Genomic DNA, 50,912 nt, shown 5'->3' with positions numbered 1-50,912 from the left:
AGGTTGCCGCCTGCAGACAAAAGTAAATCCACTTGAAAAACACTTGAACACTTGGATAAAAAGAGCAAAATCCGTGTCAGGAAAAGAAAGATTCCTAACTGACTCCAGATTTGCTGTTTTGGAATAATACTTCATTTGAGCTGCGTTCGAAGCTTTTGAAAAGCCTTTCGGCTGACGTGACACTGAGAATATGTTTGAATGCACCATTAGTGAGCTGCAGCTGTTGATGACAGAATGCGATTATATCACTGTCTTACACAAAGCAAAGCAAAAAAAAAAAAAAAAAAAAAAAAACACAGCTTGGTAATGCAAAAGTCTCAGCATGCGCAGCTCCAGGATCACACGTACACATGTCGGAAGTTCACATGACTTCATTCCCAAAATAGCACCATGAGGTCTTCGCCAGGCAAACGGCTCTCAAGGTGTTGCTGCTGCTACAAGAGCAGGATAACAATTTCTGCCTCCATGGCTGTATTTTTGTATTTGTATTACTAAACCGTTTCTATTCCTCCCCGCGTCGTCTCTGGAGACTGCTGTGTTCATTTTGACCTGCATGAGTTCACCCCTGATTCCCACGGCACGCTAATCTTAGCACTGAGGCTGCTGCTCAAGGAACTTCCACCATTAGTGCACTGATAGGCTGAGAATTCACATTTAGATTCACAGTTTGTGCTGCTTCTCTTTCTCGAGGAATGGCAGAAAACAATGCAGTTAGCATGCCAGGCGAGGAGCTAAAGCTGTTGATTGTTTTCGTAATAAAACCACAAAGAAAACACAGCACACACAAGAACTATTTACTACATCTGTGGTGCGTATGTCCAGCAGAAGCTTTTCAGAAAGGTTGTGTTTTCCAGTTTCCACAGAGATGGAGTCAAAGCATTTTTGAGAAGTTCCAGTTTTGAAGCAGTTTTCAAAAACTTGCATTTTCAGTGAGTCTGAGAGCCATGTAAACAAACGCCCAAAACTACAACAGAAGGTTTCAGCAAAAGACATAAATGTTTGATTCCTAGGTCAAGTTTATCTAGCACTAATGTGCATGTGAAACATTTAAAAAGCTACTTATTTTCAGATGATAAAAGAAGTCAGTGTTGCCCAACTAGCAAAAATAATTAAAAACCAAAACTTTGCTTTGCAGGTAAATTGTTGATTTGTGATGATTTTAGTGCTTGAACTGACAAAAGTTTAAGTTCACAAAGAAAGACAGCAAAACAATTGAAAGTCCTTGAAGGTTGCTTCAAATGTCAAGTTAGCTGATCGTCTGCTGAAGTAAATATGATCAACAAACTGAGATGTTCAACATCCTCTATCTGTCCGATCAGATTATAATGTGGAAACTCAAGCTTTGTTTCAACTAATATTTAACCGAGTGGAAAATGGCTAAAGCAGAAACTATTGTCACCAGTCTGGAAATGTTTCATGTGGACTCTTTGACTCGTCGCCACAGGAAAACCTCCGTTAAAACCAGAAAATAATGAGATCCACCGGCACACACAGCGTCGAGGCCCCGCATGTGGCAGAGCTAACAGGGTTTTAATGTGAGAAAATACACAGGAGGCTCGTCTGTGTGGAGGAATCAGGGTACGAGCATCAGTCACGTGCAGCTCTTTCTGATTATGTTTGTAGTTAGTGGAGTGTATCATCATCACATCGGATTATTTTTCTCAAACACTTCACCTCTTTCTCTTTTTTAACTTAAAGTATCTGTTTTAATCAGCAGTTTGCAGTGTTCCTTTCGTGGTTCCTTATTGCAGCTTAACATGGTTTGCTTACAACTGGCCAAAGAGTTTTGGATTATCCAAGGTTTTATTTTGTGTAATTTTTTTTTTGCTGTTGTGTTTTCATGTATTGCTATAAAATTCTGATAAAGTCAAAGAAACGGAAAGGAACGACTTGTGCAGAAGACTTTTTTCTTCTCTTTTGTGCACCGTTATATTGAATCAGCACGACATCTGGAGACTGCTGGGAACATCCATGATGTAATTATGGTTTCGTGACTCTGGAGAAACATTCTTTCTCCATTTTCTGCTCAGGTTTACTTATTAGTGACCATTGTTTCATTATTCCTCCCGATGTGAGTCCTTGTCTTTCTGTCACTTCTTTTTCTTTACGATGTCTACAGCTCGCAGCATGACTGTCTCTGTGTGTTTAATGAGCTGAAAGTCCTTGGAAGTTACTTAAAAAAAACTAATATACTTCATGAATGTGCTTTTACATAAGGGGCTCGAATCCTGATGTGTTTTTATCAGAAAAGTGAATTTTTAATTTAATTAGTTTAAAGTGACCATGTGTAGATAGTCAACATTTAAAAGGTTTAAGAACAATGTAGCTACTTGAAAGAAATGGTATTGCAGCAGACAGACAGAAGGTTGAGAAATGTCTTGTTTGTTTCATTGCAAGACAATTCCACTTTATTGTATTATTGTATGCATGTTCTTATTCTTATTATAAGCTGATTGTAGGCTATAAAGGGGCAGATCTAAGTCTATTCTTCCTTCTGCTCCCTTTCATTCCTTTCATTCGGGCTTATTGGTTATACCAGACGAAAAAAGTCCCTGCTTAAAATGTTTCCCTCCAAACTGATGTCTATCTATAAACATAAAGTCTGCTCTGTTACCACAACAAGCATCACAATCTGAGTCACACAGAAATCTCCATCCTATTGAAGGTGTGGGTGTAATAACTTCCTACAATGAGCCCTGATCATCTAATCCTGGCTTGGCACAGGGAGGCAATTAAGTCTCCAGATCTTCATTTTAAAAATAATGTCAGGTGACTATTAAAAAGAAAGAGAGAGAGAGAAAAAATGAGAGCGGAGCGACAAGTGAAGCAGGTTTTAAGCCTCTCCTCCGGCTCATAGTGAGCAGCTGATGACCTTTGACTTGGTGGACAGCAGAGAGACTCATCTCTGTGGAAACAGTGACAGATGATCACTGGAGGTGTTGTGAAAACGAGAAACATGTACGGCGCATCCTCTTGAAAGTGGTGTGTAAGGTCTCTGTGGTGTGTGTGCTCACCGGTGTACGTGAGAGGATCCACTGAGGGGTCCATTCTTCAAAGACGCATCCAGCAAAATGCACCAGCATGCCTGAGTGACCCTCTCAGGCTGTCAGATGTCAGCCCCGAAGTCACCCAGCCTGGTATATTAATGCATTTTCAGTCATGTATTGTCAGAAATAGAACTGGAAAACCTTATAATTATGCAAATATTGCTTTATTTGCATGATCTATGGAGGCCCCCCTGATTTGTGAGGATTTGAAGAGTAGTTTCCAGGAAGCAGAGCCGTGCTGACCTTCAGTCCAGCCCAGTAATGACAAACCATTCCACACTCGTAATACAAGGTAGATATAATTATCAAACGGGTAGGAGGGAAATCCTAGATCCTGATTATGGGAGCTGAGTTTATGAAGGCACCTCATTTATTCACACTCTGGGGATTAATACAAAGAAATGACGGCGAGCAGCAGCAGTCCAGTGAAGAATGCAGGCTCAGTCGATCCACTTAATTCCTTCCAATTTCCTTTCAAGAACTCACATCTTCAGCAGACCCGACCAGAGAGAGTCACGCTTTAGAGGAATGGAAAATTTGAACATCCATAATTTGATTACAAAAAAAATTGGATGACTCCGTCTGCTGAGAGGGACGGCGAGATGCGATCAAAAGCTGTGACCGAGCAGATGCTGTCGGCGACGTCGCTTTGCATTTTTCTCATCTATTTTCAAGACGAAGACGTGAAGTTCTGCCGCGCGGGAGCACTAAACTTGAAATGACTTGTTTGTATGATTAAAAAATAACAAAATCTTTTAAAGTGTGACGCAGCTCCACAAACAGAGCAAAGGGAAACAGAATTATAAAACTGACTGTTTCTATTCAGAGAATCTGACGATTCAATGTAAATATCCTTTGTTTTAAGTTTAATTCCGTTTCTATGGATACCAACATTGTTGCTATGAGACAGAGTAGGAACATGAGGGGAGTATACGTGGTTATTCTCAGCCATGCAACACATACAGTTTACATATACAGCGATCAGCCATAACATTATGACCAGTGACAGGAGAGAGGAATGACACTGAATATCTCTTCATATCAGCACCTGTGAGCAGGTGGGATAGGCGGGACGTGATAAAGTCAACATTTTATCCCCAAAGCCGTGGAAACAAGGATCCTGCATTATTTGCATTCACTTCATCTGTAATTTTATCTTTTTTACTGGACGTTACGGACAGATGGAGCAGTACCAGCAGTATACATGGGGTCGATCAGAAACTTCGGGATTTATATGAATGAGCACCTCCCACTGCTGTCTTTCAGGTAAAGGTACAACCGTGTGTCACGCAGTCAAATACCCTGGTGGACATTGTCAATTATTGAAAATGCTGGTCATTGTAAGTTTCCCTTGTTCGTAATAGCAGAAATAATCATCAGCAAACACAAAAGGCTTCGCCAACAAAGGCATTTTTTTTTTCCTCCTCAAAAGGTATCTGCTGCTGTCTCTTCATCTTCAAAAGTATCTATGCTCGTTTTCTGTTGTTACTTTGTTTCCATACAAGCTGTTGCCTGGGACTGATACAAAGACGCAAACTCATATTTAAAGGATATATAGAAATATGAGCATGTTAATGATGTTGTGTCATGCTTACAGAAAACACACAGCACCAGGATGCATGATGGGAAGAAGGAAAGCCAAGAAAAGACGTTTGAAGTGATGAAGCCACCTGCTGCATACATTGCTGAAGATCATACACCCATTCACGGAAAGAAAGTTTGATTAACAAAGCTGTTTTGGCATCGACTCTGTTTACAAACTGACCACATGTCAATCCAGACAAGCATCTGTGGGAAGTGGCAGACAATGATGGAGTCTCCACCTCCTGGGATCCACTGCTGGCATGCAGTGACACATTTTCAGAGCGCTATGGAGATCCGCCTCCGGTGGCTGTTTCGGCAGCCAGTGAGGAAATCTGTGCAATGTCAGCCAGGTGGTTGGTGTCAATGGCTGATCTGATTATATTTTCAATTTAGGAATTTTTTTTCACAACAACGAAATTTAGTGTGTTCATTCATGGATTTGAATACACCTTTCCTTTCCCTATCAATTCAACAACGTTAATACTTGAACTGAGACATAATGAATGTTCATTTTATTTCACCCATCAGGTCTGATTTCCAATTAGACTGAAGTCAGTGGCGAAGATTAACTGTTCCCTCTTGGCTGAACCCTGAATATGACCCGTTTGTCAAAGGGCAGGAATTGACTGAGCACCCAATTAGTCAGAGTTCATTAATTCACACAGGCTGCTTCTCAGGGTCTCCCCTGCTTTCCTGCACTATTTGAAGCCTTTCTTTGTGCGATCGGACTTCACAGTCACACAGTGATTAAAAAAAGACAAAAGAAATGTGAATTTCTAAGAAAAAAAAAATCACAAGCGCACCAGACCTTTTTTCTTTTTTATCTCACTCACTTTCTTCTTCCCTGTGTTCCCTCGAAGTCTACTTGCAGTGTGAGGATTCGACGTCTGCTGTCAGTGTCAGCTTATAACTCAGCAGGTCCGCTGATAACTGTGGCTTTGATTATAGCTGTGCAAAATAACAGCTCCCTTCTCAGTGCAGCCTGTGCAGAAGCTCCTCGATCTGCTCTGCTGCGTGCCATTTAATGTGCGCCTGTGTTCCTTTGATGAGTCCTGTTATTAGGGAAGTATTTGTGGAACAACATCTGATGGGTTGAATCACAGATAAACTTCATCAATAAACAATGTATAGCACATTTATCAACTAGAAAATGGAAAAAAAGCTTAAATTGGCTAGTTTAAAAAAAATACAACTTATAGAGACAAACAGGATGAAAAGCTCGGGGCAAATTATCATTGCTGAAAAACTTTCTCCACTGCCCAATAGAACGTGTTCTCATCAATGGATTTATAGTTTAGTATGTGAGCTGCACTGCTGAGTCTTAAGAAACTTTCAATAAACTCACAAGAGGCGGCTGAAATAGTGCTAAATTTAGCTCCATTTGGTTGATTTAATTGTCTGACTTGCCTGTTTGGTTATATTCATATTATTAGACAAATATTATGGATCATCAAGATTATGGCGAATTAGGAGTCGATGAATATGAAATGCTGTGAAAAATGACGTGTCCCTCACAGATGTAAATGTCAACCTCAGTGTGTGAGAAGGGAAAAAGTCAGGGGGTCACAGGGTCAGCAGCCTCATATAACCATTTTACGATAAAGGCATGATTTCAAAAGTCTGTAGAAGAAGTCTCAACCAAGCCAGCAGCAGACATTTTCTACTAATTCTGTTGATTTGGATTTGTTAGTGTGTGTGGGCTCTGCAGTTGTGTGTGAGGCTGGAAATGGCCCCCGTTAAGCTGAATGGAACAAGGCAGTAGACAAACGATTTGATTTGTGTGACGAGATTGCATCGACGCTGCTCTGGTTCTCCTTGGCGGCTGAGCGTATCTGAAATGTGAGCGGCCATCAGGACAGAGGACTGCGTAATCTCAGTTAGTGGCAGCACTTCTGTTTTAAAGACTGAACACACGGCTAAGCTAATCGCTCACTGAGGGTAGTTAACAGCGTGCTGCTTTTTGTCTCTTGTTGCAGCAAGGTGTTCCCGAGGCACAACAGCTTCTGTGACTGCTGATCAATGGAAATGTCAAGATGATGCGGTTATATCACGTTTTTCATTACTATTGTAACGACCCGGGGCTCGTTGATTGGGGGTTAAGTCGCCACAATGCATGCTGGGACCATGGAGGAGAGGGGGTTGGTGCCACCATGACTCTGGGCCTGCCAGCTGTTTGTGTGTGTTCTTGTACATACTCTAGAGCAAGGACTAGAATGAGTTTTTAACCAACAGAGTGAGGACATTTTTGCGAAGTGAGGTTTGCTGGTCCTCACTTTTCTGAACTTTTTGAGGGTTAAGACTTTTGGTTTAGGGTTGCAATTAGGTTTTGGGTACAGGTTAGGGTTAGGCATTTATTTTTGACAGTTAGGGTTAGGGGCAAGGAAATGCATTATGTCAACGAGTGTCCTCACATCGATATAAGTACAAACGTGTGTGTGTGTGTGTGTGTGTGTGTGTGTGTGTGTGTGTGTGTATGTGTGTGTGTTCAAGCTTATGTGCTTTTCAAAATACAAGCCCTCGCTAATGAGAGAATTCTTTTCAGACTTTTTTCAGACAGCGTGGCACATGGAAAAAAGAAAACTGATGCATGATGGGACTGCAGAAAAGACTACAGAGATATTTTAAACTTAAACCAACACAGTTTAGATTTTAGTACAGAACTCAAACAGGTCAAAAAAGAAATGTCAGACTTAGCAGAGGTAAAAAGTAAAAGAGTCATCCTCAGAAGCAGAGAAAGAGAAATCGAGGAGGGAGAGAAGTGCTCAAGATATTTCTTTAAAAAGATAATAAACAAAGGTGGAGTCATGACAAAATTAAAAGATGGGAGCACAACTGGCTCAACAGATGATATGAGGGACACAACTGAAAAAAATCATGGAAACATCTAACAGAACCTGTGAACAAAGACGCACTGAAAGAAGTTTTAAGTTTCACTGATAAAACAGTGAATGACAGTGTGCTTTTAACTGAGGATTTTACCCTTTTAGAGTTAAATAATTGTATGACAAGTTTTGAGAAAGGCAAGTCACCCAGACACGACAGACTTCCTTTTGAGTTTTATTTGACTTTTTGGGACATTTTAGCACCTGACCAGCTCACTGTTTTTAAAGACTTTGACAAACGAGTCAAGGGGGAGGAGTCAAGATGGCGCCGCTGTGTCTGGCATGCCGCTTCCTCCTCTGTGTCCTGCTGTCTTACGGATTTGTAGTCGTGTCATCGGCTGTTACATATGACCGAGCTACGCTTCTAGAACTGCGTTTTCCGTTTAATCATCCTGTTAATGGGAAATTCTACAAACCTCCGCCACCACTGGTGTCATCAGTTCCTGCCTTCCTCAGTCGCCCTGCCTGCCGGCTTCCAGGCAGTAAGCGCCGCAGAAGACGTGGTCGGAGAGGAGGGCTACATGTCAAGCTTCGGTCCTATCTGAACTTGCCTTGGTTTAGGAGTAGTGAGGTGATTGGACCTGCCTACGCCATCCCCAGTAGAGCTCGGGAATGCTACCGCTGGCTTCGTCCTGTTGGCCCGGACACGGCCATCTCTTCTCCAAGTTGGTGTTGGTGGGAGAAAACCTCCGCCCAATTACTCGTGTGACAGCGTTGCCTGCCGCCTCGTCCTTGCTCCTCATAAGATTTTGCAACGCCAGATCAATCAACAAAAAAACGTTTGTCTTCAATGATATCATCTCCGCCCGCAATCTGGATTTCCTCTTCCTCGTCGAAACGTGGCTGCCACCAGGTGATGTCAGTCTGTTCTCGGAGCTCCTCCCCTCCGGCTACCGGTTCCTAAACTCCCCGAGACAAACGGGAAGGCCGAAGGGCTGGGGGGATAGCCATTGCATACAAGCAGTCCTTAAACTGCCGCCAACTGTCCACCAGGGGGTACTCCAGCTTTGAGCTCCACGTAGTTGTATTGACACTGCATCTATCGGCCACCTAAACTGAAAAAGGATTTCCTGAGTGAGTTTTCCGAGTTTCTAGCGGAGTTTATGCCAAAGTTTGATAACATTCTAATCTGTGGGGACTTTAACATCCATGTTTGCTGCTCCTCAGACGAGTTGGCCAATAACTTTAAATCTCTCTTAGACTCTCCGGATCTCACACAGTCTATCTCTGGTCCCACTCACAGGTTAGGTCATACATTGGACTTAATCATTTCTCGGGGATCACAGTGTCCATCTGTGAGTTGTCAGCTCTTCCCATCACTGATCACTCTCTTATACAGTTTGACATCTGCGCTGTTCCACCTGAGCCAACGCCTACTGCCCCCCAATGTCGCCGCATCCTTACCTCATCTGTAAGTAAAGGACTTTTTGGCTGCCTTTTCTACTTCTGGCCTTTGCTCTGCTCCTGAACTGACATCCCCTTTATGTCCAGACCGCTTCCTTTCCGTCTTCCACTCCACCTGCTCCCAGATCCTGGACTCTGTAGCACCTTTTAAGACTGTGACTACTAGAACTACCTCTGTCCCATGGCTTAATGACACAATTCGAGCCCTAAGGCGCCGGTGTAGACAAGCGGAACGCAGATGGAAGAAGGACAGCTTACAGGTGTCACTGGACATTTTTAGGGACAGCCTCACCGCCTTTCAGAGGGCAGTAGGGGATGCTAAAGGGCAGTAGCTCTCCAATCTCATCAGGAACAATAGCCACCGCCCTGGAGTACTGTTCAAAACCATTAATTCTGTAATTAACCCTGTGTCTGTCGCTTTGAACGATGTTTCTGAACAAACCTTCAATGCTTTTAAGCAATATTTTTTGGACAAAGTTGTGTCTATTAGGCAAGCTATTACACCTGTTCCTACAGCTTTTACATCCACTAAAGCTGCACAATGTGTGCTTGAGAATTTTGACCCTGTTACTCTTGTGGACCTCAAAATAGGGGGTTGAAGTCTACAATCTGTGCGCTAGACACTGTCCCTGCTCGTATTATGGAGGAGGCCGTTGACATCTTAGGCCCATGCCTTGTTTCCTTCATAAACAGCTGTTTTAGTTTGGCACTGTGCCAGCTGCTCTGAAGCACGCCATTGTTAAACCATTGCTTAAAAAAACCAGTCTACCCCTTTTATCTAATTTCCGTCCTATCTCTCACCTGCCTTTTTTGTCCAAACTGATGGAGAAGCTCTTTTTTTTTCGCAGGTTCTTTCTCACCTTAAAGCTCGTGTCCGGAGTTTCCGTTCGTTTCCAACGTATGTATAATTTTTCAACAGAGCTTAAATGTGTCAGTCTGGTTCGATACTACAATATAATATTAGCATAAAGCATAATAAAAACTTATTTATGAGCCCCGCCTTCGCCTCATAGGCCCCCGTCTTATCCGAAAAAGCGCCGGTCAGCTTCAGCCAATAGATTTCGAGCTTCCGCATTCTCGTGTTGTCAATCAAAGTGTGCACGCAGCCAGAGAACACGGCCGCTGGCCCAGGCATAGGTGAGGTTAGCTACGCAGCAGCCGCCGCACTTACCTCGGATATATCCACTGTCTGCTGAACATCCACCGTAAACAGCTGAACATGGAGGATGCTGTAGGACTCAGAGGCTCTCATTTTCACCCGATGGATAATAGCGTGCACAATTAAAGGGGCGTGGCTTGGTCGTTCATGAAAGCAGAGGGAGGGAAGAACCTCGAGACATTGGATTAAAAAAAAAAAACCTCTCTTGTTCAAAACTCCGGACACGAGCTTTAATTCTAATGGCATTGTGGACAAATTTCAATCAGGCTTCCGGTCGAGACATAGCACCGAGTCTGCACTGTTGAGGGTCCATAATGGCATTTTGGCAGCTCTAGACAACAGAAGTTCTGTTGTCTTGGTGTTACTAGATCTAACCGCGGCCTTCGATACCGTGGATCATACCATCCTCATTTCCTGACTTCAACACACTGTAGGCCTGCAGGGTGCGGTTCTCAACTGGTTTTCCTCTTATCTCTCAAACAGATCTTTTGCAGTACATATAAATGAGTTTGTGTCTTTCGTTGCTCCTCTCTCGTCAGGACTGCCTCAAGGCTCTATTCTTGGTCCCATTCTGTTTTCATTATATATGCTGCCACTTGGTCAACTTATCTCCAGTCACAACATCCAATTTCATTTTTATGCAGACGATCTCCAGATTTATCTTCCAGTTATCCATAATGATCGCTCTGCGCTAGACCCTCTCAATAACTGACTCCTCACCATCAAACAGAGGTTGTCCCAGAATTTCCTTCATTTGATTGAGGAAAAGACTGAATATATCCTCTTCAGTCCTGACCCAACCCGCAATTCCCCACATTTTGGTTCATCCACTCCACAATTTGCTTCTGCTGTTAGGAATCTGGGTATGATTTTTGACAATGGACTTAACTTTGAAAAGCAGATCAGTTCAGTTGTGAGGGCAGGCTTTTTCCAACTAAGGCTTCTGAGCAGAGTTAAGCCAATCCTGTCCCGGGCAGATTTAGAGAAGGCTGGTCATGCTTTCATCAGCTCAAGGCTTGACTATTGTAATGCCCTTTACGCTGGACTTAATCACTCACTCCTCCATAAACTTCAGTTGGTTCAGAACGCAACAGCTCGTCTCATCTCCAACTCCTCAAAATACTCACACATTACACCGGTCCTTCAAGCTCTCCACTGGCTTCCGGTGCGGTTTCGAGTCCAATACAAGATTCTGATGTTTGTGTTTATGGCTATAAATGGGCTTGCTACATCTCAGAGCTGATGGAAATTTATCAACCTGCCACGACACTACGCTCATCGAGCCACACCTCCTTGGTTGTCCCAGGGCAAGATATAGAAAGTTCGGTGACCGCTCTTTTGCTGTTCTTGGCCCGAAGCTCTGGAACTCTCTTCCTACGCATTTATAGTCTGTCACTGACCTTAATGCTTTTAAATGTCATCTGAAAACGCACTTTTTCCGTTTAGCGTTTGACGTTTAGCCCCTTTTAGAACTGTTTCTTTAAAGTGTTTTTATTTATTTTATTTTACTCTGTTAAGCGGCCTTGTGCTCCTTTTGGCGGTTGGAAGGTGCTTTATGAATAAAATTTGATTGATTGATAGATAAACTTGAGAGACTTCCTGACAGTTTTAGAGTAGGGATAGTGACTCTCCTGCACAAAGACAAAGCCAAGACTGACTTGAAAAACTGGAGACCTATTACGCTTTTAAACTTTGATTGTAAACTTTCTAGTAAACTTGTATCTTTACGTATGTCTATGTATTTAAAGGACCTGATTCACCCAGATCAAGCCTGTGGCTTCCCAGGGAGGAGGATCACCAACAACACCATCTGTTTTGCCAGAGAGAGAAACATCCGGCTGGTAGTCCTCAATTTAGATTTTAAGAAAGCCTTTGATTGGGTCTCGCACCATTACCTCTTCCAAGCCACAGGAATCCAAAGACGACAGCAATGGCTCGGTTCTGGATGGTGTCCTACCTCAGAAGTCTCAGTTCCAGTTTCTTTTAACCTGCCACCGGCCTACGATTTTATTGAAAACTTTTTGAAACATTTTAAACCTGGAACAGGAGGAGTTGCAGATTTTAACTAATCACAGATCCATTATTTGTGTTGTGCAGTAGCGGGAACCAATGAGTCCAGTGCGCAGGCTTGCACTTGGCGAGCCCTCCATGGTTTGGCGCAACGTGAACCATCCTGTCCTTCCAAACAGACTCTGGGACCTGTCATGGCTGGTGGCTCATGAGATTCTCCCAGTCAGGTCCGCCATGCACTCCCGGGGAAGAGCTAAGTGTGATATATGTGACGAAGCTTTCAGGCACCGGTAGGCCTATCAATATGTTGCAGCGCAGGAAAATTCATTGTCACAAAGACATTTCATTGCGATAAATGTGGAAGAAGTTTCAGTGAAGAACGTTGTTTGATTGCCCACCAGGGTGTATATGCTTCTCCAAAACCATATCTCTGTGAGAAGTGTGGTAAAAGATATGCCTACATCACTTGTGAAACACCTGAGAACTTCAATTTGCAGTCATGAAAGAACCCTGGGAGATACAAGGTGTCATCCCAGAGGTTAAAGGAAATGATACTGTATCACTCATCTATGGGATTTTACTTTTTATGGTTGCGAGGTTTAGTTGGTTAGGAATAAGAAAGTTTGATTGCTGTATGGCATTGTGTTTTGTTCTGTTCATTTTTATAGACAGGGCCGGCCCGGGCTGCAGAGGCGCCCTAGGCGAGCCCGAGACGAGCACCCCTTGGGAGCGTCTTTTTCGAGCGGTCCCGACATTTGTTGAGCGGGGGGGGGGGGGGGGGGGGGGGGGGGCAATGCCGAAAAATACCGATCAGTGCCGGCAGCGCCGAGGACGAGGAGCGCGGTGCATCGGACCGCTGCACAGCGGGGCACACGGCACACAGAGCGTCGTGGCGCCCCTTGTACGACCGCGGCGCCCCCCTCGGGACGTGGCGCCCTAGGCGGCCGCCTAGTTCGCCTATACCTAGAGCCAGCCCTGTTTATAGAAATAACTTACTTTATAATTACCATTCTGTCTGCCTCCCCAAGTTATTCAGTGGAGTATCCCCTTTAAATCTTAAGCACATAAAGGTACGTCGGTGGTTATACACAGCACCATATTTTGGATTTAATTAATCTACAGTCCTTGGTTTTATTTAATCAATTTTAAAGGTCTAATACACGATTTTCTCGAAAAGACGAAGCCCCAAGTCTGTTACTCACTTTTTGAACAACGCGCATGCGCCAGACCATCCGCCTGGCTCTTCTGCTTCTCCCAGGAAACGCAGAAGTGTACGAGCGCGATCTCCTCTTCTCCGGCGTGCACGGCTCTGTTTACAGTTTCTGCGATCCGCCTCGCTCATAAATAAAGCTTTTTTTCCGAAACAGTTACAGTTTCATTATGTCAGACTCGCCATCGGTAAGTACTAGCTCAGAAGCTCACCGGCTACATAAACACTCTGAATGCACATGCGCAAAAGGGAGAAGCTGATTGGGCGCAAGCACGTAGAACCACCTTACGAAAGCAGCTCGTCAGAATGATTGACAAACAGACCCACCAATTATTTAGGTGATCCACCCGGAAATCAAAATCGTGTATTATACCTTTAATAGCTGCCGCTATACAAGACAAAAACAGGACACTGGAACCTCCACAAATGCATCGCCCTGCAAGTTCTGCTGCTGGTGGGAGTCCGGCCTGTGTGTCCCAACAGCTAGAACCAAGACCCATTATGAGGTGGCCTTTAGCCACTACGGCCCCCGCCTGTGGAACAGCCTGCCGGAGAACCTCAGGACCGCAGAGACTTTTGATATTTTTAAAGGAAGGTTAAAAACATACCTTTTTCAATGAGGCTTTTAACTGAGCTTTTATATTCCTCTTATTTTAATCATTTATGTAATTTTATTTCTTATGAATATGAAAATAAAGTTGATTGATAAATGGGAAATTTTACCTAAATGAAATAAAATGTTTGTTTATAAATCAGCTGACAAGATACGTCACAGCAACATCGTGTGACCAACACTCTGAGGAAGATGGCTGACAGCCTTCGAAACCGTCAGGTAAACAAACAAATACCACACTGGTCTGTTGAAAAGAACTTTCGTTTTGGATTATAACTTTTGAGGACCAAATTAACCTTTTTGGACCAAAATGTTTACGAATTAAAAAAAAGAAACACTGAACACCCTCTGCATGACACCAATTAGAAACCGGAGAAACTTCGACTTGATACTGAAGTTGTGGTTGCAGTCTCGGCAAATGGCTACTGATAACACTGAGCTGCGGATCAGGATGGGACGACTTAACAGCAGATTAAAAAAAAACAATGGAGAAATTGAATTAGTATTGTGTTCTCCACATGTCACCCTCCCTCACTCCCACAACAATTATGCTGAAGTATATGTTCACGCACAGCACTTAACCTCCAGGTGAACTTGTGAAGCCATGACGATCAGTGTTGTCGACATATTCAATTACTGTCTGCACAAGGAACACAGTCAAAGATCAGGTTCATTAAGGAAATTGAGCCCTACACTTTTATATCAAGGGGAGATATGGAGACGTTTTTGGAGAATCAAATCCTCTGCTTAGGCTTGATGGGAACTGAAAATACTGTAGAATCATTAAAGAAATCCGCCTGTTTTATATCCATAGAAACTGAGCCAACAATAAACCAGTGTATTTGTTGCTGAGACAAATGAATAAACCGACATTAAAAAAGGCAACAATGGGCTGATGAGAGGAAATGAATAGGATCAAACCTACTTTCAAAAGATGAAACCAAGTCAAGTTTTTTTGGGATTCAAGTCTAAATTTCTAAAGCTTTCCTTGTAAATGTTCTGTGGAACTGAACTGGTCTGTCTTTATCTTGAATTCACTAAAGTTTCTAGAAACTACTAAAAATCAATCATTTTCAATCAGAAATGTTCACTCAGATAATACAGGTATTGTGACTCAGTGGCTTGAAGTGTCAACCCAGCTTCCGCAGTCTCTTCATACTCCTAATTTGAATGGATCTATGCCCAACAACATAATTGATGCTGGTTACAGGCTGTTTATTAATATTTATAATACCTTTAACAAATATTTTTACACCCCCTTCGTCACCTGTTGAAATCTTTTGCACATATGTTTCCTCTGCAGGGATATGGGTGTGCGTCATGTCGTCAGGGATCAGTCTGTGTATTTTGAGCTGCTGAAACAGCAATTTCCTGTAAAGCATCAATAAAGTTTAATAAAGTTTTATTCTATTATTTTTATCTTGAATAAACCACATGATTCCACCATCAACAATGCAATGCATACAATGGCAGTCTGCATCATTGTGATGCAGTGTTCACCAACCAGTCGAGTCTGAAGCTCGCAGCACATTGACCTGAAGTAAGCAACTCAAACTCACAAGAAATGCTGGGAAATACAGAACCAAGGAAAAGGAACATAGCCAGATGTCATGTCTAATGTTTTACACATTATAAGATCTTTAATGTTTTTTTTTTCTCAGGAAGTTTAGTGATGTACTGGCTAGCAGTCTTGAGTTTGCATGTTCTTCCTGTGTTAATTGGTGACTGTAACACTGTCAGTAGTTTGGGCTGACTCTAATGAACTGTCTTTTAAAGAAATGAAAAGGGATGAAATCATGCTGGGAAAAGGCATCATCTTTCACTACACCTTTGATGAAAGCCAGAACTATTGAATATAGATGAATACATGCATTATACTGCAATTTCATTAAATTATCCCACCACTGTATTTAACTATAATACAAAACCAGTTGTACTCACAGCAGACATCAGGTATTTTCTGTGCTTTCTGTAAAGTGGTGCCGTTTATATAAATCTGCAGATGTTCTATGAATATGCTCCCAATTACTCCCCTGTCAGGAGTAGACGGCAGAGAGATGAAGGGATTATGTAAACAGGGGACCTTTGACCCTTGAGGGAGCTATAGAAAAGAGCCCGTGTTGTTGTCGGTGGTGGGCGGCAGCTGTATTTACCAGCGGAGCCTGTTTCCTCTGATTTAATGAGCATCAGGTCCACTTCAGGGCTGATGTCGCCGCTCACCTCCGAGCCGGAGAGGGATTTTTCACCACCTGGCGATAACAGCTAATAAACCATTAGAGCGGGTTTGGACAGTTTGTTTTGCGCTTCACGCTCCGTGTTCCGCTCTCTCGGACTGGGAATTAAATTGTGTTCTGCACACGGACGCTTGTTGCGTGACACTTAAAGCCTGCTTGCCGTGCAGCTGATCGTCAGCTGAATGCCATGTTTCATCTCTGACACTTTAATTCATCCAACCTGCTCGGTGCCATAATGACTGGTACTCTTGCTTCACCTTGATAAGATTCTAAGTTTAAGTCTAGGCACCTTTCTATGGGGAGTTTGCATGTTATCCGTGTGCGTGCATGACATTTGTCCATGTACATTAGTTTCCACCCACAGTCCACAAACATGCTTTTCGTGACTCTAAATGATCCTGTAAATTGCGACTGTGTGTGTGTGTTTTGTTATTTCCAGGATGTAACCTGCCTCCACCCACAGCCAGCTGCTATCTGCCTCATTATGTCTGTGACTGTGCAAAATACGAGGACCGTATATGTTAATTCATTATTGTACAACGCACAATGTGACCTGTGCTCTCAAAATGTTGTTTATGAATTCATTTGTGTTAATTGAAACAGTTTTTCGAAGAGATGCTGCCGTCTCAATAGACTTTATCACAAAATATTTTCAGTGTCATATCTTAAACTTTGACTTTGTGTTTTGGAGCATCTCCTCTTCTTAATGCCAACTCAGATTTATTTGCTGTCAGACCCCAATACGTTTGAATACTTCTTCCACCAACACGCGGCGATCTCTACATTTTTGTGCCTTTGGGGTCTCATTGCACCATCAAATCACTGCATCAGAGCATATCAGTTCTAATCAGTTCCCACAGTTTGACACACTGAAGCTACAAATAGGTAATAAAAGCCAAACAGTTTGAGGGAACAATGAGGAATCAGCAGCAGGCTGCACCACACCTGCTCCCCGTCAGGCTCACCTGCTAGTGGTCTGCTTCTCCACAGGTACTGAGCCTGGCTGTGAGGTCAATGTGACAACATGAACTGACCTCACATCTGAGCCGAAGCTGCAGACCGCCTGGAGGCTTGGAGAAGCTGGAAATAGAAAATAAAGTTGCTGTAGCATGCTAATATTGAGATTTATTTACTTTCATCATTCTTTTTCCAATTTTCAGAGACGGTTTAGTCTCAGACTTCAGTTCCATGACTGGTACAAATGTTTAAACTTGGCCTGCTTGTAGATTTTAATTTATTGTTATCAAGGACGAATTTGGCCCAAGCTCTGTAGCTCCGACTAGTGGAAGGTGGCCGCATGACAGCTAAGAAGCCTCAAACATTAACCTGTACCTCCATAGTTTCCGGGCTTGAGAATGAGTTGTTTCTCTCAAAAAAAAAAATCTGTCATGAGGAGGGAGAAAAACAACAACACAGACACAGTGGTGTAAGCTCACAATTTTTTTCGACAAATCTTCCGCCTGCTTGTTTTGTACTGTGTCTAGTTTTTTTTAATTTGCCAGATTTTCTTTTTGTTGGTAAAATATGGTGGCACTGTAGATTTTTGAGTGGTACCGTAGCAGTATTCTGTTGTCATATGATGCCACCTAGTGGTGACAGATGGTTTGTGCCGCTATATTTTGATACCTAAATCCCACATGACCTGTCAAGTAAACACAAGAAGTGCAACTTGTCATCTGGAAAGTATGGCTATCATTCTTGGCTTTCAAGGGGAGAACACAAAAGACAATCACTCACACATTGATAGTGCTAAAAATATAGTTTTTGCGTTGTGTTTGTGGCTGTAGCTACAAGATTCATTGTTGAGCACTTTAAAATCTTAAGATTTTAAGAGATTTCAGGTTCTCCATTTAACGTTCCCAGTTCAATTCAACATAACTTGTGTGTTGATTTAAGCTCATTTGAGAAATGTATTACATCCGGTGAAAACACTTTCACACAGTCAAACACGCTGTGTTGAAGAAAAGTGAGAGAATGCCTGAAGAGAGCTAAATGCAGCACGCAGCTGTTTGATGAAAGAAGCTTTTGTGAGATTCAGATGTTCAATTTGCAATTCTAAAGTGACTGAATTTACCAGTTTAGTAGTAAAAAAAAAAAAAAAAAAAACAGCATTGAAGTGTTCCCATTGTGTCTCAGAGGCAGCTCTGTATTTGAGTGCTGTTGAGCAGCTCCTCTTGATCCCGATTTCATCCACATGTTGTTGTCTCCCTCTGCAGGCCTGCTGCAGATCACCACTTTCACCACAGCCCAGAAACGCACATCAGTGTGTGCAGTACACGTACATGTTTTGTGTTGTGTCTCATTTTTAGACTGTATAAATGAATCACTAAACTGTGTCTGTGCAGGCTGTCTTTCTGTCAGATTCAGAAATGTCATATTTCTGTGTTTTGTTCTTAAAGTTTAATCTGAAGGTTGAAATATCACTTTATCATGAACCATATGGCTTTATACAGTTGACAACAGAGGAACAATAACCTTATTAGAATTTTTTTGAGGAATTTATAAGTATTTATTTTATAATTCTGCTAATTATAATACAAAAATTGAAATGAACCTACAGTGCTTGAACCTATCTTTTAAAGGTGCCCTTCAGGGGAGACACTGAGCCAAAAAGCTTGGTTACCGTCAGATGTCACTCTGCTTATTTGAGAAGAAACCAGTCGATTTCAAACTTTTTTCTAAAATCAGTGACAAGGTCACCAAAGAAAAGCTTTAAAAGCGGTAAAATTCCTAATTTACTTAAGAAAATGCACGTGGTGCAGTGGAAGGAAGGCAGCACGTGTGGTTATAGGATCATATTCTGAGGCTCACTCACACCTGAAACAGGAAACTGACTCATGTCTGTGAGAAAATGATGCAGAGTTTTGGGAAGTGTCTGCAAACGGACAATATAATCTTTATTCCACACAAACAGCCCCTTATGCTGCTGCTTGCAGCTGAATCTGTCACTTCACTTTTAAAAATAAAACCATGTTAACTTATTTTAACACTGAAAAGGTCAGGCAGCAAGATAATGAAGCATATCGACACATTTAAACTGTTTAGTTCAGTGGAGACATCCAGCCTAATTGCTGCTGACGTGTGCCGCACTAGTGAATGTCAAACACTTCAAATATTTTAGTGTCATTGCCAATGCCATAAATAAAAGGAAGCAAAAAAAAACATAAAAACTAAAATTCTTCAAGTGAATTTTGCTGGCCTGATATGGTATAATAATTATTATTACTATTATCAATATTGATAACATTGACAACACAATATCTGAAAGATTGAACTTACTCCACAATCTAAAAATTCTAAATGACAGTTTAAATATGATTTTTTTTTCTAAATAAGCTCGATTCAATTAAATCATCAATAAATTGCAAAATTCATGTGACTGTCTAAAAAATATAAACTAAGACCAGCTGGTTTCCACTGGGCAGTATGGAAGTATGAAGCACAAGAATCAAAGAAAATGACCGCATCTACAAACTGTTGAGTTAGAGACAGACATAAATAGGATAAAGAGAAATAATACTGACCATTAAGAACCAGTCTCAACAAGCAAAGATGTTAAAATCATCTGTCAAGTGCCTCAGGGGTCAATATTGGGACCCCTGTTGTTTATTATGTACATCAATGATTTGGGGCAAAATGTATCTGACGCCAATATTCATCTTTATGCTGATGACAGTATTATTTACTGCTGTGGATCAACAGCTGCCAAAGCCACTGGGCCTCTGCAGAAAGCTTTTCATGTCATTCAGCACACAATTCTACCACTAAAACTTATCTTAAAAGCTGACAAGACCAAATTAGTGTTATTTTCAAAAGCTAAAATGAAGGAGGCCTCTTAATTCCACCAGTGTCCACTCATAAAGGAAGTGTTATAGAGGTGGTTCACACATACAAATATGTTGGTGTCTGGCTTGATGACTCTTTAAACCTCACATAGACAACATGGCAAAGAAACTCAAACTGAAATTGGACTTTTTCTTCAGGAATAAGTTCTGCTTTTCTTTTTAAAAAAAAAGGAAAATAAAAAAAAAGGCTTGTCGTGACAAATTTTTTTTTTTTAATCAGTTTTAGAGTATGGAGATTTGTTTTATATGGATACTTCTGCTCAATGTCTTCGCAAGATAGAAATCTTAGAGAAGCATGATAAAGACTGTCTAACGAACTGTGAAGCCGAGACCCATCACTGCGGGTTATACTCTCATGTGAGGTGGCCTTCCTTGTCCACTAGGAGACTTGGACATTGGTATACTTTCATCTACAAGGCTATGCTTGGTCTGTTGCCCTCCTACATCTGCGACTTAATCACACAGAGAAATGTCGACTCTCATTGTCAGCGCTCAAATGGTTATGTATTGCTTTCTGTTCCGTTTGCCGAGCTCGGGAAAAGAGCCTTTGCGTTCTCAGCTCCACATACTTGGAACAAGCTGCAAAAGGACTGCAAACTATCCGAACTCGTTCCCTTGAGCTCTTTCAAAACAAGACAGAGAGCTCAAGAGAGCATCTTTTATGTGCAACTGTTTTTCCTAATTTTACTTGTGATTTATCGTGTATGTGTTTATAATGTATTTGGAATTGTAACTTTGTAACTCCCTTGACTCCCTTGAAAAAGAGGTTTTTAATCTCAGTGGGACCTTCCGGTTAAATAAAGGCTAAATAAAATAAAATATTTTTATTTATCACAAATGTCACTATCACACACTGTCCTGCGCCTGTTCCTTTCTTGTCTTAAATTTACTTGTTCATTGTGGTCTCATTATCGCCAACTTCACTGACACACTGTCTTGCATAGAAGTTAAAAAAAGTTTGCTTATAAAACGTGGACGTTGTGAGCCAGGCCCTTGCGTTCCAGGGTAAGTTGTGTTCAGTTTGAAGCCCTTTTATGTAAAAAATGAGCTCACTCATTTTCTAAGCCTTTTCATTTTTTCGGAGGGGAGCTGAATGAAATGCCAAGCTCATCATGTATTTCATTCCTGTCTGATTTCACACAGTAAACTCATTACAGCATGGAGCGTTAAAGGGCGCCTGGTGAGTCATGGAGGCAGATCTGTGTAGTGGGCTGCAGAAGCCCACGTGCTTTTCTCTTCTTCTTTCTCTTCTTCTTTCACCCCTGATGATGTCATCACCAGATACTTCCTGAACACAGGGTTCATTCACAGAGTCCTCAAGGAGGAGGCGCCAAACAAGCCGTCTCCATGGTAACTGCAGCCTCCGGGCAGTTCACCCCCCCCCCCCCCCCCACTTCCCCCTTCTTGTTGTTATTTGTTATTTGAGGGAGGATTCGGAACTGTGTGCCGTCTGTCCGCCGCAGTCACGTGTGCCGGGTAAACAGCATTTTGCTTTTCAAGGTTCAAGCTCTGAATATCTTTTTATTTCAGGCCAGTCAGGTCTCCCATGAATGCATCTGCTCCTGGCTCGGAGCGTGCAGGGAGCAGTGGATGAGTCACGGGCTTCTGTGGGTTTGCTAACTTTCAGTTTTCCTTTTTTGTAAAAGCTAAAGAAAGGCCCTGTATAGAGTGAAGAGACACCTTTTGCTGTCTCGACCATACACAGAATGAAACTTTCAACACCACCGAAAAAGCTAAAGGGAATTTGACTGTAACTTCCCGACGCTGGTTACTGTAGTTTGTTAATCACTATTTGATTACATAAATAGAAACCTAATTCCAAAAAGTTGGGAAAGAAGTTTAAACAGAATGAGACCTGAGACATTTTATCATTTCATGGAAAAGGTGAGGCCTTTTTGAATGTGATCTCTGCAAATAACAGTTGCAGTAGGGGCAAACAAACACTGTCGAAGTCATTCTGAAACATGAAAAAAAAACTGGAGCATTTGAATATTAAATGCTGATAAAGCACTTTCAGAAAAATATTCGACTTAACGTTGCACAGATTTTGCAGATTCCTTCATGTACAGTATATAAATCAGTGGTCAGTTTTGCTCCTCATGAAACTCAATAGAAGGAACTGAAAATCATCTTTTTTTCTAAATAGAAAAAAAAAAAACAAGAACTCTAGGGAAACATGAAGAGATGCTGGGAAGTTCAAACACAGGAAACCAGAAAACACAGAGTGACTGGAGCGCCATCAACAACTTGAAAACCGGAACACGGAGAAGACATCCTTTAGATACCGACGCTGCCAGGTGAAGACAATCACACTCAGCAACAGGTGAAAGACACGAGGAGGGGAAGTCAGCGAGCCTGAAACCAGACACACGAACAGAAACTGAAGAGATGAAATGTAAACCATGACAATCAGAAGCCAGACAATCAGGGGAAATCTGTCAGTGAAGGGCAAAACTCTTTTCTCACTTCAAAACTCCCGAATCAAAGCAACTGGCCTCTTCCTTTCTCACAGACAGAATAAATTGCGCTTTTCTAGTGGTCTATATGTTGATGACGGTCAACATTCGCCTCATAGTGAAAATGCCAGCAACTGTGGTTGTATAGTGTTGTGTTGTGGTTGTGTAGAGTCTGCATGTTCTCCCTGTGCATGTGTGGGTTTTCCTCCAACAGCAACAAAAGAAAAAAGAAAAAAATAGAATGAGAGACCAGTCATTGACCCTAAACTGTCTGTGCTACAAGTGAATGGATCAAATAAGATTCAGTGCAAGCCCTGACATCACATCTTAGTATTGAGAAAAAAAAAATTTCAACTGAAATCTAAAAATCAAATTGATAGATGTAATTTAACATGAAAATTTTATCTAAATTTGTTGATCAATCAAAGATTTAACAATCTAGTTCTGATTGTTTATTCCTTAATGCCACGGCAGTTTGAAAAAATATTGAGTTTATTTTTTTCAGTTTATAAATTGTTACAGGTCTCATTCTAAATTGATCTTGCAAATGAAGCAAATGAACGACTTTAGATGTTTACAACTTTGAATTTTAATATATAATTTGATATGTATTGTGCCTCATTGAGTCTTAAAATACGAGTATCCTAAAATATGGAACCAATTCAAAATTACTTAAGTATTTCCTTCTCTTAGCATCAGGACCATAAACTTTGCGCCCACGAATGATTGCGAACATTTAATTCCAGGATTTGACATCTAAAGATACAGTTTAAAAACAGCATCAACCCCGTGCCATCAGGAGACGTGTACAACTATTGACTGATATCTCCTAATGACATTCCCACTTGGAAGCGTGCATAATTTCAGTGCAGACATAATATGTTATAGTTACTGTTCAAATGATTGCAAGATACTGATGAAATGATAAAAGAGGTACACTCTTGATAATAATGTTCATGGTTATTATTTATTGCTTCTTTGAGGATACAAAAATAGCATGGACGGAGATTTTTTTTAAAAGAGGCACAAAGACTCAAAATGTAACATATACATGACAACTATCAACACAGAAAAATAAAAATAAAATAAGACAGTATTAATGACCTAAGATTCCTTAACAGTTTGCAAAAAATGGTAATATAACAAAAACACGAACAAGAATATAAACTGACAAAGGGTAAGTGTACGATAGTTTCCTTAAAAAAAGAAGCACTGAAACAGATTAAGGATAAAATAATGACTTTAAAATTGTGTATTTTACAAGAAAAACGGCGTACGACGAAAAAACAAACTGCTCGTACTTTAAAAACTTTGACATTTTGTGATATTCATACAAAGAATGGGCGGGTTCAGTTAATACAGTTTACATTCAAGAAGGGCAAATGTACTTCTGCTGTACTGGCTCAAAAAAATAAAAAAATCAAATACAAAATATAAGATGTTTTACAAATTTTTATTTCCTGGCACTTCATTTTTTTTTTTTTTTTATTGCAGATCAATTCACTCATCATTTTATGAAAATATAGTGCTTTTCTCACCAAAGCGAGCCTTAATAGTATATCACTGTGTACTACTATTGTGCTTACATTATGATGGCAGCTACAGAAAACAGAAAATATGCTCTTAATTTCTGCAAGCGTGAAGATTTCTGCAAAGGCAGCCTTTGGTAAGTTGATTGTCATCACGTGCAGATCTTCAAAAATGCAGCCGCACACAACAGTGCACACAGTTAAAGCTTCGGTAATCTAGATTCAAGACTTTAGAAGTTATATCAATCCATGTAAATTAAAAAAAAAAGACAGATTTGATTTACAAAGGTAAAAAAGACCATCTTTAAATCAAAATTCTCACACTTCAGCTCCCAGGAGTCAGACTTCAAATACATTTTTAAAATCCCAGGGTGCAAAAAAAAAAGTTTGTGTAATTTGTGATATGTAAATAAAATCAAGATTAGAAAATCCTAGACTCATAGAGCATAAACAACATGTCAGGCTGCTTTATTTTTCAATGAAAACAAAAAAAAAAAATTGGCTCATTTGAAAACACATTTATTATGTTACATATCATCCCAACTTTTTTGGAAAGGCATCGTCACTGCAACGTTGAGATGAAAAAGTTCAACTTGTGCAGAAATCACTTGGGAAATGTACAATAGTGCTTTCAATGTAACATCACAGACCTCTGTGAAGGCTTTCTGGCACCTGACTATATGTTTGAGAATATATATTTATATGAAATGATACATTATTCACATGAATTCAACGTCATATAAAAAGTAATAATGTTGACCTCCCGAGTTGTTGAACACAGTGCATACTAGGAGGCGGCACAACAGTTTATTTGGATATGCTTAAGGCAGCGCGTGCTTCACTTCGGTCAAAACAAAGGCCGTTTGCTGTGAGATGATTGACAAAAACATTCTGAGTATAACGTGAGTTTCACAGAAAGTCCGTATCTCACTGGGCTGCAACACGTTTCCAAAATATCTCACTCAATAGAGTTCTGAGAATTGTGGGAAGAAAAAAAAAAACGCAGCTGCTGCTGATGTTGTTCAGTTTAGTACATTCACACTACATGCCAAATTCCAGGTGAATTTTGAGCAAAAATGTTGTCAACTTTTGTGAAACGTGAAATCAAGTGAGTGCTGTGCATCTGTCTTGTTGTGAGTCTATTGTGAATGTCGTGCAGGAATTGTGAGCACATCAAGTGGACGCCGTGCGAAGGTTGTGTGAGTGTCCGGCTCATGTTCTGAGAGTATCTCGTGTTTGTTTTGTGAATGCTGTGTGAATAATAGGCAAATGTCATGTGAGCGTCCACTGAGTTTCATGCAAACGTCGAGCGACTGTTGAGCATGATTGAAAATGGTGAAAAACTGTCGCTAATTTTCCTATTTTCTCACATCTTTGTCTCTTCCGTGTTGCAGCCCAGTGAGATAAGTGTTTCAACCTGTTTCTGTTTACACCCCTGCTATGAAAGGCCGTCCACTGTCATCAGAGAAACAGGTGTGAATTCACTGCCTGGCTAATTGAGTTGTTCCTTTTTACAATTTCCTGTTTGATTCTTTCTTTTATAATATAATAACAGAGATAAGGCACATCTGCCCGTTTCTGAGGCTTCACTCGTGGTTAAGCGGGCATTGGCGGCAGACGGGTCGAATGAGTCCTTCTGTTTGCCGAAAGTTTATTGCAGGAAAGCATCCAAAGCAAACACGGGATCCAGGAGCCGATCGTTCAATGAGGAAGAGGAGTTCTGATTATCGATGGAAATGAGTCACCTCACCGGCAGGTTGAAGACTGTGAGTGTGTGTGTGTGTGTGTGTGTGTGTGCTGTCGTTTCCTCCTCTATGTCTGCCCTCTGGCCTGAACGCCCGTCAGATCCTTCCTGATGATTTCGTTCACTGTGAAGCAAATAAAAACACAGATTTCAGACATTGAGAGGATCAAATGATTTCACATCTCTCAGACAACATACAGACGGACTGAACTCCTGAAATACAGTTTGAAACGCTGCTCAGCTGACATTACTGCACAAACTGCATTGATGTTCGGTGACCTCTAGAGGTAGAAATCAGTAGCTGGTGTTGCTCAGCTGATGAGGAGTGTGTGTGTGCACACACAGATCAACAGGAGGAGGAAGGGAGCGTGAAATGGAAACTTTCATCAAGTCATACTTCTAAAAATAGGAGCACAAAGTGTGGGGGGAACGCAAACCGTGCCCTGAAAATAAAATCAAAGGCTGGATTTAATTTTCTGCCCACGTCAACCTGGAGGTGCAAAACACGATCAACCTTCAACACGAAGCCGACGCAGTCATGAGCTTTCACAAAACAAACCAAAACAACGGATTACTGTGTTTTCTGTCTGGATCCAATCAATATTCACATATTCTGAGGAGCCATGCTCACGATGGTTAAATAACCAAATCAAGCTCAACTTCTGTATTTTCTGACAGATGGTGTTTTGAAATCTTGATGGTTTTGTGAATAAAGGAACAGAGCTCCAAAATTCCCAAATGCTCAGTGGTTTTTAGTCTATTATTTCTTTTTTTTTTTTCACGTCGTTCATGGTTTATTATCTGCTGAGCTGCCACAAATGAGATGACTGGAAGAAATCAGATAACTGAAATAATCCAATTTGGCATGTTTAGATGCAGAAATGCGATAATGGAAAAAAAAAGCCTTGTCCGGATGTTTCAGTCCATCATAGGATTTCGTTTGGAGTACGTAAGACTCAACCTCCTCCAGCTATTTTCAAAACATCTGGTCTCGTCTTGTTGAACATCCTGGTTTTCATTCCACTTAATATAATATCTGCCTCCTCTTTACTCTCCAAGTGGCTCTTTGTCCACTTTTTGCTGCTTCAAACCACATTCTGTCTTCTGACTTCTCCAAAAGTCGAGTCATGATCTGATTTTTAATCTGAATGTAAACAAGATCAGTCTCTCTATCTTCACCTCCACCTCTGATGGTAGCAAATGAGCTCTTCATTCGTAAGAATTATGCTCTTTTGCTGCCACTCTGTACTGGCAGGTTTTGTTTCACTCAGCCACGACTCGCAGGATCACTTTCGTTGAACCAGATCCTTCTCGCTTCCTGTAATATTGTGTTTGAATACACCGAGCACCACTACAGAAGTCTGGCCTGACAGGAGTGAGCCTGCCAGTCTGCCGAGTCACTTACATTATAATATCTTGCGTATATTTTAATGTACAAAACACTGAAACATTTCTCTTTGAAAGCATCATGTTTCACCCCAGACTGCAATACATCAGTCCCTCGTAAAAACTCACAGTAAAACTCTAACAGTTTACTGCAGCAGGATGAAGTCCTCGGGGTTTTGCTGTTGCTTCTTTTCACGCTGCACATTTCTCTCTCTCTTTTTTTTTTTAATGCGACGCGGCGTAACGTGGGAAAGTAGAGCCGTGACGAGTGACCACCTGCGTCTCCGCCGTAGTGCCACTGTGTTCTGTCTCAGGTACAAACCCAAAGGAATGACCCGCATGCATCTCCCAACGCATGCAGAGCTCCAGTCTGAGACGCTACTGTACTGTCTGTGTGTGTGTGTGTGTGGTGTGTGTGTGTGTGTGTGTGTGTGTGTGTGTGTGTGTGTGTGTGTGTGTGTGTGTGTGTGTGTGTGTGTGTGTGTGTGTGTGTGTGTGTGTGTGTGTGTGTGTGTGTGTGTGTGTGTGTACTTTGAGACATTATAGGCTGGTGCCACTGCTTCCACTGCGCCTGGGGGAACTCATTAGGCCCGATGAGTAATATAAGTATTTCAAAGTGGGCCAATACAGCTTTTTCCCCGCAACCAATCCATTACAGAGAGCGCAGTGTCTGTGATCTCGGTCACCATGGCAACGGGCTATACTTTGTTCCTGAAGTGCCGAGATAAGAATATGAGCTTTAGTGTTTTTCTAAGCCGTCTATATTTAAGCTAATGCTGCAGTTTCAAATAAATACATCTCTTATCAGTTATAAGGACTTACATAGTATTTGTGCATTAATATAGATATAGAACTTACAGATCATGAATGCTTCATCCCCAATATGTAGTTTATCACTTTAGTGTATAATTATATGCATACTGTGTATTTTATCATACTTAATGTTAGATGTTAATTTGTTATCTTAAGTCCTGAACTTTAAACTCGAGCTGCGGCGGTTTAATTTTAGAGGCGCTTGAACTTTGTGTGTGCTCTATCTGGGCCTTGATTCACACAGTGGTAAGGTGAGGGGTGCAGCTATTAAAAGCCACAGAGACTCTAAATCCAATCAGACACCATCAAACCCACATGTCTGCGCAGATGGCATACTGTGAGGGAAAGAACACACAGCGCCACAAAACCAGCTGAAAAAAGAAAAAATTGTTGCAAGGTGGTGGCTTTCTTTTTTTTTTTCTTTCTTTTTTTTTTTAATAAATTTCAATTCTGGCTTGAGTCCAGCTGCGAGCTGGAACTAAGATCCTAGAAATCAGTTTGGACTGGAATACAAAATATTATCCCAAGTCAAAAAGATTAAATACACAGATTTACTTCACTGTTTGCAATCTAATTAAGCGATCGGATGAAAAATGGTCTTCAATCCAACAAGCTGATCTCTGTTTGGCTCTGTCCATCTGATTATTCACAGATGTGAAAGCAGCAGCTCAACACTGAGCACAGTTTATAGCCGGGGCAGAACATGAGAGCTCCCAAACTGCGGGAGCGGCCGGCCCGGGCGCTGCGCTGTCGTCACAACATCAGCGTCCCTGTTTATTTTAGCGTGTTTAGGAATTCCCTCTGACACCCAATGCCTTAAAGAGACTTTCATCTCCCCCAGCGGTGCCACAGGATTTTTTTTTCCTGAGGATAAAACCGACTCAGAGCAGCAGCAGGAGCGCCGCAGAGGGCCGGCATACAGTGGGAGCTTTACTGATCCTGATGAAGGGTTGGCACGGAGCGGCTTTCTGAGGGAGGCGCGGGGAACACTCGGCCTAGTTTGTTCAATAGGTGAGTGTGTGGATGCCGAGCGCCGCTGTACCAACGAGCCACGGTGTTTACTAACTGGAGAGAGAGAGAGAGGGAGAGAGACGCTGCCGTACAGTAGCTGACTCAGTTGCTGCACATGCCTGCCGTGAGCTGGAATGTGTGCATTTGTGCGCCTGCGGGTATTTGCATGTACACACAATGCGTGTGATTGTGTTTAGGAGTGTGTTCGTGTCTCGCAATACGGCTGGATCAATTTAGGTGAAGCTCGTGTGATGAGAGCACAAAGCTGCAAAGAAGAAGAAACAAGAGAGAGAACAGACAAAAGAAGCCAAGATAACTTAAACTTTTTTTTTTACTTTTTACTACAGTTGGCAAATAGGATGCAGTAAATGCAGAGAAATACTTTTCCAAAGGGGATTCAGTCAAATTTGATTAAATACTTATGTACATAAAGACATCGGTAAAAGCAGTAAAAGCAATACGACTGGACTTCTTTGCTTCTTCACTACAGTAAAAATGGGAAAATGAAAGATCTGAGATGGAGTCAAAAAGTATTTAATGCCGATTTACAATACGATTTTAAAGGCATCGTTAGCCTTTCTCTGGAGAAGGCGCACGCACACATGCAGACAGGCACTCTCACTGTTTTACAGTTTAATATTCTCAGGAGGAGAATGTGCACATGTCTGTCCTCAAAATCTATTCATTAGTGTTCTTTCATTCAGTAAATGATCCTCTTCAATTCCTTGGTTTTAAAGTGAGGCTTCAGCAGCCACATTTTAACAAAGCCTCCAGTTATCAAACTTTTACGACAGTGGGTGAGTGTAAACTTTATCACAAATATTTTAGGAAATCAGCCTTATCATCTGACATGTGTCACATTTTTGTTGGTATTTTTAAAATGGAATAGAATAGAATAATCTTATTGTTCATAATCTAACTCAGACATGAGGAATTGAAAACGCTGCCCTGAATGGTTCAAAGAACCAGAACAAGACAAATCCATCACCATCACCACCAGGTTTTAGACTGATGTTTTGACAATAATGGACAGACGAAGATAAAACTCGTGTCACATGCAGTTTGACTTTGGTTCACGCTGTGGTTTCTTTATGCCACTGTCTCGTAAGCTGCATTTACAGGATCTTTTTTTTCTCCACAGTGAGAAACGAAAAATCAAGCGAGTGGTCAAACGGACATGCCGCGTGCGCTCCGCGCCGCCGTGTATTTGACGAAGCCTTTCAAATGGGATGGAAGTGAGCTGAGACTAATGCGTGTCCACCAGGCCGCTGCTGTGTGCTTTATCTTTCCCGCTCTGATCCCGACCTGCTGGAACAAATTCACCTGCTCCACTGCCTCCGGGCTTTATTCCACACCCTCTAAACCCGCCAGTTCCAGCCCTTGTATATGAGGCATGCAGAGAGCTACACCACACATGCTTCACCCTTTGTGGTCTAAATGTTAAGGCGTGCTCCGACAGGCATCGTTTTCTTCATCTGAGGAGATGTAATGAATGTAAATAAATACAAGCAAGAACGAGACGACCGACAGTGGGAGGCATGGGAACATGTAGGAGTGCTTGACACACAAAGCCTGTGTGTGGGAGCAGTTTTGGTACCAACTTTCACTTAACACTTGTCACAAAAGTTGAGAGTCCCCAGAGACGTGACAGTTATCAACCGCAACCCTGTGATGCTGCCAGGATGTGGCATCACCTTCTTTTCTTCTTAAGAATAACTACAAACAGCGACACACGTCCTGATGAGTAATGTTGACGGTCTCACTTGGATCACAGATATGTTCAGTCGTCCCGACTCAAACGACTGTTCTGCGGTTTGCATCACGCTCGAGCACCTTTCAGTCAGGCAGGGATTTTTTTTTTTGTCTTGTCTCACTTGTTTTTTCAACCCCCTCTAAATGTGTTCGGTATTGGGAAGTCCCTTCTTTTTTCACATTAAAGCAGCAAAGGGGATGTGAGTAGGCAGATTATCACTTGTTGGCAGCAGCGACACTAGGTTTACATTAACCAACAAACGCTTTTGACGCATTATAAATAAAGGTGTTACATTCAGTGGCACACAATTATCATCATTTAATCGTTGAACACAGCTAAACGATTCAACGTCATTTTGTGTATTATCTTCATACATGGTTGCTGAAACACACACCGGCCCACCACTAGTCGGCGCTGCAGAGCCAACTGCAGTTTCAAACAAGGTGTGAATTTTCAGAGATCTTCTCACAAAACCAGAACTTTCAGAGCCTTTCGGTACGAGCAACACTCAGGCTAACTTAACATTAAAAATGTCAGAAAGGTTTTCCATTCAGATGACAACGTTTTGCATTTTCACTGTAGCAGTCAAAAGGCCCATCAGCAGAAAGTCTCCGGCACTGTTTATTGTTAATCTATTCGCAGCACATGTATAGAAAAGCTATTTACCAAAACTGTTATGCGCATCTGTGCATCATCCTGCATATTTCAGAGGAGTTGAGATTTCGATATGTACACAGAGATGAAGATCACGGCCTCATCAAAACTTTGCATTCTGCAAGTCATTTTCGGAAATTTACTATTTTCACTTGAAAACGCTGCTGACCATGACAGTAAACTTGCAAAAGAAGTTCAAAAGTACCTCAGTTGAAGGCTTCAGGAAGTTAATTGGATATGACAAGCTCTCAGACACGATGCTAAAGTCTGACCGCTAAGTATTTTCCTTTTTTTTAGATTAGTATTCTGGTGCAGTTTCTTTCTGGATTAAAAGATTAAAAGTAAATCAAAAGCACATTAGGGGGAAAAAGACGGTCTGTCATCACCTTTTGATTCTGGGAGGATCAAAGAAGGCCTCGGTTTGACTGTTTCTCTAAGTCCTTGTTAATTCAGCGGGTCACAGCCCTGTTGCTGTTTACTGGGGAGGGAAACCCTGCTAGTTCAATCCAAAAAACATAAATTCCATTGCTGGCCTTTTTTTCTTCGTTTCATTTTTTCCATTGAACCACACACACACACACACACACAAACACACACGCACATATGCACACAGCTCCTTTCCTTTTCCTGCACACCACCCTCCACCCTCTGCTATCTTACAGGGATCAGGCTGGATTTCTGGAGGACAGCAGCTGCAAATAGGAATTTCTTGTGCCAGATTGGCAGAATGTCGTGGTCGGAAAAAAAGCTAATCCTCTGGTGGGCTCCCCCACAGAATCGAGGGGCATGAGGCCAAGGAGAAGTCCCGGCCAACTATAACAAACAAAGAGGCTTTCCCCAGTTCTCCCAGGCAGCACGTTCCAGTGTTTGACAATGGTTGCCACAGAAGTTGTTTTTCACTTCATAACAGTGTCAACATGTCCAGGCGGTCAGGAGAGTGACACTTTTTTCTCCCTCTCACTCTGGCTTTAATACATGGGGGGGGCATGGCAGCAATAAAACTGGTTTTTAATCTCACATAGTTAATAAAAAGGATAATTTTATTGTGAAAACATTGCAAGGAGAAGGAGTTCAATGAAATACCGACATTAAAATCAGTCAAAGGTCATTTATAATATAGAAAATGTTTACCACTTCATTATAGTTACTAGCTACTCAGTAAGTTACTTATTAAATAAACTCTTGAATTATCTGTCTGCTGTGTCCTTCAATTAGCTGTGACATTAACCTCTTGTGGGTTTAGCTGAGGTTACATCGAAGGATTGTGTTGATTCATGATTAATGATGAACTACTCCAATAAAGAGTCATTCAATTAAATTATCGATTCTGTGTGCAGAACGGATAGAGAGACAGCAGCTCTACAGCTCGACATCTGCTTCCATGCTCAACAAACCTAACAAACTGAAAGAAACTGCAGCAATTGTAGCTTCTCCACTAATTCTATAATCACAAAGAAGGAGCCAGACAAATCTTTACAAAGATAAGTTAATATCTGAAATGAAAATAGATTGTTTCAGGTTTAATGAAGTGCAACTCATCCCATAAGCAAGAGATTACTATAATATTTGGAGTCTGAGCAAAAGCTAACGTTAGCTTAGTGAGTGCGACAGAGAGACAGCAGCTCTGCAACTCTTTTAATGTACACCCAAGCGCACAAGCTCAAAGAAACTTCAGTAATCTGTGAGCTGCAATAGCCGATCCATTACGAGAGCATTACTGAGAACAGCAGTAGTTTGACAAGAACTCATTACTTTCCTACATTTTATCACCAACACCGATGGTGTTGTTACTCTCTAAATGGGGTAAAACTCATCAAAGTTCCACAGAATCCACAATTTTGGAATTTTGACTTTGACTCCAAATGTAACATTTTCCGCTGTATTCGGTCAATCAGAGATGTTCAAAACATCAGTGTATTCACTGTGCTGTATGATAAGTATATCATATATATAAAATATAAGACAGAGGAAAAACAATAAAAGCATAAAGCCTATACAAGAAAGGAACATCCCAATAAAACCATTTGCATGAGTAAAGATCTCTGTAGAGACCTCTACAATTCTTCCAGCTTCTACTGAACACTACTGTACTACTACATCACGTTTCACTTGCAGAAAAAAATAACCCACATTATGCTGTCACTTCCACTAGATTTATGTGCACAGGGCAAGTTTTTTTTTTCCTATTTTCACATTGTCAAGATAAATGTTTCAATCTGGTTTACCGACTTGGAGGAAAAGCTGCTCTGCCAACGAGCAAATGGGCGAAACACAGCTGCGTTTATGCGATTACGAGAAATGTAAAAGGAAAGTGTCATGCACTGTCGCCGGTTGATCTTAATGCTGACTATCGTCTCACTTTGTTGAAGAAATGTGAAGAAACGTTAAAGGGTGAAACACAGTGCAGTTTGCAGAACCTTTAACTCTAAAACAAGCGAGAGCCACAACCCCGTGCCCGCTGCTGGATGTGGCCTGACATTAATTCTGTCGGAGGGTAATAGGGTTGACAAGCATAAGTATAAACATATGACTCACGATCCTTGTTATTTCCACCTTGAATGGAACTTAACTACACCTCCTGGCAAGGATTGTTTGAACAGTGCGAGTTCGTCCTGTTGGCTTTGTCCAGGAGGATACTATAGCACATAGATTGGATCAAGATATGTGAGAAAAAAAAGGAGATGGCGCAGATACTGTAAATATCCTTGAATTGTTCTGTGGAAAAGACGTATCTCTGTTTGGAAGTCTTATCTATTTCTTTCACAAAAGGGAACCCAGTGTATCCATCACTTCGCCTGCCTGCTTTCTTTTTCCACATCAATACACTTCACAGATAAAGACTCACACTGAGAGTGACACAGCCAGCTCTCCCACACACACATACACACACACGGAGTAGAAAAGCATTAACTTACACTCACCATCATCTAGGTAGGCCTGGTCCAGGTTCTCCTCTTTGACGGTGACTCGCCTGGGCCCGTCCCCCGAGGCCTCCATCTGGCCCGAACCGGGCGGGGCGCGACCTTTCTGCTGCCCCTTCTGCACGTACGGCTGCTGCTGGATCACAGTGGGATAGTGCTGCTGCGGGTGGCTCACCGCGATGGGAGCCTGCGGGGGGGTGGGCGAATGGGCGGCCGCCGCCTGCGGGGAGTAGCTGTCGCAGTAGATGACCTGCTGGCTGTCCGGCTGCGACGCGGCGAGGGCTTGGGGGTCTCCTGCCCGGACCAGGTGGTGGTTGGTGGGGGAGAACTGGATGATGGAGGGGTGCGGGCCGGCGCCGACGGGACCCATGGGCTGAGCGGGGGACCCCGTGTGGACCAGCACGGACCGGTGGGGGTCGGGAACCATCGCTCCGGTCTGCCAGAGGCCGGGGCCGGCGAAGCCTTTCCCCGCACGCGAGTAGACGATGGCCGGACTCTGCTGCTGGAAACGTGTGTCCTGGTTGGGCAGGCTGGAGCTGAGACGCTGGCAGGACGCCATGCCGGGGGCCAGGCCGTTGTCTGGGTGGAGGGTGCCGCGTGGGGTATGGTAGTAGGAATGAGGGGACAAACCCAAGATCTGAGGCATGGCGAAGCCCATGTGCTCCGCTTCATACTCATCCAGAGGCTCCGTCTTTATGGAAGAAGCTGCAATGACGAAGTAAATGATAAATGGAAAGCAACTTCAGAAAATGTTTTTAAAATCCTATCTTCAGAGGGCAGTCATGTTTGGCTGGAATCAGAGTTATTCTCCTTCACGGATCAAATCATGAAAGAGATTTACTAGAGAGTGAAAATGACACTGTTTAATGTATTGAACAATATACACTACTGTGGAAAGGTCTGAAAAAGGCTGATGATTCCAAACGTAAAGTTAATTTCATTTACAGTAGTGTTTTGCTTTAAACAAACTCTGCCAAAAGCTGTACAGTTCTGTACATACATTACAAAATCAACATTTTTATTTGGTATGGTAGTGTGGCTTGACATCTCCATACCTCCATTTCCTGAAAATGAACAAATAAAAGTTATAGCTGAAGTATGTAAAGCATTTGTAATCCTAATTCAACCCCATTATTCCAAGCTATTTTTTGAAGAGTGATGTTACAATAATGTTCTTAAGTTCAGTAAAAGATCCATTCAAATCTAATTTCTCTGAAATTGGTTTATTTGCTAATAATATGAAGCTTAAGCAGTCAAACTTGGACAAAGTTGTTTTTAGCAAATGTTCCTAAAACCAGGAAGGAAACACTGGAGGAAGAGAAAGACTAAGACAAATCTACTCAACTAAAATAAAGTACTTTGGTAAATACTCAGCAATTTTGTTTTTCTTCCGAATTTCAGTTGTGTCTCTGGGATCCTGTTACAAATGGAAAGACGATTGTTTTTTTAACAGCTGAGTGAAAGCAGACCCAGCCTGATCCGTGTCCTTACATGCCAGGGGTGTGTAGGTGAAGTGCTGAGGCTGGCTGCGCTTCCTCTTGCCATTGATGACGTAGAAGTTCACTTTCACCGAGTGGCAGACGGACGTGTCTCTGTAGGACGGCACCTCCACGAACAGCATGCTCTGGAAGGCAGAGCTGCGTTATGTACTGAGGCCGCAGTGTGTTTGCTGTGTTCCACAGGTCTGGTGAGGAGTATTTAAAGAACGTTGTGACTGTAATACGTACGGGCTGACTCTTATCTTTGTCCACCGTCGCTTCCATTTCCCAGATCTGCTGCCCGTCTAGAAAGCAGCGAAAAAAGAGAAGTGAAAAAGCGTGAACCCTCGACACTGTAGTGGTTAAATCTGCAAAGTAAGCGAGGCTGATCGTTTCAAGATGCACTCAGCGGGGCTCAACCTGCACATTTGGAAAATGGTGAATGCAAACCATGAGAGAAATTGCCTGTTCTTTTTGTTTGCTCAGAGTCTGACCACCCTGGATCATTTCTGAGCTCAGCTGCTGTAGGTTCACATTTCTGGGACACCCCTTAATGCAGCATGTCTCTTTACTCTCTATACATCAAATATTGAAGAATTTCCACCCAGGTTTTTGGCATATTTATAGACTGCTACACCATATAATGTAATACTCAAAACAATGGAGCGTAAATGTCTTTGAAGACACACACTGGTTGTGTGTTAAAAAGCAGACATAATGACATTTGCATTAGTAAGAAGAAATGTGGATGTTATGAAAGGTTATGAAAGTTGATCAGGGTAGAGATGAAGATATCCAGCGTGCTGAGGAGAGATAGTTAATATAATGGACAAAGGGTGATGGAGATGGAGCTAACAGACCGGAAGAGAAGATATCCTCAGAGAAGACTGGATGGACAGTGAAAGAGGACACGGAGAGAAGCAGGGGGAAGGGCGAAATCAGGGCATAGAATCCACTCTGGAGATCCCCTTACTAAATTACAGGTGGTGTTCCTCAAGGTTTCGTATTGGGCCCACTTCATTTCAACATCCACGTGCAGCCACTGGCTCAGATTTCAGATAAGGCAATGTGTGAATGCACTCAACAGTTACTCAAACCTAATGTTCTTACCTTCACCAGTCAACAACATATTGATTATTTGCTGTCATTGATCACAGTTGTTTCCTAAACCCTTCTTTTTAACAAAAACCTAACTTTAAACAAGTTCTGGTTTTGGTGGTGGCGACCCTCTATTATTAAAACTAATTTTCAAAATATTTCGATTCTTTGACCTGAGTTTTTTACACTGCTCAGAAGTTATGCAACTAGTTTGTGACACACCGGGTGAATTTTGTCTTCATCATTTTGTTGAAGTCCTAATACATGATCATAAATCGTAATTTCTCTGTTTTCAGAGTTTTCAGTCTTCATATTGAAATCATCTGGGGTAAAAGTGAGGGGAAGTATGCAGGCAAGTTCCCATCAGTGACATTTTCAGGGATGTAAGTGTCAAAAAACAGTTTTTCAACTGTCACCTCTGTTTTCTCATTTGAGACTCTTACTCATTTTCTTATATTTTATTTGAATGCACGAATTTGCAATTGTTCCATTATAAATTAAACGAAACTTAACTTTTAATGCTTCTCCTTCTTTGTACACTTGAAGCACCTCACATACACAAAGGCAGCGAGTTACAGTAGACCGCGTGTGTGTAGATCCTTTCTGAAACCACTTCCTCTTTCACTACAGAGAAGAAAAAACTAAAGTTACAGGCCACCCGTAGGTTCACCTCAGATACCATACAGTCGTTCATTGATCGCACAGACAGAGCTGTCTGCTCTCCGGTGCTGACGGAGCTAAAGCAGATGGCGGGAGCGCAGCATCAGCTGGGACGTGATGAGAAGTGCAGGTTTTCAGCGCTGCTCCGTGTTACATCACACTTCATGGTCCGGAGCTGTTGCTTAGGTGCAAAAGTTGAAAAACAAAAATGCGGACTGTCGATGCAAACTCCACATGCCCCGACACATGACGGGACATGTGCCGCTCTGTTTGAGTGTTACTGGAGGTGGGAAACCCTCTGTCAGATTGAAAACACATGGCTGGAATGAGTCAGCAGGAAGAAAGGGGGATTCCACACACGCTGCCAGCTTTTCTTTTTCTTCTTAATTTTAATTTATGATCAACTTTCTCCACTTCAACTGCACAAACGTGATGGCTGCCCCTTTCTTGGCAGCTGCGTTTGTTTGCGTTTGTTGCAATTCTACACTAAGGGATACCCCCGTCTTGTTTTCCCTCTGCAGATAATTGCGTGTGGAGGCGGAAAAATAAGGAGGCGAAGGGGAGCTGGACGAGGGAGCATCTTGGCTCGGCCGGGGAAGCTTTCCTTCCCTCCTCGCAGCTCTCCTCCATCCAAAGCTCAAGAGTCAGGGGAGATCCAGCCAGAGGCAGCTGTCTCTCATTCAGAGGGATTTCACAGCCTCGCTGGTCCAGAACTTTGTGTCATGCAGAAACTCTCCAAAACAACGGCAACCCCTCTTTGCGAGATTTCTTTTTCCGTCTCTGTCTCACTATCCATTACTGCGGTGTGTCGTAACACAGCGGCAGGGAACCCCACATATAAAAAAAGAAAGGGGCCTCCAGGTCCAACTTTTACTTGAGGTAGGCTGTGTGCCTGTATTAAAAAAAAAAAAAAAAAAAAAAAAAGCAAGGAACTCCACACTCTGCAGTGGAGCCAGTGAGTCACAATATCGGACAAAGTACAAGTATTTATCCTCAACCAACAACCCCAGTGAACCTTTGAGCAGCAGCGACAGGCAAACGGGTGAGAAATGCACAGAACCGAGCTCACATCAGATTTACTCTTGTTTGGTCCAAATTACACTACTTCAAGTAAAAACGTTACATTTTCAACGCATTTTGGCACAAACTTATGTTTCCCTCAAACAGGCTTCCAGACTACATCTTTTTTTCAAACATCTCCATCTTAAGAGGTGAAACATAGTATATTTCTGCTTTATTTTGCGTACAAACATCAGATCCTGAAAGGATCGCAATGATGAAGTAAGACAGTCTATACGAGGTTGAATGTTTACATCGTACTGTTTTTTTTTTTTGCGCAGATGTGACTGCAATACATCAACGCACCACCTAGTGGCCAGGCATGCCAACTACAGCATTTTCACAGTCGCCGCCTGCACTTGACTGAACAGAAAACAGGACGACCAAACAGTTTCTCGCCGATAACCTTCGTATAAACAAAGCTTTATAGAGTGTTCCATTTGTTTGTTGGAACTCAGAATTGTTTGTTGCTTTCAGACAACTTTCAGACTGTGTCTTAAATCAGGACCTGGATCGTTTGAACAACTGAATGAAATGTCTCGCAAGCTCTGTCTGGGTATAAATAAGAAAGACAGCTCTCTTGGACATGTGCACAGCATTTCCTAACTTGAAATGTTCTGCTGGATTTTTCCAAGAAAGTGATTTCATTCTGAGACAACTGGAATGCCGCACTAAATCAGGTGGGTGACATAACACAGAGACAAGCAGACAGACAGCGGGCTGAAGAGAGAGAGTGAGGATTGGATTCAAATCATCTCAGTTACTTAATAACTCATAAAAAAGGAAAGTGGAAAATGTATTTTATAATAATATGAGAACGCAGACGAACACAGTTTTGTTCCATTTAGATGACTCTTAGGGAGACAAACTGTAATATTGATAAATGCAGAAAAAACAAACTTCCAGGCAACACCTCATCACATAACAAAGGGTCCATTTGAGTGATGGGACATGAATGAAAACAGTGAAAGGAAAAGGGCAAAAGGAAGTGAGACACAGTGTTATCCTTTGGCTCATGCAAATAGCTGATCTATCTACACGACAAGAGGGGATGAAAAGCAGGTCCAGCAGCGATGCACAGATGAGTAATGACTCAATAGGGAGAACAGGCAAAGTAACTGTGTGGTTAAAACTGTATCCTATCAGAGCTCACAGATCATAAAGGTTTTACAGATTCAGACAATCCCGAAAACGACAAATTCCTCTTCTGTGAGAGATGGGAAAGTCACTCACCCTGGGTTTTCTCCATAAAGATGACTTTGGAGTCGGAGCTGAAGTTCTGCCCGGTCAGGATCATCTGCTGGCCACCCAGAACCGAGCAGCTGTCCATGTCCTGCTTCTCCACCATGGGAAGCTCATGGGCTGAGCGCTGGGCTGCAGAGACACACAGAGGGGTGGTGTGCTACGTTTTACTGTCTGGAAGCAGGGGTCACTTCATCCACAGTGTCAATATGCTATTGTTCTCTCTTTTATGTCAGTGTCAAATAAAATTTATGGACTGTTGGTTGAAAAAGACAAGAAAGACTTTCCAGTGTCAGGAATAACACTTCAGAAAGTTATAATCACTGTTTCATACATGCAAAAGGTCAGTAAAAATTAATGTAATTCAAGTTTTAGCGTGCTTCTTGTATGAGAAAAAGTTTGGACGGCTGCAGAGCTGCTGTCTTTCTCTACCGTGCTCAATTCCAATCGCAACGTCACTCAAAGCAGCATTGCATTTCATGAGCCAACTGATGATATAAACCACAAATAATGCTATCTATCGATGAATCAATTACCAAAATCATCCAAAATTAGACTGAGAAAACCTGTAACCACTGAGTCTGGAAATGACAGAAACGTGGGACTCATTACCAAGAAGTGACAGTGCTTTATAATAAAGAAACGACAGTGAGTCATTCAGTCATCACAACAGTTGTTTTCGATTTTGATAAGTGACATCTAAATAGGTCAAATCACAACTCATCAGAGGCATGAAGAGAAGCAGCGCTCATCTATACTGCTGCATACAGGAAGGAGACAAATGACAGGAACACCTTTGTTTGTCCCACGGCTTTGACATTTTGACACATCAGTCACACATATTGCGTTTCTCTTTTTTTTCTAGATTTCTTTGTTGTGGCACTCAATGTTATCACATTTTATTTTGTGCATGTGTGTTCAGGACTCAATCCACTCGCTCCACAACGAGCAAACAAACAGGACAACAATTTAGATGGATGGATGAACAGCACAAAGAGAAAAACTGCAAGTCAAAGTCGATCTCAACAGACACCAAAATATCTGAGAATATGGTCAGATATTATCAGATACAATCGCAGTGTGTTACCCCGGCAGCACTGCAGTATGCCACACGCTGATCGAATGTTTCATAAAGGCTCTTTTTATTTGAGTTTTGATTACACCGGGTGTTTTAAAAACACTGTGTACACATGCGCCGATGTAGCCAAACACAGACGTTACCACTGTGCACGTACAAACAGGTACAGAGACACTGAAACGTGCAGCGCCCACCTACTGGAGGGAAGCCCCGGCTGCATAAAGACTTCTTTATTCACAGCGGTCTGGACTATCAGCCGAGCTCCAAACTCATTAAAATGTGGATTCCTTTTTCATGGCATTTATTTTGTATGAAGTTTTGAGAACTGTTAAATTCAGGGCAATGGGGAATACATAAAACCCACATTGTTTGAATTTTGGACATTTTTTTTTTTAAAGATGTGTTGAAATAGCACCAAAAATCAGGTCGTGAAAGGATCTTGTGTGCAGCTGCTTACAGCACTCGATGGGATGCGAGGCCGCCTGGAGCGAGACGTGCTGTCCTCCGGGCTGTGGTATGTGCACGCGGAACACAAGGCGAACTCGGGTGTTCTTCCGGCCGACGTCCGTCTCGCCTTTTCTGAGCTCGATATCGGCATTCCTCAGCTTCAGGATCCCAGCACAGTCGATTCTGGGAGGAGAAGATAAAATGTAAGCAAACCTGGAAGATCATGGAAGATGCTTGGATTACTATTATGCTGGGAGGCATTTCTCCAGTTGGACCCCTAATGACTTTTATGTGTGAACTTTATCATAACATTCCCTGTGTTGTTCCACTTATGGGGCCGTTTAAACTTTTCTGAGTCTCTGCTGTCACTCCATGTTACCTATCTATATGTTCAATTGATCACCCAACTTCTCTGACACCTTCATTTAGTGCTTGGGGGTTCAGTGCTCTCTTCAATCACTTTAAGCAAAGCAAAAGAGTATGAAAACGATGCTGTTTCCAGCCGATCATTCATGTAAACTGGGCCTAAAACCCACAAAACTCTCATTTGATTCAATCTGATTTGTGTTTGTATTCTAAGTTGAGCCTCAAAATAACATAAACTGAAAGCTGAATGGATTTGTGTGAGCATGCAACTAGTCCACTTTGAAACATTCCAGTAAATCAGTCTCTACGTTGATAAAGCCGAACAGAAGATGGATGGATTTGTGTCCAACTATTGACAGTTATTGATTTTAATGGTAACCAGTTAATGTCCTGACTGATGACTTCAGGCATGTCTTGAGTATATTCAGACATTTTCTTGTGATGAAAGTAATCAAAAGCACTTCGCCAACAGACTGCACTGCTCTTCTTACATTGCTTTCATGTTGTTCTTTGGCTCCAGGGGGATCTCCAGGACTTTGGTGCCATTGATCATCTTCTCGTAGCTGGTGGTGGTGACCGTCTTGCCAGTGATGCGGTGGACTTGGTAGAAAGCGTGAGGCTTGAGGATGCGCTCGTCCGCAGTGCCAATGAAAATCTGCAGGCCAAGTGGCTCTTTGCCTCGGTAGCCATGTAACTGCAAACACAAGCAATAAAAAAAAAAAAGAGAAAAACCTCCAGTCATGACTTTTTTCCTTTTCAGTGAAACTTCCGGTAAGAAGCGATTAAACAGAGATACAAGCACGGAGGAAACACTGCAGTCATGTGACACTGCCCCTCTAGTTCTAACTCTGCATTTCCAGATGTTCCCTCCAGAGGTCAATCAGTGTCAGAACCACGTGCGCCAGCATGAGCCTTCCCTCTGCAGCCTTGAACGGGAGCCAGCAGAGAGCTTGAATCCTGCAGCCTTGCGCTTGTTCTTTCCAGACTGAAGCTATAAAATGGGAATCCTGAGATGTTCGGCACAAGACGTCACTTAATGTCCTGCTGTAGAAATCTAAAGTGGGTTCATGAGCGAAGCTGTGTAGCGCAAGAGCGAGGAGATGCTGCATTGAACCTGTGACTCCCTCTTAAGGAAACCTGCAAAAACCACAAAAGTGTCAAGTTGCATCTAAATGCAGTTTTTGTGCAGACGATGTGGCGCATAACCTTTATCACAGAACAGAACCACGAACCGGATTCTCAGTAAAGGAACAAACCTGACAGGTAACTTCGCATGTCAGTGCCAAGCTGAAACTGTTTGGTTTCTCTGTTTTTATTGAGAAATTATGAAAGCCACGGGTCTGATTTTCTGTAACACGAAGACTTCTCAGACTTGCTCTCGGTCCCCAGAGTAGAAGTGAAAATGCAGAGGCGACTTTCATCCACCAAATATAAGGAGCCAGCTGAGAAACTGCAGGTCTGCTCAAAGTCTGAGTTCTTTCAGGGCAAATTTGAAGGTTTTCCCTCTTCATTTTGGCGTGCAGCATATAAAGTTAATAGATTCAAGACAAGATAACTCAATTTGTGGAGAATATTTCAGAAACTCCATTTGAAGTGCTTGACAGCAACATAAACATAATACAGAGGAGAATTAAAACAATAAAAGACAAAAAAAATTATAATTAAAAACACAAAATATTCAAACAACATCAATAAATACAAGACAAGATTTAAAAATTAAGTGAGAGCTGTTTTCAAGTATTTGGAGCTAAAATGTTTCATTTAGGAAAATATTTAGGAAAAGAAAACATGTTAACAGAAGCGAAGTAAAGTTCAGTGAAGCTAATCGACATTAACAACTTAAAAAAGTAAAGAAAACTAAAATTGAAAAACATGAAGGTAAGTTAAAAAAACATTGATCAAAGTAAAAAAAAAAAGTTAATAAAACATTAAGTGCAGGCAACCTAAGTTTCCGATTTTCCCCTGAGAAAGTTGAAGTCAATTCAAATCAAGAAAGAAAAGGTTAATTAAGACCAGAAACATTAGTTAAAGTAAAGAAACAATAAATAAGATACGAAATATTAACTATATTAGGCTTAGAAGGCTAAAAAAATCTGAACAGAAAAAACTAAAGCCTGAAGAAACAATAATAAGTTTAACAAATGCAATGAACGTGATCTTTAATCCAACAACGGGGAAAATCCAGTCGTCACAGCACCACTAATGTGTGGAAGTTGTGTCAGACCTGAAAGCCTGGAGCTGTCTATCAAAGCTCCCGCTCTACATGTTTTCAGTGATCGCCAGCGCCAATGATGAAAGGGTTAATCGTGAGCGTCTGGTTGCTGAAGTGAGCTCGACTCGCTTTGCCTCATTCCTGTTATCGCAGGCCCGATAACATCAGCTTGTTGTGACAGTCAGACTTTGCAGCAGCAGCTGCCGAGTGTGAGCAGAAACTATGGCAACATGAGTGAGCCCCCCCCCCCCCCCTCCACATCCAAGGCAGGTGACACACACACACACACACACAAACAAACATACATACACACACACACAAACTCACACAGGGTGACACAGAGGAAGCTGACAGCAAACACTGAGCGAGCCATGAGAGCGGCCGGCCGGTTGTCATGGCGCAGGCAGGAGCAGTGAGTCATGACAGAGAGCGGCGTAGGAAAAGTAAAGTGGAGGGTGCAGGAGAGAAGGACGGAGGGAAAAAGACGGGAGCGGACGAGGAGCAGAGCAGAGGAAAGAGGAGGTGAGGGAGTGCAGCCGTGGCCAGCCAGGCCTGACCATCAGATCAGGCAGAGCTGACCTCAGGGTGAGGCGGCGTGGCCAGAAAACGGAAAAGCAGCAGAGGGAAGCTTTATTTCCAGAGTCTCTGCAGTCACCAACAAAAAACAGCGTTGAGCCGTTGCCACGGCGACGTTCAGAGACGGAAGTTAAAACGGTCTTTGGACATCAGCTGACTTCAATATTTGAATTCCACGTTAGAGGAGTGAGAGAAGTTGTGAGCGCAGTTATTTTAACCACAGATGCTATTTTAACAAGGCCGACTGCTTCAGCATTGTAAGTCAGCTTCCTAATACCAGACCCACACAGCCAGCATGTAGTAGGAAGTCAGCATAACCTCAGATCCGTCCGTGTGGTTAAAACGCAGCGCACATATGCATATTGTTTCCCGACACGAGTCCATGAGTCCAGCTTTTAAAAGCTGTCCTGAGACTGCAGAGATCAGAGGTGGACCATTGGATTCTTTTTTTTTTTCCAGAGGGCTGCAAAGCAAACTGGATTCAACTCAGGATTTCTACATTTCTTTGTCTGAATGTTGCATGATTTTGATAAGTTGCTGTGTTCTTGTATTTTCAGCAATCTGTTCTCCAACAAACGAAGAATCTGACTAATCAGTAATTCAACCATTTTACTACATGCTGTTCAGCCAGTTCATAGGGCACGCTTTCTGATGCTTGTTTAAAGGGTGTGGCTGGAAAAGAATTTCAAGAACAGTCCTAAAGTCCACTTCTGAGAGTCCAGGTGGAGTTCGCAAACTTGTTTTTCCTCTTAAGTCTAATTTCACCCAAATTCTTCTAATTAGTGAAATACTCTGTCTGCAAAGAGTCAGGCATGTTTTGCAGATCCATCCACAGATGGTGTGTGGCTGCCATGCAATGGGCTTGCAAAAGTCTTTAAGTCTTTCCAAAATACATGTTGTTACATTATTCAAACTCTATTAAGGTAATTTTATCAACATAAATTTTCCGCAGCCTGGGCATGATTGACTGTTTCTGTCAGGAAAAAGCTGCATTAAGAGATAACAGAGCGCAGTAAAGTACAGACACCTGACGAAATCTACTTATTAAGCTACAAATACTTTATTTTCCACCTCAGACTAGAGGCTTTTTTTCATTTCATCTAGCAAACATTTGGATGAATGATAAATGAGAGATAGAGCCAGTGTTTCTATTTGAAACACTAGATTGAAGCCTTCCGTGCTTGAATTCTGTCATTCACTCTCCTATTGTTTGTCTTTCGCTTCTAAAGTGTGAAGATCGAACAGAATAGCCCTAAACTGAAGCTATCTATGAGTTTCAGCTGGACTGGCTGCCGCAGTTTGTTTGAGAAAGTGAGAAACAGGAACCGCGGCAGAGCGCTCCGAGAGACAGAAGCAGGGTGATTTTCATGCCGCCTGCCCTGGGCAACAACAACACCACCGCAGAGCGCATAATGAGTAGGAAATACCATTACATGCAGGCCTCCCATCAGGCCTGCCTGAGGCTCGCGCAGCAGACTCAGCCTTAGATTTATGATCGTCTGTGAGGGATAAACCGCTACCTGCACCACTGGATGCCCCCCCGTGGGGGCCTTGACGGCTCCTCGGCTGCCCTCCGTCTCATAGTGAGCCCTGTGATGCGGTTTGGGCTGAACCTCGATGCGGAGCTCGTACTGGTCGGCGCGACAAGGGACCGGCCACTCCAGCGGGGGGAGAGACGCCACGGGGATGCTTCAGGACAGGAAAAGACACGGACATGAGTGAAAACATTTCAAAGTTAGGATGGAGGCAGTCATGGACGACGAGGGTCTGCGAGGCTTTGCTTTTCCTGCAGACTCACCTGCAGATGCTGGAAACCAGAGGTTTGGGCCAGATCGGAGGGATGACGAAGAAAGGCTCTGCGGCGGGTTTGGCCTTCAGGTCCTGCTCACAGGACACCAGGTAGTTCCCGTCGGCGTGGTTCTCTGGGTACAGAGTGTAGACCTGGTTGGACGTCTTGACTATTTTGGTGGGCACCAGGCCCGGCTGGCCCACCGCGCCAAAGCCGTTCATGCCGTCGGGGAGGCCGGCGTGCGGATAGTGGGCGCCTATGCTGTGATTTTCGTGGGCGCCGTTGGGGGAGGGGCTGCGGGAGCGGTGCCCCGGGAGCAGCCCCGGATTCCGGTACATGTCGTAGGTGCGCTTCCCCTGCGGGGAGGCGGAGCGGGAGCCGGGCCTGGGGGAGGGCGAGCGGGGTCCCAGGCAGCCGTCCTCGCCTAGGCTGGTGCGCGGGGAGGTGCCCGGGGAGGTGCGCGGCGAGCCAGTGTGGATGCCCTGCAGGCGGGGGCACAGGTCTCCGGCGTTCTGGCCGCTGCTGGGCGACACGCAGGGGGACGCCCAGGGGGAGTAGTTCTCCGAGTGCCAGCTGGTGGAGGAGTTGCTGCTGGCGGGGCTCAGGCACTGCGGCTCGCGGTAGGCCAGGCCGTCGTGGCCCGGCACGGTGAGGGTGGGCCGCGGGCTGATGTTCAGGTGCTGGCTCTGCAGGGAGTCCCGGACGTGGCTGTAGTGCTCGCGGGAGGGGGTGATCTCGATGCGGGGGCTCAGGGCCAGGCCCGCGGGCCGGGAACCATCCACGTAATTCCGGGCCTCCGGATTCTCATATCCGGACAGAACCTCGGCGGTGTGCTCGCTGTAGGGGGGACTGCAGGACTTGATGCCGTACGGCGAGGCCTCCTCCAGAGGGAAGGCCTGCTCCGACTCAGGACTGAGGACTTTGTGAGGCGCAAGGCTGGGGTCATCTGTAGAAAGGAAGAGGTCACAAGTTACAACACAAAACATACTACACTGTTCAGCTGCTACTATGTTCATGATGATTCTCTTTTCATCTTCATTTGGTAACTTCTACATTTATCTCAGTTTCTTCCCAACTTATGTCCAATTCATCTGGTCACATTCAGGGGATTTTATTTCACATTACTGCAGTCTATCATCGGACAGCAGGTGCAGAGGATGCCGCCATATTTTAGAGAAATAATATTTTTATATTTAAATGTGACACGTGGTGTTTATTGATAATGTCTTGAGTGACTCACAAAAACAGTCACTTGGAGGCAAAAATATAAAAAAAAAAAAAAGAAAAAAAAAAGCATCTCTCCTTTAAAGTGTCCATGTTTGAGCTGGAAGAGAATAAGTCATCGAAACATATTGTCTCACGTGGCTACATGTCAGAATTGTAAACATTACTTCCCGGTTTTCCGTTTGAACTCGCATGGATAAACTTTACAGTCTGATCTAAGCCGTGAAGGATGGAGTTAACGCGTGTTTCCAAACCTTGATCTGCGCCCGCAAAGTCACTGCCCGGCGGCTCATATTCAAACAAGTACTCAAACTCCAAATCCTCATCGGGGCAGTTGACTTGACTGAGCTCTTCCTCCAAGTCTTTCTCGTCGTAAAAGGAGGTCATCTGTCTTAATTTTTCCCTGCGGGACTCCTCTGGGTCGGGGCGAAGCGACGGAGACGCGGCTGTGCGGACTTTGCGGCGCTGGTGTGGATTTGGAGAACCTGCTGGTGCATCGGGGGGGTGGGGGTGGTGGTGGTGGTGGTGGGGGAGCTGCAGGAGGCGAGACGCGCACGTTTCCTGTTTGCAGCTCGCCGCGGTTATTTTCAGACGAAGGCGGGTCTATTTACACCCTGAATGCGGAGTTTTTCGGGTTCAACGCCGCGCTGCGTTCACGCCCCCCCTCCCTCCTGCGCCGGTGCGTCAAACAGCCCAAAAAAAAAAAAAAGAAAAAAAAAGAAAAGAAAAGGCGAAGGCGCAGGAGGGATGCGTTAAGTTGCGGCCGATCAAACGGGGCAGTGTTGTGACAGCGCGCAGCCTGGTGCTGCCCCCGGGTGTCTGACAGGTTGTAGTGACACAGCGGGGTGCTGTCTGCCGACAGGAACAGCTGTCCAGTAAACCCGGGCTGGAGCGACATGACATCCTTTTAGGTTTGCGCGTAAAGCGTGGACGGAAACACTTATTTCATCTATTTCATGACGTTGTTACGCAGTCTTTTATTTTAGATTGACCGTTTTGGAGACCCGGTTTTACTTGTTGATTTATTTGACTGTCAGTGAAAAGGCACGGCTTCTCCGGAGGGGTATCCCCAGTTTTACGCACGACGCACGACACGGACCGGGGCGTTCCCAGCACTTTACATCCACTTCCCCACTTCTGTCAGCCATAACACTCCGCACTCAACTTCAATTTTGTTTATTTATACTCGTTGATGGTCCAGATACAAATCACAACTTCATAGCAGGAATGGCGATGAGGTTTTTTTTTAATCGTTCAGAGTCCCATTTCGGATAAGATTAACCTCTCCTTTGCATTTTTCTCTACAAATATTCTGAAAATAATTCTTTGCATGTTTTGATCATTTTTTTTTACAGGAGCATCCAACTCGTGGAACTTGAACAGATAAAAAATTCTTAATCGTGGCATCACCTGAATTTCACATAAAGCTTGACAGAGTAACAGCCGTTTTTCTTTCTCCACATTTCGTCAGCCGATCAACTCAGAAAAAGTCTCAAATCATTGATATAATGCTTCGGTTTTTGCTGCCTAACATCTCGATGTCTCCCTGTGATCTGACGGCACGCGTCGCGCACTGACCCACAGAAGCGCAGCGTGTTTCTACCCAAACATCAACAAGACCCCCGAATCGATCCCCAGAGTCAGACAACCGATTCATGACATGAGATCATAACAGTCAATAAACATCCCTGCGTAATGCTACTCTATCTATTAAAAGTCAAATGGGTTGATTACCAGATAATCACAACACTTCAGCACTACCTTGATCCATCGACCTCATGGTGTGGTACTGTGCCAGCCTCCAAGTCTCCCTGAACATCTGGAGAAGAGAGGTGAAGAAATAAACACAAAAGAAAAAGTTGTAAAAAAAAAAATAAAAATAAAAATTAAGCTCCTCTAACAACCATAGCAGAGGGGGGAAAAAGATCTTCAGTTAAAATGCTGAAAGCGTAGAAACGTTTAAAAAAAATGTATGTGATCGCGTTCAGAAAGTTGAAGCTCCGACACGGCAGCTGCGCGCAAAAATCTGTGTTCACAAAACATGCAGCCGCATCAGCTCCAGCAGCGGGTCTGGTATGAAGTCCCTCTTCCTCGAGCTCTATAAGGATTACTTGAGTATCAAGAGCGGCTTCCTTCCCCGCTCTGGGTGTTTATAATGGTCCAATGCTGTAAAATAACGGGATTCCCTCAGTGTTTCCTCCTGTTTGTGCGCCTTTGCCATGGAAACCTGGAGCGGGTCCATGTCGGAGACTCAGGGCTTTCCTGCAAAGCCCCACACTCAGGAATCCATGACGTCTCCGGCTCCTGCGCCAAGGCATTTCTGCGGCTTCTCTCAGACAGTAGCACACAAGAACTTCATTGTGGGGATGAAGAAATTACTGTAGGACACTGTAGGAGAGAGAGGGATGGAGCGCAGGGTGGAAAAAAAGGAGAGGAGCAGCTCTGAAGTTTGATACACTACATGAAATTTACTTAACACACTTTCGAGAGGCTTCTGTCAAACACTGAGATTTGGAAATGTGCAGGATGGCGGGTTTCTAAAAATTTATTCCTTTGGAGTAAATTTAACCACACTGGCTAAATTTAAACACGGAATATAAAGAATTCCTTTGTTTCCATTGTGGGAAGAAGTTACCGTTCATTTCCATTTCGTAATGGAAATCTGCAGCATCTTCTGCTGCTTGGACGGAAAAAAAAGGAGCTGAACAAGGCCAATACATAGTCTGACCCCATGCAGAAAGACACATTCTCAGATGCAATTATATAACTAAACCCATAGAGACCTCAGGACCGCCTCCTGAAAGGAAAATTCAGGACAACCTGGCCTGCTGCGTTACAAAATACACATTTCTGACATTTCTGGAAAAAAAACCCCACTCTATATTAAATTAAAGATTTGAAAAGTTGCAATACGATATGAGTTCAAGTCCAATCAGGACTTTTTTTTTATGGTTTTGTTTGAAGCTTTGTGTTTGGGGACTTTCAGGGTCAGCATGTGAGGGAAAAACAGAACAAACGTGTTTGGGATCATATGAAAATGTACTTTAAGATTTCAATGCTCACTGACTTTTTGGGGGATTTATAGGAAGTTGAGTCACTCACTGCACTGCAGTACAGTGCAGTGGTTCGCACTCACACTGCGTCAGGAGAGGGTCTACAGTTTGATTCCAGGCTGGAGTTTGCATGTTCTCCCTCCGTGGTTGTGAAGTTTCTCCACACTGATTCAGGCTTCCTCCCACACTTAATAAACATTTTCTGAAGTGCTTGAGAGTGTGTCTGTCAAACTATGACTTCTGAATTCAGCAATGTTGAATAAAAGATAAATGTATTCCGTCTCAGTAGTCAGTAAAATGTGATGGAGGCAGAAAATCTCAGTAAATCAAAAAACATACACATTAATAAGGAGACAGACATGAAATAATTTACTG

General features: G+C 42.8%; 1 protein-coding gene across 3 annotated transcripts; it reads right to left on the bottom strand.

Moving 5' to 3' along the window:
* Nucleotides 1–23,392: 23,392 nt before the first annotated feature.
* On the bottom strand, nucleotides 23,393–49,308 carry nfatc2a (nuclear factor of activated T cells 2a). 3 transcript variants are annotated; one of them, XM_030119376.1, is made up of 10 exons: nucleotides 49,246–49,308; nucleotides 46,270–47,206; nucleotides 45,992–46,160; nucleotides 42,175–42,377; nucleotides 41,328–41,500; nucleotides 39,784–39,924; nucleotides 35,983–36,038; nucleotides 35,747–35,879; nucleotides 34,250–34,960; nucleotides 23,393–25,841 (listed from the first exon to the last, which is right to left on the bottom strand). In XM_030119376.1, exons 1-10 carry the CDS (start codon nucleotides 49,301–49,303, stop codon nucleotides 25,786–25,788), a joined length of 2,637 nt encoding a protein of 878 aa, XP_029975236.1. In that variant the 5' UTR covers nucleotides 49,304–49,308; the 3' UTR covers nucleotides 23,393–25,785. The 3 variants fall into 3 exon arrangements, with proteins under 3 accessions (XP_029975236.1, XP_029975233.1, XP_029975234.1); XM_030119373.1 differs by lacking the exon at nucleotides 49,246–49,308 and adding an exon at nucleotides 47,739–48,147; XM_030119374.1 differs by lacking the exon at nucleotides 49,246–49,308 and adding an exon at nucleotides 47,739–48,147 and having other exon boundaries at nucleotides 34,256–34,960.
* Nucleotides 49,309–50,912: the final 1,604 nt, after the last annotated feature.

The sequence above is a fragment of the Salarias fasciatus genome, chromosome 20 (assembly GCF_902148845.1).
Source record: "Salarias fasciatus chromosome 20, fSalaFa1.1, whole genome shotgun sequence".
In the NCBI taxonomy this organism is placed as follows: Eukaryota; Metazoa; Chordata; class Actinopteri; order Blenniiformes; family Blenniidae; genus Salarias; species Salarias fasciatus.
Note: the sequence above shows the minus strand (reverse complement) of the source record. Positions and strands in the feature narration are given on the sequence as shown.

Bases quoted from the DNA above. Each gene is read 5' to 3' on its own strand.
- nfatc2a (XM_030119373.1), bottom strand. From the start codon at position 47,871: ATGACCTCCTTTTACGACGAGAAAGACTTGGAGGAAGAGCTCAGTCAA. The intron at 46,161-46,269 runs GTGAGTCTGCAG...CCTGTCCTGAAG, and splicing joins CTGGTTTCCAGCATCTGCAG to CATCCCCGTGGCGTCTCTCC. The intron at 42,378-45,991 runs GTAGCGGTTTAT...TTGTGTTTGCAG, and splicing joins GGGGGCATCCAGTGGTGCAG to TTACATGGCTACCGAGGCAA.